Source organism: Pinus tabuliformis, chromosome 7, assembly GCF_031772625.1.
Source record: "Pinus tabuliformis cultivar Carrire ecotype Pingquan chromosome 7, CPIR1, whole genome shotgun sequence".
Classification (NCBI taxonomy): Eukaryota; Viridiplantae; Streptophyta; class Pinopsida; order Pinales; family Pinaceae; genus Pinus; species Pinus tabuliformis.
In genome coordinates, this window is record NC_142293.1 from 1,633,414,659 (window position 1) to 1,633,486,747 (window position 72,089).

At 37.3% G+C, this 72,089-nt stretch overlaps 1 protein-coding gene across 1 annotated transcript; it reads right to left on the reverse strand.

The window, feature by feature from the left end:
• Nucleotides 1–16,245: 16,245 nt before the first annotated feature.
• Nucleotides 16,246–44,996, reverse strand: LOC149254514 (Major facilitator superfamily protein). Its single transcript, XM_089460192.1, has 2 exons — nt 44,593–44,996; nt 16,246–18,026 (listed from the first exon to the last, which is right to left on the reverse strand). Exons 1-2 carry the CDS (start codon nt 44,831–44,833, stop codon nt 16,810–16,812), a joined length of 1,458 nt encoding a protein of 485 aa, XP_089316318.1. The 5' UTR covers nt 44,834–44,996; the 3' UTR covers nt 16,246–16,809.
• Nucleotides 44,997–72,089: the final 27,093 nt, after the last annotated feature.

A 72,089-nucleotide genomic window follows, 5' to 3' on the forward strand; every position in this document is an offset into this window, starting at 1 on the left:
ATCTATGCGGTCTTGATTACCCTTTGTGGCATACATTTTTTATAGAATCTGGAGCCGATCTCTTGCAAACTTGGATCGATGATGCAGAGGTAAGGGTGTTTTTTTGTGTATGTTTTAGTATGGTTTGGATCTCGGTCCAAGGTTGCAGGGAAAGCAAGGTTGCAGGGAAAGCTATAGATATGGTTGGTTGAAGAGGTCTGGTAGGAAGGCTGAGAGATCTAGAAAGGACCTTTTCTCTAGCCGCAACCACTCAAATTATTAGCCCAAGCGAACAAGGGTGTGTCCTTGTCTTAGAAGGCAGTTTTCCAGTATTGGTATGAACAAAATGTTGATGATCAGATCTGAGTTTTGTAGAACATCTTGTGAAGATGACCACGACTTAAAACATATCTTAGACACCTAGGAATCAACAGATTGATGAAGGTTCAGTTTTGAAGTTTCTATTTATAATATGCGAACTCAATAGTGAAACTAGAAGTCTCTTATATATCAGAGGTTTTCAGTTTTTTTTCTCTTTTTTTGGAAGAAGGAAGCTACAATAATTCAAGTATGAACATCTTTGTGACACATAATCTGAACATGTATATTTTCCAAGTCTAAACAACATTTATGTCATCAATTAATCCTATATCGATTTTAGGGAATTGTAAGCAAGAATCTATTCATAACCCTTTGAGTGTAAGGTCCTAGCTACCCTTCAAAACTCTGATCATTCAAGCCCAGCTTAACTACATTTCAAGGGGAATCTAATTCAAGCCTATGTCTCAAAGTAACAGGAGTTGGGACTCCTATAGAAGTAATCTAGGCTCATCACTTTTCTCCCATTTATGAGGATTAACCTTCAGTGAGAAGAATACTTGTAGTCGTATGGACTAAGTAAGATTCTCTATCTTCAGCTCTCGTATACATTCATACACGTGGTCAGATTGGTTGAGCCGATCTATAGAGATTTGTCTATATTTTCAGTAACAATGTTGTCATTGAATGTAATCACATCAGTGAATATTCGGATACAAGGAAAGCTTAAGGCATATAGTGAAATTTATCTTGAAGCCATGTAACATGTTCATTGAAAGAAGCAGCCTTGTATAGTTGTGGCAAAGATGTGTTCAAGCGGACAATGAAGTTTGGATCAACAGACTTATTAATATAATTAGCAGGAACCTTCAGTAGCACTATTATTGATATAATTAGCAGGAACCTTCAGTAGCACATTTTGCATGAGAAGACATCATCAAGGGTTATAGGTGCACATTGTCAGGTCTTGATGAACGATCAGTTAGCTTTGCATCATTGCTGAGAGATTATGATATCAGAGATTTCCTCTTGATAAATCTAAGGAGTTAGCATGGATAGGCTCCACTGACTAGAAACATAAGTTAACATTGAATTAATAATCATTGTGTCGTTGATTCTAGGCGTCTGCTAGTAACAAGTATTAGAACCTTGAAGCAGAAATCAGCTTTTCAACAAGAGTTCCATTGCCATATCTACAACATTTGATGGCTTGGATTCTCTCTAAACTATTTAGATTCCAGAGTGTGGCAGAAAATGTTAGGAATAATGAATGACAAGATAGGACTCTGAATCAAGGGAAGCAATACTACTCTAGGTCCTATCTAGAAGTTGGATAAATCTATGATATCCCAGTTTAGTGATTGAGGATGTCTTGAAGCAGGGCAACAGTTTAGAACCCATGGAAGAAAATGATGATGAAGGTTGCAATATGAGCAACATTGAAAGTACGTTATCTTAAAAGGAACCAGGAGATGACCCTTGCAGCACTCCTCATTTGTGTAAGGACATTGAGAGGACCCTGATCTTGAATCTTTGAATGAGGCTAGTTGTATTCAGATGCGTCGGACCTTTGCACAATGGATTAATAGCCGTCATGAAATAGTTGGATAATTGAAAGGATTTTTTCAGCTTGGTTGTAATAGGACCATGAAGATGATTTTCTCTCTGATCTAAAGAACATTTCTAAAATTCTCTGACACAATTGCAACGTATCATTTTAAAGATGAGGATCAGATTGATGAAGTCCGCATAACTATCTGAAGCAAGGCTTTAGAGGGAGCCATAGAATCCTTGGTAAAACTGTATAGATGACTATGGCTCATGAAAAGTAGCTATGACTTGGGCAAGGTCACTTTCCCATATTTAGAGGGACCAATGATTGAAAATACAGTTTTATTGATGTATGTTATAAGACTTTTAAAGCCTGATGACAAGAAGAAACTGTTGATCCCTGGTTTTCTTGTGCCTCATTCATTGATAGCTGCTCCATGAATATTTTAATACTGCCTCAGTTAGCATAGTGATGCTATATTACTTGATTTTGTTGCTCTAAGAGCACCATTGAAGCTGAATGCATGGCTTATTATGAATTCAGTTGGTTGTTGAAGCTCTTTCGTAAGCTGGAAACCGTCGTTGGTTGTTGGTCCACCTTCCCCTATTGGTGCACTGTGTATAGGGTGAGTTGTTCACCTTCCCCTGTGATACCCTATGGTGGTTGACATGTGTGTAGGGTGAGTGGTTCACCTTCCCCTACAATTGTGGACACATATATGAAAGGTGAGTGGTTCACCTTCCCCTACAATTGTGGACACATATATGAAAGGTGAGTGGTTCACCTTCTCCTATGGCATATGAGCAGGATGAGTGGTTCACCTTCTCCTACATATAGGGATCTGTTGACATGTCAATGGGATGTGGTTCATCCTTTCCCCACATGTAAGATGCTCATTACCTACGATTGGTGATTGACATGTCGGTGGGATGTGGTTCATCCTTTCCCCGCGTATAGGATCCTTCCTACTATTGTTGGTTTGCATGCATGTCGGACATGGTTCATCCTTTCCCTACTCTCAGTGTTTTGCATGCATGTTAGACGTGGTTCTTCCTTTCCCTACATATGATTATGACTTGTGTTTGTAGGATGTGGTTCATCCTTTCCCTACACCCGGTGATTTGCATGCGTGTAGGATGTGGTTATTCATTTCCCTACGTTGGTTGTGATTTGCGACTGTAGGATGTGGTTATTCATTTCCCTACGTTGGTTGTGATTTGCGACTGTAGGATGTGGTTCATCCTTTCTCTACGTTGGTTGTGATGTGTGACTGTAGGATGTGGTTCATCTTTTCCCTATGTGTGATTGTGAGCAATATGTGATATATTCTTTCCCTGCTATTGATTCAGTATCATCCTACCCATGTAGTCTGGGACACATGGGAAGTACCTATCATATGGCCAATGAGTTGGGAAAAGTGGTTTGGGACCATAGCACTACCAATGGTCACGTCGTGTACTGTCGTACTCCCTATGTCTAGGATGAATGATGTTCAACAAACTTGATCACTTGGGATCAAGTCTATTTGTGGTTTTATATCTAATTATGTGGATTGACTTTAGTCAGTGGAGAGTGGCAAAGTTGATCAATTCTTCTTCATTATCTATGTTAGTGTTCAGCAAATATGATACGAGATACAAAGATGACTCATAGCGACATGATAGCATGAAGATCGTTGTCAATGGTTGATGGTTCGTTAGGTGTAATTCTCCCTAGTTGAAAGGGAGCGATAAATTTGGCAACTACAGCCAAATTCCACTTTGGACTGCTCCTTTGATGAAGAAAATTATGGCATTGAATTCCTCTTTTCGAGGACCAAAATCGACCTCAAGATTGTCAAATTTGAATAAGGAAAAGTGGGTTTTCGAATTTATGTTTTCTTAAATGTAAAATTAACAAGGTCGGCTTCTCCTATATGTTGGCTCATCAAGCCCAATGGTCACGTTCCTTGACCCCCATCGAATTGTATATATAGAAGTGCCTTCTCCCTCATTTTTCACAGATTGGAGAAGCTTGGAGATTGAATTGTTTGGGTCTATTTATCTTCCAGAGTTCTGAGTTAAGAGCTGGTTGCTAGCCGTTGGCTTAAGAACTAATCTGGTTGATGTTTTGGCATAACCCTTAGATGAAGAACTCTTCTACAGCTAGCTGCATTCATTGTATGGAGCCACAGGTGGGGCGCAGACCTGATTGTCTTGGCACTGAAAGGCCGAAAAGCAATTTTGGGTTATTGGTAGGCCGCGGGCCTGTTTCTCTTGATCAAATAGGCAGATGACATGTTGGAGGGCACACTTCTAGCCCTTGTTGGTAGCAAAGAGGAACCGAAATAATTGAAGGAAAACCGCAGTAATTAAGGAGGTATGGGAGTGGAGAAAAGAGGGTTGTAACAGGCTGATAGCAAACCCTTACTCGTGATCAGAATCGTAGATTGATTTTTATCAATTGGCAAGTCATTATTATTGTACTCTCTTTTTCTTTGCTGAACATTTGATTTTAATATTAATAAGAATTGGTGAAGGGGTTTCCTCGTCTTGGGGTTTTTCCCTCGCTTGAGCCATATCCTTGTGTTCTCTTGTCTTGGCTTGTCTTCTGATTCGATCATATATGTTCTTTCTTAAGTTACTATCAATGTGATAATAATCCATTGCTAATGAAAGTGAAGCGACTAACAAATGTGTTGATATGGGCTGATATGGAATTTGAAGTAATTGTCTTCAATAAGAACATGTTAACCTAAAAGTTAAATGAAGCATGCTAAAGTCAAAATTTCATCTCTGGCTTAAATGGCATCCAAGTTATGAACTAGTCTAAGTCCGAAGTTTGAAATAAAGGATGGTGTGCAACAATCTTGAGTTTGTACTCTTGTAAAACGAATCTTTGTAGAATACAAGACTGAAGTATGATCTTTGTGGCATACGATCTCTGAAGTCTGAAGAATGATCTCTATGCAATGATATCTCAGATAGATTTGCAATTAATTCGAGTTATGGTGTTGATACGGGCTTGTATTGACAGTCTGAGTCTAAGAGACATCTTGATAGTTACAATTTCAAACACATTGTGGTTGAGAGTATATTGACGAGAAGATATACTCATGATATGGTTCTACGTTTAAATAAAATGAAATAAGACCTAATCAAAATACTATATAGCCACCCTAATATCCTTACGAAACTGGAAAAGAATTACCACGGGCTGTATCTCTGCCTAATCCAAATAAATTTCAAGGTACGTACAACTTTCAAGTATTAACTTGGTACGCATCTCTGTCTGAAGCTTGACACTCAAGGTATGTATTTGTTTATTTTTTAAAATTTGCCAGCAAAATCAAGTCTAGGTCTGGTCATAACTCTGCTATCTTTGAATCTAATTACTTCTAATCCAACGAAGCAGGATGATCTCAACATGTGTAAAGATATATGCAAAATATGGTGCTCCTTAAGATATTAAAATATTAGAACACTGAGTCAATATAATGGTATTATTGACAAATGTGAATACAATATTGCCTAATACTGAGCGATGTTGTTTTCATGTGAATGATAACCAAACGAGTACAAGGACCTAGAAGACAGAGATCCGGATTTCTATAAATTCTACAAGGTATGTACTATCAGGTCACGATTAGAAATTTTGGTTTGTGGACAAGTATGAGTCTAGTGATAAGAGATATGAGACTGGTGGTTCTCATTGAAACTATTAATAATGCCACACTTGAATATCTCTAGACACTGTGAAGTATACACGGATTAATCCAGACAATCTAAAGTATACGCAAAAAAACCATCAAGGTCAATCACGATAAGGATTCTCCTCATTCTCAAGGAGTCTCAATCATATAACATATATCCTTGAAGACAGTGTTGTATAACATATAAGCAGGGCATGAAAAGATGTATTATGAAAAGATGTATTGTATGTGACAAAACATAATCTATATGATAGGTGCTTGGATCCTTTTTTCTTGCACATGAAGACTAAGTTCTTGTGGTACAATCATGTTGAAATTTGGTACCGGAGGACAGGTGGTTCCCTCAGGCTTTGATCTTTAGTCAACGGAAAAATGTTCAAAAGAATTTAATTTTTCTCCTAAAGTGACTTTATAATTTTTATAAAGTGAAATCTAATTTAAAAGTGACTTTAAGTGATAAAGTTACTAGAGTCTAATTTTAAAATGACTTTATTAAAGTCAATATAAAATTAGAAAGGAAAAGTGACTTTGGAAATAAATGACTAAGTGGGTCTTTATTAAAGTGGAGTGAATTAAAAAATAGAAAGTGAGATTTAAATGAGCATTTAATCTCAGCCCTAGATCTCAATCTATTTCAGCCATTGAATTTAGGGATCACCCAAAATTCACTTAGGGTTAGATTAAAAGAAGAAAATGAGAAAAAGGTCATTCATTCTTTTATGAACAGATTGAGAGAAGGAGAGCAAGGGAGATTTCTGGACAAAGAGGAGAAAGACGCAACAGCTTAGCACACATTCCAAGGCAGTATTCCAACAAGTCCGTATAGTTGAGTTAGCATACAGTGAGGCAGATTTTTGGGCATGATTTTCAAGGAGGCCGTACAGTAGTTTGCACAGAAATCTGAGTTCGCTGGCATGATTTTCAAGGAGGCCGTACAGCGGTTTTCAGCACAGAAATAGAGAAAATCGCACAGCAAAATTTCTGGCAGCTTGCACGATTTTCTAGGCAGTCCGTACAACAGAATTTAAAGCTGAAAATTGGCACAGAAATCGAGGACGTACAACATTTATTGTTGTTTAAATTTTGTTGTTTGCAAGTTTTTCCAGTTGGCTGAGGCACGAAAAACGAGATAAGTTGTAAAAGTTTACTTGCTGATTTTTGTTGAATATTTCTCCTGTAAAAAGCATTTTCCAGAAATAAAAAAGAGCTATCAAACTGATTTTCCCCAAGAGTTGTAGGGGGTTTTTTCCAGGGTCACCTTGACCAAAAATAACTGTGTTTAAATGAGTTAAATCACTGTTTGTATGTGCTGATTTTTATATTTCTGCATTTTCCAGCATTCTGCAAAATTTCCAGAATTTGTGTTTTCAGCGAAATTTATTTTTCAGTTGTTAAATGTATAGATATGGGAAAGGACATTTAACTATTTTGGAGAAATAAGGTGAAACTGAAAACCGAGGTGGGACATGAGAAATTTTTACATGGTATCAGAGCTTGAGTGCTGAAGTGCAGTTTGGGACAACAAGGAAGAAAATTACAACCTGTTGATTTTTCACTCAGAAAATTCCAGCAAGCTTATTTTTCACAAACAGCGGTTTTATCTTTATTACAGCAGTGTTATTTTTCAGTTTTAGGACAGCAGAATGTCATTGGGATTGAGGGTGAAGGATAAGTTGGATGGGCATAGCAATTACAGCGTTTGGAATGAGAGAATGCAGAGTATCTTTGAGGCAGAAGTCTGGGACATCATGGTGCATACCACACATAACCCTGTTGTTGTGCCTACTGATGCTACTCAGTTGGTTGAGTATAATAAAAAGAACAACAAGGGTAAGGCACTAATTCTAGACGGAGTCAAAGACCATTGCATTCCTCATGTTAGAAGAAAGAGAAATGCCCATGAGGTGTGGACAGCATTGTCCAATCTCTACCAGAGTACCAATGAAAACCGGAAAATGGTCTTGAAGAAGAAGTTGAAGACCATTAAGATGGGTAATGATAGTGCAGCTGGATATCTCACAAAGATTACTAATGTGAGAGATGAGTTGGCAGCAGTTGGAGAGGACATTCCACCCACTAAGTTGGTGCGGATTGCAGTGAATGGACTCCCCCGTTCATGGATGAACTTTGCTGATGGGTTTTGTGCACGTGAGACCCTTCCCACATGGGAGAGGTTTTGGGATGATTGCATTCAGACATAAATCAGGAAAGGTCAGCTTGGGGCAGCCAAGCCAGTTGAGCAGGATGAGGATGTAGCACTGTTGGCAGGAAGCAAGAAAGGCAAAGGGAAGAAGCAGGCTTCCACAAGCAATGGTGGAGGCAAAGGAAAAGGCAAAGGTAAACAAGATAACACACAGAATGACTATTCCAAGGTGAAAGTGTTGGAATTGTCAAAAGATGGGACACTATGCAGTGGTGTCTCCAAAGAAGAAGAAAAAGGGGAAGAACCAAAGCATGGCAGCTTCAGCAGAGGTTGAGGACTTTGCAGTTTGTTTTAACCGGGAGTTTGCGTTCACTGCGTATGAGTCCTCTAGTGCAGGATCACCTACCACACAGGTTCAGAGGGAGCATGCTTTTCCCTCGATTAGCGGAGCATCTTCGGGTATCTGGTATGTGGACAGTGAGGCTTCAAAGTTCACGTCACATGACAGGAGTCTGTGAATACTTCTCAGAGCTTTCAGAGAGTGGCACTGATATAGAGGTAGTACTCGGTGATGACAGAGTTGTTAGAGCAGTCGGTGTGGGGACACTGACATTTCAGAGGGAGTCCAAACCTCCCTTGAAAGTGTCAGATGTTCTTTATGTGTCAGGGATGAGGAAGAACCTCATCCGTCTCAGCTTTGGAGGACAGAGGATATGAGGTATTGTTCAGGGGAGGACAGGTGTTGATGTATCCCAAGGGCACTCCAGCTGATTCAGCTAGAGTGATAGGTGTACGCCATGCAAAGGTGTACAAGTTTGCATTCCAGCCCCTTTTGGCATTGAATAGTAGTACCGACAGTAGAGCTAGCAGTTCTGAGCTGTGTGAGATTTGACACCGCAGGATGGGACATATGTATCATGGAGCCTTGAGGACCTTGCTGGAGATCACTACAGGTGTGCTAGATTTCAGTACTGATCATTTTGATATTTGCAGAGGATGTGCGATGGGCAAGTTTGCCAAATCCCCTTTTCCTAGCAGTGACAGCAGAGCAACTGGATATTTGATTTGATTCATTCTGATGTGAGCGGTCGGATGTCTCATGTTTTCTTGAGTGGATATGAGTACTATGTTTTATTCATTGATAATCACTCCAGGAAGACCTGGATTTATTTCTTGAAGACCAAGAGTGAGGTCTTCAAGCGGTTTCAGGAGTTCAGAGCTCTTGTGGAGACACAGACAGGTCGGAAGATCAAGTACCTGAGGTTGGACAATGGGGGAGAGTACACCCTTGGAAAGTTTGTTGACTATTGTGCGGAGGCAGGCATTAGGAGGGAGTTCACTGTTCCTTACAACCCCCAGCAAAACAGGGTTGCGGAGAGGAAGAACAGATCCATCGTAGGGGATGCCAAAGCCATGTTACATGATCAGGGGTTGCCATTGTTCTTGTGGGCAGAGGGCTGCAACACAGTTGTTTATTTGCAAAACAGGAGTCCGCATCGTGCCTTGGGGAACATGACTCCGAAGGAGGCTTTTTCTTGGAAGAAGCCTGATATTGGTCATCTTCGTATATTTGGGTGCATCACATACTCCTACATACCCAAGGAGAAGAGGACCAAACTAGAGCCCACTACAGAGAAGGGTATCTTCGTGGGCTACAGTGAGACCTCAAAGGCCTTTCGGATTTACATTCCTGCACAGAGGAAAGTTGTTGTCAGGCGGGATGTGAAGTTCGAGGAGGACAGAGCCTTTAGGAGGTCAAGGGAGTTAGAGTATCTGGATCAGCCAGACCCTCAGCAGCACTTGAGTCAGTCGCAGGGATCCAGTGGGCAGGGATCAGGAGAATCCGGAGGTACATCTATGAGGATGGCAGGTCCGTCAGTGAGCAGTGACTCGTCGAGCCAGAGGGGTGGTGCTTCGGGCACCATGTAGAGCAGTTCACTAGGGAGTCCACTGATGGACAGTTCACACAGTACCTCAGCATCTACAGGTTCAGGTGCAGGCAGGGGGGCTGCAGACAGACAGTCAAGAGTTCAAGCTCCTGATGATGATGAGGAGGAGGAGTTTCATTCTCCTATGGGAGAAGTGCGCTCAAGAAAGAGGAAGCCCAAGTGGCTTCAAGACACCTTGAGAGATGCCACATCTGTTGCTGAGCCTAAGAGGCCGGTCAGAGAGGGTAGACCACCTGAGAGGTTTTGTAGCTATATGGCAATGGTTACCAGCATCCTTGACTCTGAGCCTTCTAGCTATGAGGAGGCAGCTAGCCAGCAGGTCTGGAGAGAAGCCATGCAGGAGGAGTATTCTTCTATCATGAAGAATGATGTTTGGGAGGTGGTGCCGAGGCCTGAGGGCAAATCCGTGGTTACTTCCAGATGGCTTTACAAGGTAAAGCACGCTGCAGATGGCAGCATTGAGAAATTCAAAGCGAGGTTTGTGGCTAGAAGGTTCTCCCAAGTAGAGGGAGTTGATTATGAGGAGACCTTCGCTCTCGTGGCTCGATATACTTCGATCCGCTCCATTATATCGATAGCAGCAGAGATGGGTTGGAAGATCCACCAGATGGGTGTGAAGACTGCATTTCTCAATGGCTTCATACAAGAGGAGGTGTACATTGAGCAGCCACAGGGCTTTGAGGTGGATGGGAAGGAGTCCCATGTGTGCACGCTGAAGAAGGCCCTTTATGGCCTGAAGCAAGCTCCCAGAGCTTGGTACTCTAGGATAGATACATACTTGTAGGGGATGGGTTTCACAAAGAGAGGCAGATCCGAACCTTTACTTTATTGTGATAGGTGAGGAGCCTCTCATTCTGGTGCTGTATGTGGATGACTTGGTCATTACAGGTGCAGAGAGACTCATAGAGCACTGCAAGAGAGATCTTGCGGCGAAGTTTGAGATGAAGGACATCGGCTTGATGCATTACTTTTTGGGTTTGGAAGTGTGGCAGGAGGAGGGGCATTTCTTCCTGGGGCAGGGGAAGTATATTGTAGACATCCTTGGCAGATTCCGCATGGAGGATTGTAAACCCATGTCGACACCGATGATTACCAACTGGAAGAAGCTTCATGCTTCGGATTCCGAGTTGGTGGATCCCACATTGTACAAGCAGCTGATTGGTTCCTTGATGTATTTGGTCAACATTAGACCAGATATTTGTTTTGCAGTCAACACGATGAGTCAGTTTATGTGTGAGCCTAGGAAAGTTCTATGGGTGGCTGCAAAACACATTTTGCGGTACTTGCAAGGGACAGTGGATTATGGTCTGGACTACAGGCAGGGGGATGGAGTGAGACTGACATATTATAGTGATTCTGATTGGGCAGGTTGTGTTTCTGATAGGAAGAGCACTTCAGGGTGCTGTTTCGGGTTGGATTCAGCAGTAGTGTCATGGTTCAGCCGAAAGCAGCAGTCAGTAGCATTGAGTTCAGCGGAAGCATAGTATATGGCAGTCAGTCTAGCTAGTTGTGAGGCCATCTGGCTTCGCAAGATGTTGTTTCGCTTCTTTGGTCAGCCGTTGAGACCTTCAGTGATTCACTGTGATAATCAGAGTTGCATTAAACTCACGGAGAATCCAATATTTCATGACAGGTCAAAGCATATCGGGATCAAATATCATTTCATCAGAGACTGTGTTCAGAAGGGCGCTGTGAAGCTTGAGTATATTCCCACTGATGAGCAGGTTGTAGATATTCTTATCAAAGCCTTACCACGGGGCAAGCATGACTACTTCAGAGACAAGATGGGTGTAGTGAGGAACACCTTCCTCGGTAAGAGAGAGTGTTGAAATTTGGTACCGGAGGACAGGTGGTTCCCTCAGCCTTTGATCTTTGGCCTAGGGAAAAGTGTCCAAAAGAATTTAATTTTTCTCCTAAAGTGACTTTATAATTTTTATAAAGTAAAATCTAATTTGAAAGTGACTTTAAGTGATAAAGTTACTAAAGTCTAATTTGAAAGTGACTTTAAGTGATAAAGTTACTAAAGTCTAATTTTAAAGTGACTTTATTAAAGTCAATGTAAAATTAGAAAGGAAAAGTGACTTTGGAAATAAATGACTAAATGGGTCTTTATTAAAGTGGAGTGAATTAAAAAATAGAAAGTGAAATTTAAATGAGCATTTAATCTCAGCCCTAAATCTCAATCTATTTCAGCGATTGGATTTAGGAATCACCCAAAAGTCACTTAGGGTTAAATTAAAGGAGGAAAAGGTCATTCATTCTTTCATGAGCAAATTGAGAGAAAGAGAGCAAGACAGCAAGGGAGATTTCTGGACAGGGAGGAGAAGGAGGCAGCAGCTTGGCACACATTCCAAGGCAGTATTCTAGCGAGTCTGTACCGCTGAGTTAGCATACAGTGAAAGGCAGATTTTTGGGCACAATTTTCAAGGAGTGCACAGAAATCGAGGAGCAGAAATTTAAGTTTGCTGGCACGATTTTCAAGGAGGCCTTACAACAAATTTTCAAGGAGGCCGTACAACAGTTTTTGGCACAAAAATAGAGGAAATCGTACAACAAAATTTCTGGCAGTTTGCACGATTTTCTAGGGAGACCGTACAACAGAATTTAAGGCTGAAAATTGGCACAGAAATTGAAGAGGATGTACAGAATTTATTGTTGTTCAGATTTTGTTGTTTGCAAGTTTTTCCAGTTCGCTGTGAGGCACGGAAAACGAGATAAGTTGTAAAAAGCATTTTCCAGAAATAAGAAAGAGCTCTCGAACTAGTTTTCCCCAAGAGTTGTAGGGTCACCTTGACCAAAAATCATTGTGTTTAAATGACTTAAATGGCTATTTGTATGTGCCGATTTTTATATTTCTGCATTTTCCAGCGCTCTGTAAAATTTCCAAAATTTGTGTTTTCAGCAAAATTTATTTTTCAGTTGTTAAATGTGTGGATATGGGAAATGGCATTTAACTATTTTGGAGAAATAAGGTGAAACTGAAAACCAGGGTGGGAAATGAAAAAATTTTACAATCAAAGTTCAAGAATCAGTGAACAAAATATCAATGAGCTCCATCTCCAGTATAAGACATATAAATGGCATTTCTAGGTTTGCAACAAACACATTAGTATACTTGTAGAATTCACAAATTTGAAGGATAGCAGGTTTTGAAGACTTTGGATATAGAAACATCTAGAGTTTGTAAACCCTAGCAAAAGTTTGAACCATAAAACCCTAGGACCAAACCCTATGACTAATCGTTTCCACTTACAAAAGAAGCCTTATCTCTTGGGTATGACAAAAATAACATCATGCTACCGTGAAGACAAGGATGGTAAAAATTACAAAAGGACCATCGTTTCCACTTACAAAAGAAGCCTTATCGCTTGGGTATGACAAAAATAACATCATGCTACCGTGAAGACAAGGATGGTAAAAATTACAAAAGGACCAAGATTAAAAGGGAGTTGATTTTTCTCAAAGATAAGTACTCTTTCATCTTCTTTCTTTAATTACTATTGTTGATATTGTCTCTACCTTTGGATAGTCTCTTATCTAATTGTATTTGTTCTTTTATGGCCTCCTAGTGAAGATTGCAAGTTGATGACAAGGGACATCTAAGCCTTGGCAACAAATGAAGGAAATGGAAGAACATAGCAAAACAATAGGACTCTCCATATTTTAGAAGACATGAATGCAGGGGGGAGCAAGTAGTTTGAAGTATATCTTGATTGTATCTAAAAGAAGTCAAGATCCAACATGGAAGCAAAAAGATTCTCCCAAATAAGAGGGAGAGAATCATGATAAGACATTTGTCTCTGTTGGAAAAAGTTACCTCTGATTCTTGAAGAAACATGACTAAAGAAGACCTTGTACTTTGGACTTGGAAATGGAAGAACATAGCATAACAAGAGGACTCTCCATATTTTCATCTTCTTTCTTTAATTACTATTGTTGATATTATCTCTACCTTTGGATAGTCTCTTGTCTAATTGTATTTGTTCTTCTATGGCCTCCTAGTGAAGATTGCAAGTTTATGACAAGGGCCATCTAAGCCTTGGCAACAAATAAAGGAAATGGAAGAACATAGCAAAACAAGAGGACTCTCCATATTTTAGAAGACTTGAATGCAAGGGGGGAGCAAGTAGTTTGAAGTATATCTTGATTGTATCTAAAAGAAGTCAAGATCCAGCATGGAAGCAAAAAGATTCTCCCAAATAAGAGGGAGAGAATCATGATAAGACACTTGTCTCTGTTGGAAAAAGTTACCTTAGATTTTTGAAGAAACGTGACTAAAGAAGACCTTTGGACTTGGTTGATTGGATTAAAGAAGATCTCATATGTTTTTGTCTTTGACGGAGAGTAGAAGCTATTATTGAAGAGAGAGTTGTTAATATGTTGCAGGTCGTGCGATTCAACTGCTAGGTTAGATTGATTTTATTGGGATGGTAATGTTGATGATGAAAACAAGCACTGCTAGTGGTTGTTTCTGCTCGAGGTCTGGTATGGTTTCTTGGAAGAACGTGAAGCAAGATTTTATTGCACTAAGCACTACGATGGCAGAAGATATGGCAGTTTGTGCAATTAACTATGAAGTTGTTTGGCCCTGTAAAATGTTTGATGGACTGTTTGATGGTGTGTTGGATTCGACTATGATACTTTGTAATGATCGAAGCAGGATGAAAATTGTTAGAAAACCTAGTTTTCATGAAAGTTTGGAGCAAATTATGATTTGAGATATTGTGCAAATGGGAGCCAAAAAGCTACAGCTACAACAGATCTCAACAGATGAATAAGTAGTTGATGAAAGAGAAGTATGTCTACTCTCGAGACAAGCTTAGGCTTGTGGATTACTCCTCCCAAGTTAGGGAATGGGGAATGAGGATGGACACCTAGTTCCCCATGTGTCATGTATTGTGGTCAGGACTAACAACCATAAGTCAAGTACATGGGCACAAATTAAGTCAAGTACATGGGCACGAATTGGGAGAATGGTGGATTGGATAAGCATTTTAAACAAACATTCTTGAATCATGCACAGTGGCCGATTAGGATTAACACCCTAAGTCAAGTACATGGGCTTGGTTAAAGAATGTTCGATTGACTAAATATTTCCTAGTGACTAGCAAGAAATGGTCCTGTGGAGGACATATCTAGTGAACCTATGAAGAGTATGTGCCTTAGAGTGGGAGAATGGTGGATTGGATAAGCATTTTAAACAAACATTCTTGAATCATGCACAGTGGCCGATTAGGATTAACACCCTAAGTCAAGTACATGGGCTTGGTTAAAGAATGTTCGATTGACTAAATATTTCCTAGTGACTAGCAAGAAATGGTCCTGTGGAGGACATATCTAGTGAACCTATGAAGAGTATGTGCCTTAGAGAGGCAGTATGGTGTCTTATTGAATGCCTCCCGTCATTGTGCTCTGGGATAATGGAGAGACGGAGCTTACTTGTCAAGGTGGTCTTCGTATTTTGACAATGTTACCCATGATTATGATCTCATCAATGATGTTCATCAATCTAGATCATTTCTTATAGAAGTCTTCAACTTGAGAATGTCCCAATGAGTCATTATGAATACCTCCCTAGTTAAGAGGAAGTGTTGAAATTGTAAATGGGTTCGGTCTTCATAATGTATGATGTTTTAAAAATTCAAAAATAAAAAAATAAAAAATAAAATTATTTGTCCTTTCCCATTTGGGCATTTGAAAAGAAAATTAAATTTTATATAGCTTTTGGTCAAATCTCAACTGCCAAGTGAGCCCTCCAGATAACAAGTTAGGTTAGCACTTTTTGGGACATGGAAACAAGTATATATTAGAATCTATCCTCCACCATTTGAAAAGCAACAAAGGGCATTTCTGAAGCAATATTAAGGACAAACATGTGGCAGACGTATAACAGACATGTGACAACTTATGGACAACTTCATGAACACTGATGGTGAAGGGTTGACTTGGCACTTGGGAAGTCATACTGGTCAGCTTGTATATAAACATGGATTTCTCTTTGACAAAGATTCTATGACTTTGCACTTGGGAAGTCATACTGGTCAGCTTGTATATAAACATGGATTTCTCTTTGACAAAGATTCTATGTCAAATTCTATAAGGAAAGGGATTGATGGATTTTCTCCAGGTGGGTTTTGCCCTGGCCTCAAGCGTAACTCCTGGTGTCTATTTTCCTTTTGTGCATTGTGAATTTTACTTTCTTGCTTAATTAAATATATAATTGTTTAATTAAGTGTATAATTATTTGATGACACAATTAAATAAAGAGAAAGGTAAAAATGAACATATATATCAGTACAAATATCAGTAACAAGTAATTAATATCAGTAACAAGTAATTAACATGATCAGAAATTAAAGATTGCACTCGAATTTCAAATACTTTTAGTATTGAACTTGACTTTAAGTATTAAAGTATGTTCTATTTGTATTTTATATGCTTAATGGTGCTGGCGATATACCGCACATTTTTGTGCAGTTGAAGTACCGTGAAATTATGCAATTTATGAGACAGCACAAACCGTCTTAACATGGTACACGAAATACAATGCAGAAATCTTTCCCTTTGGAACATGTAATTTTTCATTCATGTCGACATCGGAGAATAACGAGAGTCAAAAAAAAGTTTTTCCAGATTTTTATTGCCTACCCCTGATCTTCACAGTATATGGTCATTGCCATTCTTTTTGCCAGATTTACAGTCTAGACAATTAGTACATACCCGGGCATAGTAGGAATAAAGCGGCGAACTCTCATGTAGAAGTTCGCTGAATTATAGGTGTCTTAGAACCAGATGAAAGAAAAATGCAGGCATTACCATTGTTGACACTAAAGTAGCATGCACCAAAACAGGGGAACAACTCTGTTGAGGTTACATTATACAAACTTATTGAACACGGTAAACTATCTTAATTAAGGAGTTCGAAAACTCGCTGGTTACAACAATTCCCTTTTTGCCTTCTTCTCCTGGGGATTAGACATGGCAGTTTTCCTCACAAGGGTAAAATGAATTATAGGTGCATCCAGTTTACCTTCAATAACTCCAATAGGTATATTACAGTATGTACAAGAACTAGAGCTTTATGTTGGTGAGATACCTCGAATCCAAAACTAGCATCCCAAAATTTTAAATTCAACAAATGGTAACCCATAAGCATACACGGGCAATGACTTCCCGTTCAAGATAATTTACTCTCATCTTTCTGGTGTTTAGTTGACTCACGATCGGGTAGGAATGATATCCAAATCAAAGGGACCAATGTTGCCATTGACTGGATGAAAATTGCCAAGGGTAACCTAGAATAGTTCTCAGAGGAGACACCAAGGAATGAAACAAGGGCAACACCCAAATAACCACTTATAATACTTGACAAGGACTGCACAGACATAACAAAGGCCATAAGGGAACCCTCACAGCCAGGAGGGCATAACTGTGCAAGTGACACAGTGAATGGAAGAATTTTGAAGAGGGAAACTACTTCCACTAAAGCAGATGCTCCCAAAATATAAACAGAATTTGGAATCCCTAATCGGATATTTAGTTGGTTCACAAGAAATATATCTGATAACATGCAAAATGAAAGTAGAATTTGCATAGAAACCAAAAGCTTTCTCAAAGAAATATCCTTTAGGAAACGGTTGTAGATAATGCTTCCTAATAAAAGACCAATCTGCCCGACAACTTTTGCAAGTCCTAGAATTGTAGGATCGAGTTTCAAATGCTGTGTTTGGAAGAAAAACATGGTTCCTGTCAAGATTGGTATCATAGCATATGATATTGCAAACCACGCAAGAGAATATGCAATTTGTGGATTCTTTAATGCTCCCGAAAGATCGGAAACCTGCTTTTGGACATTTTTCATAAAGGCACGGACTGCAGCCCTTTTTGACTTGATAGCTTGTGTACCTAACTCATCACGTTTAGATTCACTGCAAAATGATTTGTTGGGCATTGGTGACTCCCCCAACCTCTCTGTAACGGATGGTGCCTCTCCCTTCTCCTTTCTTGAGTTAACACCAAGACCTGGAACCTCTTGGGAACTAGGTAGACCAAAGGATTTCTCATCGACGGTCAAGCAAATCATAACTTGAATGCTTAAAAGGAAGCCAAATATGACGAACATGATCTTTGCATCAACCTGGCTTATAGCAATCCCACCAAGTAAATTTCCCATAACACCACCTGCAGCTATTGCTATCCAGGCAAACGACTGAAGTTCACCCGATGAACTGGTTTTAGCTTTTTTCCCAGTTTCTGCCACCAATGCATCACTAGCAACTTCAACAATCGACGCTCCCAGATTGCTGACAAGGAGGAAGGCTGTCATTATATAAATCGATGATCCTGCCGCTGGAATGAAGACAATTGCTCCCCATGAAATTGCTTGTAAAAGACCTGAAAGTTTTTAAATGCAAAGAAATTAAAATACACTACTAGGTCGAAGTACCGTCAAAAATCCAAGCTCCAAATTAAGCAGGCAACTGCAAATACTTAGCAGCAAAGGGCAAAAAACCTCAAAAACAAGTGGCACTGGTTTCCCGTCAACGTTTTAACAAGGTAAACAGTAAGAGCCCTTCTAAATTAAGGTTCACAGTTTATTGCTTACAATTGCTTACATCAGGCCTTTATTAAATTTCTGATGGTTTGAGGTTGGTCCCATATTTATTAGACAAACGTTCCGTGGTTTAGACTCAAAACCTATTCGCAAGTAATACATCCAGCTGAGATACCCTAAAGAAAGCAGTCATTGAGGAAAAAAGGAAGTTGACATAAGTTTCAAATGCTCCACATCAATAAATTAGCAATCAATACGGAGAAAGATCCATAGGCAAACACTAGGGTAAAGCTTGAAGAAGCTCAAAAGGATACTAAACACAAGCAGTCATTTAGGAAAAAAGGAAGTTGACATAAGTTACAATTGCTCCACATTTTCAATAAATTAGCAATCAATACGGAGAAAGATCCATAGGTAAACACTAGGGTAAAGCTTGAAGAAGCTCAAAAGGATACTAAACACAAGCAGTCACTCACAAGTAAAAGTTGTTAAAAAGCCAAAATTAAAGCTTGAATTCAAGATTTAAGTTGGACGAACAATCATATTAAGTTGTAATTTGTACCCAAAGAGCCTAGAATTCGGTTGATGTCAGAGACTAGAACTTAAAACCGCATTCTTAGGGATAAGTTGAAATATTATCAAAAAAGAACAATATGAAACTATATCATATCTGAATCCTACCAAACTGGCGGTAAAAAGTAACTCTTAGGAATTGGATATGAATTGCAGAACCACGAATGTATAATAAATGATAATGTTGATGTGATAACGATTAGATGGAAAACATACCAGAACCCCCATATACAAAGATATGTGAACACAGATCAAGAATAACATCAAAAAAATCATTCTTTAAAGCATCACAACTTGGGCAAGGTGACGTATCACCCATAGTACTTTTTTATGAATATCCATTAATCCTGAGCCAGAGCAATTTACAACTTTGTATCACAATCCTGAAAACACCAATAGTTACTCCCTCAAACGAACCACAAAATTTGCCATTATTATTTAGCAAAGCAACCAGGGTACTTGGGTGCAAGTAAGTACAAGTGCAAGTGTGGGTGCGGTTGCACCAGTTCTGAAAGCTAGGTGCGTAGTGGGTGCATATATGTGTGGAAAATGGAAAAATACAGAACTGAAAACTATTTATAATTGTTAAGTTCTTTAAAAAATATTAATATGGTAATGAAATGACACAATAACAATTCCAGCTTAACATTAATAACTTAATTTTCAAAATTTCAGAGTCAATTTTCTAACTTCAATTCTCGAGTTATTATTTAAATTAACGTACCCAATGGCATTTACTGTGACATAAATCACAGGTGACTGTGGTCACTAAACAGTAATGCCAGCTAGGGAGTCGTCCCGCATAGTTACAGGCATGCCTATAACAAACTGGGTACAGCAGCACCATAGGAGATATATACCAATTCTGCTGGGGAACACAAGGTGCATCCCCTGAGAGGACGGTGTACATCATCCCATGCTCGAGTGCAGGATTGATACACCCAGATGTGCACCCAGTGCAAGGTACGCACACCCTCGCTACTTCGTTGTTTAGTATTTACTGATTTCATCTCCGTCTTATGAACAAATTGTATCAGATGTTCTTGCAGCTAAATTGATAGTAAAAACAACGAGTGGATGCTCTTTGGCAGGTTCTTGTTCATCAATGTACTAAGAGTGTTGATCATGTGGAACAGTGGAAGGCATTACAAGGTCTTTTGCATTTGCAATGTTGTAGGAGTAGCTGGTGCTTTCAAGCTCGAAGGTTCAATGGTTCACAAAAAGGATTTGGCACTCATTGCAGATTGTATCCAGAGAGTTGCATTGCGAGTATGATGGAGGGAGAAATGGGTGGGAAATCATAACGACGTGAATTTGGGAATTTCCCTCTGCTAAATGAGAGATTGATCTTTTGCTTTGCTTTGCAGGAACAAGATTAACCATACGAGGTCTCCACACATAGACAAGGGAGAAGTCCGAAACAGAAATACAGTTACCAAGATTGTGAACCGAACTGGAACTGGCAGAAAAACCGGATTGAAGCAGTGGTCAACTAAAACTACATAAACCATTCATATTATAACGGTGTGTGGAGACACGCCCAAGTTTTAGGGAAATTCACGGGGATGTGGGCGAAGACTACAAAATTTGAAAAAAAAAAAAAAAAAAAAACTTAGCATAACAATTCATCCCATGTAAAGTGATTCATCACTGTCCAACAGCTTTTTCCCTACACAATAATTTTACATTTTGTTCTTTTAAATAAATTTTGGGGTTTTCTGGACCTTAAAAAAATCGTGGAAAGATGTCCAGGTGTCCCTCTTTTCAGGATACCGAAAGCCCCCATTTTGCAAAATGGATCCCACACATTGGTGAAAGGTTTCACTGAGTTTCACAAAATGGGAGGCATGGCAAAACACTTTTCCAATCACACCCATCCATGCCAGGGACATGGAAAGCATGGGAGGGCACCCCAGTCTTGCAGGACATATCCTGGTAGACACTGTATTTTAACTTTCATGTACATCAATAAAAACCAAACCATTAGACACCAAATAAGAAAAGTTTGGTGTCGTATATCGCATGTAAGGTTGAATACAGCAAAATTCAATGAGACATGTCTCTACTCTTGCACAATATATAACTAAAGCTCTAAATGAAAATAAATAAATATTGAGGCTCTCAATAGCCTATTCCTGAAACCCTCAACCCATTTGCAATCATAACTTGAAACTCTCAATATGGTTGCACTATAATTTGAAATTCTCAATGGGGTTACGCCTAGAGTTGCTGTACAGCCAGCCAAGTATGGCAGTGATATTGTAAAAGGTTTCAATATGGTTGCACTATAATTTGAAATTCTCAATGGGGTTACACCTAGAGGTGCTCTACAGCCAAGTATGGCAGTGATATTGTAAAAGGTTATGTAAAGCAATGTTATGTAATGTATGTTATGTTCATTACATAAATTATTTAAAATAAAATTAAAATTAATCTAATTAACAATTTATATCCATACTACGATTAATCTAATTCAATTTTGAAATTATAATATATTATTTAAAATAAAAATAAAAATTATCTAATTAACAATTTATATCCATACTATGATTAATCTAATTCAATTTTGAAATTATAATATATATAATTTATACACCTAAGTTAAGATCAAAGCACTATAAATTAGGTTTAAATGCACAAAGTTCACAGATCATCCCAATAGAAATAGAAAGGAATGTGTAGACCAAAGTTTAGTAGCAATAATGCAAATAGAAATAGAAAGTGTAGAACAAAGTCTAGTAACAATAATTCAGATTCATAACAAAAATCTATCCACCATTTTTATTCACCATGTTTTTACTCTCCCCTTAAACACAGAAAATGAAATATATCGACTTCAGCAGTCCATGATCCAAGCAATAGCTATTTAATTTTTTTACACCACGTACGTAGGCGTATGCACCAGTTTCATGGGATATGGGGACTGCTCTAACGAGTCAAGAAAATAATAATATAAATCTGAAGAATGTATTATAGGAATTGAGCTGAAGATGATAATTAACCTGAAGAATATATTACTATAGGAATTGAGCTGAAGCTGATAATTATTCCTTTTCGAATCTCAAATCAGTGGCGCGGCGGCGCCCTCTCAAGCATCTTCAGATCCATCAGTTTAGGCATCTTTTCAATTCACAGGTCAGTTGAATTTTTCTGTAATGAGCATAACAATTTTGTAGCTTCGGAATGAAAAATAAACATATAATCAGAAATTTGCACCATAATATTGAAAAGCTTTTTGGGTTTGATTCGCAATGCAGAGGTATCGAGGAGGGAACCGAGGACGATTAGGGCAAAATTAGAATACAGTTAAAGTAGACCATGAAATAAATTACGCTGTTAATATTTCTAATTCTTTACCTTCGTTTAATAATAACTTACCCATTCCAGATAAATCCTACTCTTGTTCTAATAACATATACCAGATAAATCCATTTATAATAAAGGTAGATCTTTAAATAAAGACCAATCTACAGTTAATATGATAGATTTTCAATTTAACAAAAATCCATTTATGGTTAATGGAATGTGAAATGGATGGTAGTTTGTTTTTATTTCAAAAAGAGATTATGGTTCTTTCTCCCATTAGGTTTTTCGGAAGAAAACTCACACTAAACAATATCTTCATGTTAATTTCCATCATTTCCCTGCTCAAAAACTAGGTGTTCCCAACACCTTAGCCACTCGGGGGTTACGAATTTATGATGAAAACCACCTAATTGATGAGAAGAGTCTTCTCCTTAATGTTTTTATTAAGAATGCGTATAGTAGGCACCAGTGTCTTAAAGCCTTCCTTAAAGCTGAAAAAGGTCCCAGAATTAAGAAGGATCAAAAGGATTGGTTTTCAAGGGTTCATCTTCCATTTATCCAAGGGACCACAAACAAGATTGCTAAGATCCTGAGGAAGCATAAGGTTCATTCTACGTTTAGACCCCTAAACCCTATTCGTAGCTTCCTTAGATCTGTAAAGGACCTTGTGGACCCTAAAGATGGGAAAGGTGTTTATGTCATCCCATGCTCCTATGGGACTCCGTACATTGGTGAAACAGACCGCTCAATAAATCAAAGAATTCATGAACACGCAACCGACATCAAACATAGAAGGTCCCGCTCCTCAACCTTGGCAGAACATGTGGAAAAGACAACATCACATCTGCATTGAAGAAGGCAAGGTCATTGCAAGGTTGACCATTTTCATCACGGTAAGTTCAGAGAGGTCGTGGAAATTGAAAAGAGACCTAAAAATCTGAATAAAGATGATGGTTAAGTTATTAGCTCTATTATTAATTAAAAAAAATATTTTCTCTTCTTTCCTCTATTTATTTATTTATCATTATTCTTCTTCCTTTTATTTTTATTTATTTTATGTTATTTTTATTTTTTATTTACATTATTTATCCAATTTCTTTCTAATATTTTTAATAATTTGTTGTTTGACTATTTGAATTTGGCCTCTTTATTTCATTTTTTTCATTTATGGTTTGAATTTTTAAGATTGACCTTTTTACCTTTTGAGTTATTTCTACTAGGCTTTTTTTTTACTATAAAGAATTAATTTAATTTAATTCTTATAATAAAATTAAATTTGGTTCATTATTTCTTTTTGTTAATAATACTATTAGTTATCATAAAAATAATTTCCTCATTATTTCTTTTATTTAATTTATATTTTATATTTTTAAAGTTGGTTTTTCAATTTCTTATTATTATTCTTTTTATTTATTGGGTTTTATTTGACCTTTCATTAGGTCCTTCTTTGATTAAAACAATATATTAGTAATAATGATTTGTATTTATTCATTTTTTCCAGCCACATATTAAATGTCTCTTTATTTAAAATATATATATATATATATATATAATTCTTTAGTCAAAACTAGGCATTATATTCTTACAGCTAGTACACATTTCTCTTTGTCTATTTAATTTTATGCCAAGATCTGGTTCCTCATCTTGTCCTGGAGATGAACCACACTAGTTGGTTCAAAACGCCTCGACTGAAAGTCTATTATGTGATTTTCACTGAAAGAACTCTCAAAAATCTAATTGTTAATTCAAAAAAAGATATTGATCATATTAATAACCAATTAGATAATGAATCTTCTAATAATAGTAAATCCTTAAATAAAGACCAAATTAGTGTTAATGTGATATATTCTCATTTTAACAAAAATCTAATTCTCAACAAGCTCCGTCGAGGTACTGTCCAAGCCTTCTGGCAGCAAAGCAACACTAGAGATGATAACTATACTCTAAAAATCTAAAGCTCGCAAACTAAACCACCCTTCCTTGATTTGAAACATTGTGATATTGTTGGCTTTATGATTGTGTTCAACTGAGGAAGGACAAAGGGTACTATGTTTATGCACGGGATAAGTGTGGAAACCAGAGTGATCTGAACAATGAATCAATACTCCCCAAGGAACTAGACCCTGCACGAAATATTTGACCAAGGCAGAGAACCTGGAGTTCTACTAGTGTGTTGCCATGTGTTGTTGCTACGACAAACACCCTCCAAAATTTAGCCTATACTTGAATTTTGGAGCCTACTGCAGATCTCGTGATCAATCGTTCCATAAGTCACTTGTTGGTTGGTTGATGCTCAGTTAAATCTTTGAGCTCCCTTCTTGGATTGTAAGTGTCGAAGTCACCTGTTCACACATGCTCAGTTCGTAATGAATTCATGAGCACATTCCTCCACACAAGCTTGAACAGGGCTAGCACAATCCATCAAGGCAGTGCCTGTGCAAAGTTCAATGAATCAATACTCCCCAAGGAACTAGACCCTGCACGAAATATTTGACCAAGGCAGAGAACCTGGAGTTCTACTAGTGTGTTGCCATGTGTTGTTGTTACGACAAACACCCTCCAAAATTTAGCCTATACTTGAATTTTGGAGCCTACTGCAGATCTCGTGATCAGTCGTTCCATAAGTCACTTGTTGGTTGGTTGATGCTCAGTTAAATCTTTGAGCTCCCTTCTTGGATTGTAAGTGTCGAAGTCACCTGTTCACACATGCTCAGTTCGTAATGAATTCATGAGCACATTCCTCCACACAAGCTTGAACAAGGCTAGCACAATCCATCAAGGCAGTGCCTGTGCAAAGTTCAATTCATGTCAACAGTCAGTGTGCATTGTCATTCACAATCTGTCACTTCTGGATGCGTTTGTACTTCTATTTCGATGAGCTTTTCAAACTATCTCTTTTGCGTAACTTCACTTTCGCGAGTGTCGTTTTCATGTTTTCAACTGTCGCTTTTGCTTGTTTTCACTTTAATTAGTGTTGTTTTCATGTTATCTTCGCTCTGGCATGTGTCGTTTTCATTGTCATTCACATATCGCAGTCATTCGCGCTTCTCTTTTAATATATCAAATGTCGTATTTTGGCATGGGAAGTGTCACATATCGTGTAAAGTGGAGTTTCGATTTGTTTCAGGGGTCATCTTTGCGTTAATGAGTTGTTCTTATCATGTAAACATGCATCGCACTCATTTCCAAAGTTTCGAGCATTGTCACACAAGTGTCGTCGCTGTCATCGGATAGTGTATCTTTAGTGTCACACTTGGAGTAAGTTGAAGGTTTTCACATTGAGGAAAGTATGTTGTTCATGTGCTCTGAGCGTTACATGTCTTGTTGTCAAGTGAACTAAGTGTGTGATCATGTTCAAGTCTTGCTTTTGCTTAGCTTCATCTCACTAATCCAACACTTAGTCAAAACTAGGAAAACTCTCTGATCGGGCCACTCAGCCTCAATGAACCATCCTGAACTGCGCATTGTGTAGTCCCAGTCCTCAAGCAGCAACCTTGTCTCTTGAAACTGTGCAATGCATAGTATTTTCCTCCCAAAACTGCGCATTACATTATCTCAGTGTCAAGCCCAACCCCCGAGCTCTAGAACTGCTAATCTTTCCCTCCAGCCAAGCATGAATTGTGCATTACACAGTCTTAGTCCTCAAGCCTTAACCTTGGGCTCCTGAACTGCGCAATCACCTGTCCTTCCACAACTGCGCAATGTGCAAACTCAATGCTCAAGCCCCAATCTCGAGTCCTTGAACCCCTCAACTGCGTAACCTCCCAAGCTTGTTCTCTTGCCAAAACTGTGAATTGGGCAACTCCAGGTCTCACTTGAGCTCTTGGGCCCCTCAACTACACAGTCACCTAGTAGATCCTCTCAGAACTACGCATTAGGCAACCTCAAGCCTCAAGCCCCAACCTTGAGCTCTTAAACTGATTAGATAATGAATCTTCTCATTTTATGTATAATCCCAATAATGCTTATTCCAATTCTTCTTCCTCTCATTATAATAATCTCTCCTCATTTAATAAATCTTATTATTCTTTATATAATAATTATAACCAATTTAATGGTCAATTAGAAAAATCTTTAATTAATAACCAAAGTGATCTAGGTCATATCAATACCCCTATTGTTAAAACTCATTCTAGTATGCCCTTGATTTCTTCTTCCTCCTCTCCCTTTGCATGAGTAAGCCCCCCTCACCCTCATCCAATGCAAACTCCAAACCCTCCTCTGTTGTAAATCTTTCCTCCTTTGAACTTGATTCCTCATCCCTTCTTCTCTTAGAAAAAGGTTTCAATTTTGCCCTTGCACCTAAAAAGACCTTGATTGAAGAAATTCTTTGTTCCATAGAGCTAGTGTGTCAAACCTTCCTTCCCATAATGCAGAGTAAATTCGGCAAGAGTGTGGCAAGGTTCTCCGTCAAGCTAAACCCCCTAAGCCTAATTTATCCAAAGATGAAATCCAAGCCCTTAAACGCCTCAATGACAATCTTGACATTCTCATCCTTAAAGCAGATAAAGGAAATGCATCGGTAGTTATGAACTCCAAAGACTATGAAGCCAAGATGCTTGATCTTCTCTCTTCTTCGTACTACAAGATCCTTCCAAAACTCCCCATTAATGTCATATCTCAAACTATTACTAAAGCTATAAAAGCCTCTTCTATTGATGCCTCCATCCAACAACGTCTTATTCCCCATACCCCCCAAACCCCTAGAATTTATGGCGAACCAAAAATTCACAAGCCTGGTGTCCTTCTTAGACCCATAATCAGTGCCATAGGAGCCCCCACCCACTCTCTTATTCGATATCTTGCCTTTAAGTTTCAACAATTTGTTGGTTCCACCCCTAGTTTCATTAAAAATTCCTTTGATTTCATTCATAAAACTAAAGATATTCATGTTGATGATCATGACATTCTTGTTATCTTTGACGTTGTTTCTCTTTTTAATAAAACCCCTATTTCTGAAGCCATTGATCTGAAACCCTTCACCTATTAAATTATGCCTCTCATTCACTTTCTTCTCTTACAAAGGAACAATTTATGAGCAAACTGAAGGTACAACAATGGGTTCATCTCTTTCTCTTGTCGTGGCTAACATCTTTATGGAATACTTTGAGGCTAAAGCTCTTAACTCTTGGCATCTAAAGCCTAAATGTTGGTTTAGGTTTGTAGATGATACTTTCGTTATTTAGCAACATGGTAGAGCTGCTCTAGATGCCTTTCTCACCCATCTCAACAACATTTCTCCTCATATTCAATTCACTATGGAAATTGAATCTAATAACTCTCTACCATTCGTAGATGTCCTTGTCACTCGTCTTCTTGATGGTTCCCTAACCCATTAAGTTTACAGAAAAAAGACCCACACTAATCATTATCTTCGTGTTCATTCTCATCACCACCCATCCCAAAAATTTGATGTTCTTAAAACCCTTATCTCTCATGCCCTTAAAATTTATGCTCCCTAATTCCTTCCTTTTGAGAAATCCCATGTATTCCAAGCCTTCAAAGCTAATGGCTATTCCTCTTCTCAGATTAATAAAGCTTTCAAGGTTGTCTCTAAACCCAAATCTATTAGCTCTCCTTCCTCTCCTCCTCAGGGTCAAGTTTCTCTCCCTTACATAAAAGGGACACCTAATGTCTAGCAAAATTCTTACTAAAAAAAAACGTGAAGATTGTTTTTAAACCTCAAAAAACATTGAAGAAGTTGTTCCAGTCAGCCAAGGATAAGTCTGACCCCATGTTGAACTCAAAGGTTTACCAAATCCCTTGTTCATGTGGAAAATCATACATTGGCCAGACTGGGCGTTCCTTCAAAGCTCGAATTAAAGAGCATATTGTTGACACCAATCATCTCCAGCTTTCTAAGTCTACCATAGTTGAGCACTCTTTTAATTCAAAGCATCTTATTTGTTTTAATCAAACCAAAATTCTTTCCTCTATTCCTTTTTACAACTCGAGAATCATTAGGGAGGCTCTTGAAATAGAGAAGCACCCTGGAAACTTTAATCGAGAAGATGACTATAAATTAAGTCATTCTTGGCATCCTGTTATCCACCATCTAACTCATTAGTTATCACTTCCCCTCTTCTTTTTTCCCCTTATCTTTACCTTTTTCTTCTCTTCTCCTTTCTTTATCTCACCTTACCCTCCCTGCTTGCTCCCTTTCCTTCAATCATTCGTTAAAAGTATTTAACCAATTATTCATTTTATTTTTAATCCAACAATAAAGATTTTAATCTTTCATTTTCATTTTATAATTATTTCCTTGTTTCCGCTTTGATGATTTGGCTATTTTTATATTCTCTCTTGTTAATTATGCTATCTAAATTTCTCTTATTCCCTTTTAATATTAACTCCAATTTCCTTTTAATTTGCATCCCTTTAATTAATCAATTTGCTTAAATCTCTTGACTTGACTCTTAACTATTAATTTAATCCTATTATTATCCTCATTTTCCTCTTAATTCTCTACCCCTACTTGATTAATTAATTATGTAAATACTGTTTTCTTTTAATGGTAAATTTTTAATTGGTATTCCCTTTAATTTTTCAATTATCTTGATTTGACTCTCAACATCTAATTAATTAATCCTAATATAGTCCTTAAAAATCCCCTATGATTATCTTCCCCCTTGTTCCTCTATTTTATTTGATTTGTTTATTTTTAATGACTATTTATTATCTTAAGAATATTATTCTTTAACGGCTAGTTTATTATTTTAATATTATTATTTAACAGCAAATGCTAAATATTTTAATTGGTATTCCCTTTAATTTTTCAATTATCTTGATTTGACTCTCAACATCTAATTAATTAATCTTAATATAATCCTTAAAAATCCCCTCTGATTCTCTTCCCCCTTGTTCCTCTTTTTATTTTATTTGTTTATTTTTAATGACTATTTATTATCTTAATAATATCATTCTTTAACCGCTAGTTTATTTTTTTAATATTATTATTTAAGGGCTAATTCTAAATATTTTTTCTATAAATAAATAGATAGTGTTAGTTTGTGATCACTTAAATTTTGAGTCCCTAATGATGGGTTATTTCTTCTATTTTTTTCAGGCAGAAAATAGCAAATTTTCATTTATATCAGAAATATAAATATTACACAAAGAACAGCTCCTCTAGACCAGAAACACATAAAAAACTTTACCCCAGGCACGCGCCAGGAGTAAAAACAAAAAGGATCCACATATAAAGTCCAAAACCGCCCATCGAAGCAGCATAGGCCAGAATAAACAGCATCATGACAATCTCCATATCAAACCTAGGAAAATTTTGGCATAGAAACAGCATATGCCAGGACAGAATCAGCCAAAACAAGCCAAAGAAGCAGCTTCGTTGACAAATCTCCAAGCCACACCAGGAAAGACTATGGCGAGCAACGCAGCCCACAACGAGCACCAAAATCCAAAAAAGAAATCCAAATCTGTCAAAAAAACAAATACTCAGTGCTAGTTTGTGATCACTCAAATTCTGAGTCACTAATGATGGGTGGGGAAGCCAGAAACGTTGGACAGGATATAAAATCCTCTACACAGTTTCATCCTAAATGCTCTCCTAATAGTAAAATTTTGTTTTCCCATTTAAATTTAAATCATTTTTAATTTATAGAATATTTTTATAATTCTTAATTTAAATTTAATTAATTTAAAATAATCAACCTAGATTGATCTTAATTCCAGATCTACTAAGTACGGACTCTTTTCACTCTAAAAGAAATTTGTATCTCAAAAACCAACATAGGGTTATTTTATTTTTATTTTGAGGGAGTCAAAATGTTTACAAGATGCCTCTAGTTGCAATTAAGAATCAATAATATTATTTAAAATAACTATAAATATAATAATATTATTTAATATTATTATAAATATAATATAATTATTTAATAATACTATTTAAAACACCCTGTTAAGAAGAAATACAAATTTTTAACTATTAAACTAGATTTATCCCATAATTAAAAAAGTTATTTTTAAATCAATGTCCTACTTACATACAACTATATTTATATCATTATTACAAGTAACCAGCCTAGATCCATCTTTAGCTCCAGATTTAATATTTTTATTAATATCATTATTATAAGTAACAAGCTAGATCCATTTTTAACTCCAGATCTAACACAAGTTTACTAATATCATTATTATAATTAACCAGCCTAGATCCATCTTAACTCTAGATCTATACTAATATCATTATTATAATTAACTATAGATCCATCTTAACTCTAGATCTATCAAGGGATGATCAAGGTATAACTCTCTAGTTGTGTATGCTTGATGGTTTGTAAGATATAACTCTAGATGTCTATGCTTGATGGTTTTTCAAGGTATAACCGTATAATCAAATGCTTGAAGAGAAGGAACATTGGCGTAAGGATGCATCTACAACCCCTTCGAGAACATTCATGTACCTTATAATGTTGATTGGATTGTTGAATGCTAGTTCAACATTTCAGAGTTATGGATTGTTGAATGCTAGTCCACATTTAACAGAGATATGGATTATGTATTCAAGGATATCATGGGTAAAATATTGTGATTTACCAAGATGATCTGAAAATTTTCTGAGGACAAGAATGCACATGTTCGAATTTATCTCAATTCCAAGAAATAGGATTTGGAGTGAATAAAGAAAGAAATAGGATTTGGAGTCAATGAAGAAAAGTTGTTGGGCCACATTGTGTCCAAAGATATGATGTCAAGATTGATCCAGCAAGACGAGTAAGTGTTTAACAAGACTAGCAAGTGTTTAGTAAACGTTTAGCACATACCGTTGCCCATCAAAAACAAAGCAATTCAGACCTTTCATCAAATCAATTTCATAAGCAGATGCATACCAAATTTTGCTGAAATTACCAAACCGAAGAAAGATTGGGGGATCAAGTGGGATGCAAAGCACAGGTAGGCTTTTCAAGATAACTTTTCAAGATATCAAGGAAGCAATTGCTTCATCACCAGACGTTGAAAGTTTGAATTATACTAGAGGTTCTCAAATTTTCTCTTTTGCATCATAGGATACTATTGCCAGTGTTCTTCTACAAAAGAATAAGCAAAATTTTGAGCAACACTAACTTAGCTTTCGCACCGACATGAGTGGTATAAGAACTACTTGAAAATTTTATCATGCCTACCAAGAAGACAAGATCATTAACAGTGACCTGCAACAAAATATTGCTGGACAACAAGGAGGCCTGGGATGGAAGCATCCAGAAGGCTTAATCCTCAGTTGTGTGGACTCTACAGAAGCACAGAAACTGATGAATGAATTGTGTTACCCGTCAAAGCGCGTGATAATTTTGAGGGATTCTTCTCAGCAGTATGCAGTACGAATTACTTTCAGAGTTTTAAGCAGCAGATTTTAATAAACTTCTGGAAGTTTATATCCAGGAGAGTTAAATTGCCGTAGGAAGGGTATACACTCAAGTAAGTTGGAAGGAACCATTCCTTAGAGAGTTTGCTTACTGTGAGTTTGTCACAGTAAGCAGCCCATGAATATTCAAGCATATTAATCAGATTGTTACCTTACTGAACTGTTTCAAGAAGATATGGGCAGCAACAAATGCCCCTGTGCTTAGTAATAAAACATTATTTAAGGAACAGAACAAACTCAGCCCAGAACTCTGCACATATGATCATTCCTGAGCATATAAGGTTTGTTTCTGTTATTGGTATCCTCAAAATACATTTAAAGTTCTGTCCAAGCAATGTGCCGACTGTAAGGCTGTAGATAAGACTTTTGAAAAGCAGAATGGCTGACCCTAAAAACCAGCCTGCTGCCGAGAATAGCTGTTGATCTGGGTGCCGATATGACTACTCAAAACAGATTTGTGATCATATCTACTTCATCAATGCATACTGTAGAAGCAATACTTAAGGCTGATCTGAGAAGCAGCAAATCATCCTCACAGATTAGGACATTTTTCCAGATTTATATTTGGGCAGTTTATTCATCAAACAGGAAACAGAAATGGAGTTTTGCAAAGAGTTTTCCCAGATCTGTAAAGCTTATTATAGCATCTTGATCAGCCAAGCATTCTACATAAAATATCAAACGTTTATACAAGCGTTACAGCCTCTTCAACAAACAGATTTTGAAGAATATCCATGCCTATTTTGACTGTGGTAAAAGGGGATGTGGTTAATGGGCTGTAAATGTCTTTTAGGACCTGTTTTATGCATCTTAACAAACCATCGATCAGGGCACATTACTAGCAGGCATTCTGGAAAATATTACTGGCAGGCATTCTGGAAAATATTTGGCCACGGGAGCTCTTATCTTAGATCTATCATTCACTCCCAAAGCATTCCAAATACGAAGGTGCACTCTGAATATTTGATCGTTGGCAAAGTGCACACACCTTTTCATTATCAAACAAAATCTGAGAAGTTGTGGTTTGAGATCTGTCATTTGTGTGCGAGGATTAATACTTTTGACTGAAGACAAAGATATGAACCACATACACAGTTAAAGATCAAATAGGGAAGCAGATCCTTGCATTTTGGGTAATATTTGTTGACACCTTAACTCACTGAAGAGAGTTCCCTAGATCTGGGAATGACTCTGACCACCCTTGGCACACATTCTCAAAAGGCACTTGTTTCCTTGGAGAGAAGAATTTGGGGGTTTATTCTATTTTGAGCATGTGATGGTTCTCACTATGAGTTTCCAACCACCCCAGTGCAGTGCTCCCTCATCACTTGCTTCATGGCACATACTTTGGGGTGTAGCCTCCACCTATTGTAGATTTGACCGGACCGTCCTCCTATTCTTGGACATGGAGCTTATTAACTAACTTTGAACACAGCTCTATGCTAGCATGCCTTCATATTCCTTGAGAGCTATCAGTTGGCACATTTTTTGAGGTTTGTTACTCATTGGAGAACGAGTTGGTGGAGTTGTTGAAGAAGACGTCCCAGATTTTGAGCTATTTTCAGCATATGGTAACATTTTAGATTATCTCATTCATGATTTTAGTGGAACACTCCTCTTGAGTAAGATCATGTGGATCCTTGGACCTCTTTTACTTGGTTAAATCATCTTGAAGAAAGAGTGCATCCTTCCTAAAGGAAACATCTTGGATTGTGGATAGGACGTGGCATAGCCACCATCTACTTCCTATTTATTACTCATTCTTTGACTGTGATAAGGAGGTAGTTACTGGAAATTAATATTTTGTCCTTTTCCTTGGAGAAGAGTATGGATCTAGATATATTTTGTCCTCGAAGAAGAGTAAGGATCTAGATATTCATATATGTTGTCCTTTTCCTTGGAGAAGAGTATTTTGTTGTTACTCCTTGTTAATTTTTAAGATATACTGTTTCATGTAGTTATTTTACCCTCAGAAATTATTTTACCCAGTAAATGAATATTTCAACAGTAAATGTAATCTGAAAACTACAAACCAAAAACAGTCACCTTAACTCAGCAAATAGCAGTGAAAAATATTTCCAAAAAGAACTCAGAAAAAAACACAAGAACGGCAATTATATAAACCTTCCAATCTCTCTTCATTAAATTTTCTCAGAGAAATTACAGACTCCCATACGAGAGAAAATGACCCTCGAAAAATACACAAAAATTACAGTAATGGAACATGGCAAAATTGGCCGCCAGAAATTCATCCTGCACTTTGTTGGCTGTCTTTCACAAGTTCAGCCCTCCTAAAGCTGCTCGACTCCTAAACCAGTCGGCCTCAACCCTCTTGGCCTCCCCACACAAACTCAGCCTCGACCCTCTCAACCTTTCCAAGCTCACGGCACACCTCGGCCTCGCCCTCAAGCAAATCTCAGCCATCTTCCTGTGCACTCCACCTAAAAAACTGTACTCGCTTGAATTCCTAGCTGCACACTTTTATGGTTTCTTCAACTTGTGAATCTGTCACTCACCAAATCTGCACTATAACTAATACAAATTCTTCAGAAAATCCCTCTGAATTTCTTGTATTGTGTCTTCATCCTCTCCTTTAGGCCGCCTTTATAATTCTCCATAGGCCAAATCCCTAATCTCCAACGTGATTGAGAGCTAGGAATATATCCTAGCTTTAACGGTGTAGATTAGTCTAAGTCACTTAAATCATTAATTATTTATCCTTAGAAAAATATTAGCCCAAAGTCAACATCAATCAAATAACTAATCAATGTATTTCCCTAAGTTTAAACTTAGGAAGGACACAATATTCACCTAAAAAGGACTTCTCCTCCTGCATGCAAGACATCAGAAAATGCAGAAGACATTCTGAAACTACAACATTCTCTCCTAGCAAGGGATTTTCCATCACCCCCATGTTGTCCATTTAAAACACAAGCTTCCCCTTCATAGATGGTTGGGGAGAATATCTGCCACTTGCTCCTCTATGGATATGTTCTATAACGTCATAGCAACTCTCTGGACCCTGTCTGTGATGAAGTGGTAATTGATCTCTATGTGCTTGGACCTGTTATGAAACACTGGATTTTCCAAAAGCTTGATACAACTTTGGTTGTCATAGTGGATCATTGTAAGCCCCATCTCAAGACCAAATAATCCTAAGAACATCTTGTGAAGCCATATGGCCTCACAACTCGCCAAACTCACTGCCATGTACTAGACCTTTGTTGAGCTAAGTTTCACTGAGTGTTGTTTCATGCCAAACCCTAATAGCTGGTACAAATGTCTGTTATTTTTAGATAAATTACAAACCATTTTATATTCGAAGTGATTTCTGTCTGCATATTGTTAGGCTTTTGGTCACTTTTGGTTAACCGTGCTTTTGGTTAACAGTGCAATTGTTGAAGTACCCCATTACCTGTTGTAATAATTACAAATTAACAAATTCTGCCAGAAAATAATATAACTCAATCAATTTGCAGTAACAGGTAGTGTAGAGCAAAGCTAACACATTGAATTTCCAAGAGTAGATTGTAATATGCATCTTCGCAATTTATCAAGATCCATCTTAAGGTGGGATCTATTAAGCCATGAGACTGATTAAAAACCTAGTACAATCTTCAATGTCATTCACGATCTATTCTTCGCTTAAGTGTGTCAAAGTGGGCCGAACTTCTTTCTGAGTTTACCATTAATAAAACAACATTTCCCATTTTTTCCCATTTTTAAAAAATAAGGCTTTTTGTGAATGTGCATAGCCACCATTCTCTCTCTGAACCAGGATTCGGATATGGATCCGGATCTGGGTCCACTTGATTTTTGAAAATCCAGGATACAGATCTAGGGAAAGATACGTTAAGTATTATAAAATAAATAACCAAAAAAAATATATATATATATATTATTAAAATTTTAAGGATACATCAAGCACAAAACAAGACAAACAAAATAAATAAATTAAAGAAAAAAAATTAAATAACACTTTTAGAGTTCACAACATTAAATATTAAATCCATTTATAAATCACAACATTTAGAACTGAAATCATTAGATATATTATAAATATGAAGACTAAAACACTGAAAGGATGCATCCTCCCTCATACGAAAATGATAATAGTAAGTACAAAAATGAGTTTCTCATCCATGATCACTCTACTAATATGATAATGTGCAGTAGGTTTAACTACATATACTCAAATGGATCTAAATTCTCTTCTTCTGCATATTGCAACTCTACATCATGAATAGATGATGAGGTCCTATACAAGACCATGGAACACCATAAATGATGGGGTCCTATAGATGATGGTAGGTCCTTAACAACACCGTCACGGGAGATGAACTGAATCAATGGATGACAAGGCCACCATGCAACATAGCACAGACGACTAGATCTGTTGGAGCACAGGACAAATGTTATTTGAACAAAGCAGGCACCAGGGGGAGACAGAACACAATTTCATAGAGAAAATTCAATCAAGTGGACAGAAACAAATAAATCAAAATATTGCAGCATGAAACACTCGTGGAATAATGCAAGCGAGGATCACTTCATAGAAGTAACCACCAAACGAAACCTAAAATCTAAAAATCGCATTGCAATTAGGTTGAAATCCGTGGAAAGGTCGGATTTCCTTGCGGGATTCATTTCCTCAACACTAGATCTGTTTCCACCGTGCAGGATCTGTTTCCAGCAAAACGGATCTAGCACAGGGGTGTCTAGGATCCAATCCGGATCCGGATTCGGATCAGATCCTGGACACCCCTGTGCCGGATCTGGTAACTTCGCTGAAAATATAGCTACCCCCATTCTGTATGAAAATATGGCTAGCTACCCCATTCTAGCCAGTTTGTGTTCCATTTACTTTCCTACATTTCATGTAATTCCTTGTACAACCCAGATCATACATACAATAACAACCAGCAGATTTCTTGTGATGGTGGGTGCAGATTTCTCTTAGCGGGGATTGTGTTCTCTCTCTAGTGTTGCACATCCTACCACAACGCCATGTCTTTGTATCACCTCTGTCATGCTACTAATGTCTGGCCATACTGCCCACCAACCACTTCGCAACTCTGATGTTGCACCTGTGTTGCTACTGACACTGCTATACTGCTACTAACTATGCATCTGCTCTGTAACTCCCTCTCATCTATTGATGCTACAGCTGCAACTACTGCAACGAAAAAACATCCAAAACACTAAATTGTTACTAGCATCTGCATTGTCACTGAAGAATCTGCGTTGTTGCAAACTCTGCACTGAGCCACCTGCTGTACTATCAACACTACACTGCACTCCTCAACATCTGACTACTACTAGTATGCAAATGTCACTCTGGTGCTGACTGAATCAACTACCCCATAGCTAGGGCATGATCCATGAGGTGGACTCCTCAAAAATCATGCTTGAATTTGTAGCTCTCTGGGGCTACAACTCCAAGTCACCCCACCTCACTCCTGGAAGTATGGTTGCCATCACCATGAAGTCTTCCTCCAACCTAGAGGATAGCTTGTCGATCTCAGCTGACGCTGCCTGCTAGACCTGCTTCTCTGACTTGCCTTTCTTCTTGAGCGGACACTGCGTGTTGTAGTGACCAAGCTCACCACATCTAAAGCACTTGACCTTTGATAGGTCCTTCTTTCTCTGCTCCCCTTGCCCCTGACTGGGAACCTTAGATGCTAGGGCCACATTCTCCTCCTCCTTAACCACCTTATGTTTGCTACTACTGTTGTCACTGATGGAGCTCTTCAACAGAGCTTGGCTCAATTCCTCCTAGTGCAAATCGACCCACATTATGTCCCATCTTGGTAGCGTGTCTCTGCCTAATATACTTTGGACAAAGACTTGTCAATCCTCTGATACACTGTTGAGTGTCAATCGCACTAGCTTTGAAGGGTGAGGCGTTGCCCCAACAGCGGAAGTTGGTCTCGGACCTCCTAAATCCTGGTGAGGAAGGGTCTATGCCTTCCCCCTTCTACATCCTAATGCATCTCAACTTCTCCTCTAGGAACATATTTCGCTGCTCGGAAGTACCCTAGTACAACGTGGAGAGAGCATCCCACATTTCTTTGGTCGTTCCCTTGGCCGCTATATGTGAGACTATATAGTCTCGAAGCCCATCTAGGATGGAACGCTTCGCTCGCGCCATCTCCTTCCTATATTCTTTGAGCTGGTCTGCATCCTGAGGAACTGCCACTACATTATCAATGTAGGCTTTCAGGCTATATTCATCTACAAGGAAGGACATTCTAGCCTTCCAAATAACATAGTTGAATGATCCACCCAACCTATCCTAATCTATAAGCCCTACAATGGCCATCTCGAAAACTGTCAAAAATTCTCTCTTTCTTTATGCTTGGTTGTTATTTTGTTATTCGCACTTCCTTCTAAAGTGAGAAGATTTGCTCACAACTACGGCCAATCTGTAAGGACAAATCGAGCTTCTAAGACTCAGAGTTCCTGAGAGAAATTTGCCCTTTGTTGTGTGTGTTTTTCTCTTCCACCCGACATTGGTTCTACTGCTGCACAAACCCTCTAAGTCCAACCAAAAATCTGCTCAACAAAAATCTGAGTTGCAGTTGCTCCCTTTAACTGTTGGAATCACTCTCTTGGGCAAATCAAATTTTTTGCACCCTTGCAACTAAAAAATCGAATTGTTAACCCAACAATTCGGTCTGCCTGTCTGAGTACCAAGATGCCTCGAGAATTTTGGCTCACTGCTCCCTCTGAGCAACGAAATTCTTTTTCCGCTTTCGAGCTTCCCGGTTGATCAATGACGCTCTGGTACCATGTGAAAATTTCAAAACTGAAATCCTATTACAGCAATTGAAAATTATTCTTCTAATTTTTAATTAATTTTAACAATTTATTTGCTACGACAAATACTGAATAAATCACACTACAACCTTCACAAATAAAATACTACGGAAATAAATAATGTTGGACACTGAGAAAATCTAGCGCACACAATAAAATTGACACCGTTATTTTTTGGCAATTGTCCCCGGAAAAAAAAAACCAACTTGGGAAAATCGGTGCAACAGCTGAGGGTTTTATTATTAAGCAGCAGTGAGAAATCCCGAGTACAATAATATGGATGTTGAATCTGGAAATCCTACAGAGGAAAACACTAGTAAAATTCTAGTGAGAATTTTCCTCACCCCATAGGCAAATTCGAGCTCTAACTGCAGCTCCAAGTGAGCCGTCCAAACTGCCTCTACGCAGCCTTGTGTCACCCTAGCGCAGTATCTGCCATGCTCAACCTGAATTAGTTGTTCAGGTAGTCGTCATGTCTGCCACTGCCTGAGAAATTGTCTCTCCGGCCTTCTGGAACCCTTTCCCGGCCTCTGGAACTAAAACTCGACTTCTCTCCAGCTAAATCGAACTACCATCTAGAGGCTTCTACACAACCCTGTAGAAATTTCTGTTTTCCCACCCTGGTTTTCAGTTTCTCCTTATTTCTCCCATATAGTTAAATGCCCTTTCCCATAACCATACATTTAACAAGCTGAAGAAAAAAAAAAAAAAAAAAAAAAAAAAAAAAAATTGCTGAAAACACAAATTCTGGAAATTTTACAGAATGCTGGAAATTGCAGAAATAAAAATCAACAGTAATAAACAGCCATTAAAACACATTTAAACACTGAGATTTTTGGTCAATGTGACCCTGGAAAAACCCCCTACAACTCTTGGGGAAAACCAGTTTGAGAGCTCTTCTTTATTTCTAAAAATTGCCTTTTACAGTGAGAAATTTTCAGCAAAAAAATCAGCAAGCAAATTTACAACTTATCTCTTTTCCCATGCTTCACAGCAAACAGGACAGCAATAAATGCTATACGGTCTCCTCGATTTTCGTGTCCACTTTCAGCATTAAATGATGCTATATTGCCCTCGTTTTGCGTGCAAAAAAACCAGCAAACTACTCCTCGATTTTTGTGCAAACCTCTCCTCGAAAATCATGCCAAAATCTGCCTTTCACTGTGTGCTGAATCAATTGTACAAATCTGCTCAACTGCTGCCTTGGAATGTGTGCCAAGCTGTTGTCTCCTTCTCCTCCCTGCTCAAAAATCTCTCTTTCTCTCTTGCTCTCCTTCTCCCAATCTGCTCATGAAAGAATTGAATCGAATGTGATCTTTTCCTCCTTTTCCTCCCTTAATATAACTCCAAATGACTTTTGGGTGATCCAAGTGACTTTTGGGTGATCCAAGTGGTGATCTCTAAATCCAATGGCTAAAATAGATTTAGATCAATGGCTGAGATTAAATGCTCATTTAAATCTCACTTTTTATTTTTTAATTCACCCCACTTTAATAAAGACCCACTTAGTCATTTATTTCCAAAGTCACTTTTTCTTTCTAATTTTTCATTGACTTTATAAAAGTCACTTTAAAATTAGACTTAGTAACTTTATCACTTAAAGTCACTTTTAAATTAGATTTAACTTTATAAAATTATAAAATCACTTTAGGAGAAAAATTAAATTCTTTTGGACACTTTTCCCTAGGCCAAAGATCAAAGCCTAAGGGAACCACCTGTCCTCCGGTACCAAATTTCAACAAACCCTTGCGTCGACCTCACTACGATACTTTTGCCTCTCTGCAAATGCACTCGCTGGATCTGGGAAACTTCCTCCAACCTCACTGTCCCTGCCCCTCACTCTCTGCTTTGATTTATGTCTCTCCGACAAGTATTGTTGCTCTCTGGAAATTGATCTGCCAAGGAATCAAACTTCTAGTGTATCTGGGGTGTTTTCTCCAAGTGCCTATCGACTTCCTCTTATCATCCATTGTTGGAGCACCAATGACCAAAATTAAATCTTAATTAATGGCTAGGATCATCTTGGAGTCGATCCATGTGAGTTTCTAGATGATTTGCACCTTGATTAATTTTGATTAATTAACCATATTCCCTAAGTTTAGACTTAGGAAATATTTAAAAACTGGATAATAATCTAACTAAGCCATCTTTAGGTGGAATTTCCATAAATGATTTCTGGGTTTTGGAGATCTCATGTATTATAACATCTCCACCAAATTTCGTGGCTAGGACACATCTGATGTTACAAAAACTGACACTTAAGAAAAGAATGATGGTGTAGTTGGATTTTGATGGCAATCTCTTGTTTTTCAATTTGGGCTCTATATCTTGCATTCAACAGCAAATCCAGCACGAGTTATTGCCATTGGATTTGGCGGTGGTTGGACCCCTCGCTTGTAGATTTTGCGTTCGTACTCCAACAGGTTTCAAGAATCTCTTCCCTCTAGGTATTCAGCGTTTCCTCTACCCTTCTTGTCCTCTCCTTCGTGTGCAGTATTTTTCACAAACATCATCCAAGTGGCTCTCATTTCTAGTGTTGAATTGGAAAACATGGGCAATCCCTCTCAGGCTTTTGGTTGCTCATTTGGATACCATAGGCCTCTGTCGTCTAGTGAATCTCTTACACTGGAATTTTTGTGATATCGGATCAATATTAAGAGAGGATCCTCCCGGCCTCCCCCCTATAAGCTTTCCATCGAATGCCCTATGCTTCGACTGGTCCTCCCTCGCTTCTCCTCTGATATGGGCACACGGAAGGATTTGAGAATTTAGTTTGTTGTGAGGACAAGAACATAGAAAACAACAAGGCCTCCATAAAATCAGTCTCTTGGTAGTTACACGACCATGAACAAAATGCAACAGAGCACTGCGATATCACCAAGGATATATTGGTAAGACAGAAGAGGTACAACTGCAAAGAGTGTTGTGAAACCCTTTGATTCGTCATCAATAAACTGACCCCAAGGCAGCGCAGTTGTCCCCTCAGTTATCAAGGAAATACTTGCAGCAAAACAAGGCAAGGAAGTCGTAGTGCCTGATAATATATCAGATTTGAATGAAAAAGTGCAGGATCCAATCATTGCAGTGCCAGTTGGAGGTGTAAAAGACAGTGGCAGCAAACACCCATCCAGTTAGTATATACTCTTAGGGACCACCTGTAGAATTTATTTTGTAACTGTCTTTTGTTAGAATTTTGTATTTTGCATATCGGTCAATTGGTTTTTAACTTTTTATCGCCTCTAGTCATGACTCTAGCCTTTTTATTGGCATCTGGCTATAGATAATACAGACTCTTGGAACTCTTATGTACCTTGTTGATTTGACAGTAGTGTTAGCCTTTTTGCAACTCCTATGTACCTTGTTGATTGACAGTGATCTTAGCCTTTTTGCATAATATAGTGATTGATAGTAGTCCCGGCCTTTTCCATAATATAATGTTAATGTATTTATATGATTCTTGTTTAAAAAAAATCTCAAACACATTTTTATCAAGCACGTAGAGTAGAGGAATCAATATGTAAACCAAACCATTTATAGATTAATATATAAACCATTTTTAAACCAATATGTAAATTTTGGAAGTAACGCTTCCACGTGTTGCCATGAGTTGTCATTGAGAGTTCCCAAGCGTCAATCTAGAAGTTGTTGTTTCCTATGTATGAGTTGTAGTTAGTATCTAGATGTATGGAAGCCAGAAATTTATGTCCTATATATGTGTGTGACCAATAAAGATATCAGAGTGTGTGTTTTGTGTCGTGTAATCGCTCTTTGATCTCTCTCTATTTTCTAACATGGTATCAGAGTTGGTTCAGCCCTGACTCTCTCACGAGAGGGGCTGAGATCATGCAATTTTAGCCATGATACTCCTTTGTACATAGATTAGTTTAATAGAGTGTTTGATCTATTGTTTGTGTGAATATTTGATTTGTGTGTGGATTGTGGATAGTTGCATGCAAAGGAGAATTGCGAAGATCCATTGCTGTTGTTGTGTGAAGTTCCATTGTCGACAAATCTTTGTAAAAGAAGAGGAGATCTGCTTGTGAAGAAGTTGGATCAGCATAGATTTGGTTTGATCTAGTGTGGATCTACAATTAAGAGCAATTTCTACATGTTTTAAATAGTGGTTCTTGAGATTATCAAATGGTGCAAGATAATAGATATACAACTGCGACATGCAAGTAGAATATTGGCATTTGTCATTCTAGATCTAATCTAATAAATTATTGTGGTATTGTTTATCCAGAGATCAAGATCCAAAAGTTGGAGATCTAATGGCAAACACCAATATGCAAAGTTATTATTATATTTGATCTAATCTGCATAGATCAATAAAGAGTAGTCATTGATTTTGTCTTTGTACGTTTTGGCGGTTGGTGTTTGCGTTTCTATTGGTTATAAAAAGGGTTGGTGGTTCTTAAACTAGAAGCCTCGATGTCTGAAACATCAATTCTTGTGTCTTTTTATTGGTTATAAAAAGGGTTGGTGGTTCTTAAACTGGAAGCCCCAGTGTTCAAAACATCAATTCTTGTGTGTTAGTAAGGTCAAGTTGTTTGATCAACTTTTGAACACATTCTAGCAACTTACAAATAGTCGAAAGTGAAATTTCTGACAGATGGTGGTTGGTCCATAGGATGGTTCATTATTTGACGACTCTTATCACGGAAGCCCCGACAAGCCGAGGTGTCAATATTGTTGATCTTGCAAAGTTCATCAACGATGGTCAGAGGTGGTTACGCTTAAATGGAAGTCCCGAAGACGTGGTGGTGAAAGAGCTAGCTTGAAGATGTAGTGGTGAAAGAGCGGTGTTTGCGAGATCCCAGAGTGGATGTGAGTGCTGATGAAGACCAGTCAAACATAGATTATCCTTCTTGTTGTGATATGTGTTTTCAATGTTTTCCGTGTAAGTATTAAGGGAGGTTATTGGAAATAATGCTTCCATATGCTGTCATGGGTTGTCATCGAGAGTTTCCAAACATCAATCTAGAAGTTGGTGTTTCCTATGTATGAGTTGTAGTTATGATCTAGATGTGTTGAAGTCAGAGATTTATGTCCTATATATGTGTAAATGTTGTGATCAATAAAGATATCAAAGTGTGTGTTTTGTGTTGAGAGATTTATGTCCTATATATGTGTAAATGTTGTGATCAATAAAGATATCAAAGTGTGTGTTTTGTGTTGTGTGTAATCGCTCTTTGATCTCTATATTTTCTAAATAGTAAACCATTTTTAAAATGCCTAAATTTGAAAATAAAAGAAAAAAGGAAAGAGTTTGAAAAACAGAAAGTTTACGCCTAAAGTTGAAAAAAAAAAGTGTGGAAAACCAATATGTAAACCATTTTCATAAAATTTATAACCCAAAAAAAGTGTTTGAAAAACTGAAAAGAGATTTTACAGCTGAAAATTTATAGCCCTAAAAAAGTGTTTGAAAAACTGAAAAGAGATTTTACAGCTGAAGTTCCGTGAAAAAAAAACAAAACAAACAAACGCGTTTGAAAAACCAATATGTAAACCATTTTTAACGTGCATAAATTTGAATAAATAAATAAAAAAACGTTTGCAAAACAGAAGAGAGATTTTATACCTAAAATGGAAAAAACAAAAGTGTTCGAGAAAAAAAAGGGAGTTTGAACCTTCAAGGATTTCAGCTCTCCTCATCTAAATTACCATGGATTTCTAAATTACCATGGATTTAAGCTAGTAATATTTTATTAATTGCCTGATTTTAGAGTTACATGGTCAAAAAAATAACACCGTCCCACCTGTGCTGGGACAGATGACTCCCCTTGGCCCAAGACATGCTGCAAAGCTAAAGTAAACGAAAACAATGGAAAGGAGCAACAGTAGTTTGAAAATAGGACGATTTATCTTTTCCCCTTTTAGGCACTGCAAAGCTAAAGTTAACGGAAACAATGGAAAGGAGCAACAATAGTCTGAATATAGGACGATCTATCTTTTATCCTTTTAGGCACGGAGCAAGGCATGACTTGACACTGCGAATCAAACCTGGCGAGTGATCCTACCAAGGTGCAAAGTGATTTGGAGAATTCCTTGCACCTAGTTCTGTAAAGGCCTTTTGCTAGATTTAACTTTTCAGCAACTGGTTATGGGCATTGATTCACAGCCTAGGTGAACAAAGAGGCAAGCCACCTGCGTCAGTTCAATTCTAACCTCATGGACATGGTAAGAGACAAAAAGCCAAGATCAATAGCAAATGTTGGGCGTTTTTTGCAGAATAGATCCACATTTTGCAGTGCAAACCTTCCGGGTATGTTTCTTTATAATATCTGGTTGAGAGAGAATTAAATTTCATTCGATTTATAAATACATACCTCCAATGATAATATAGGGTAGGCGATGTGCTCCGGCAATGTAGACCGCATCAGAGATTATGCCGTAAATTGGTTTGGCGACCATGGGCAAAGTAGCGGATGTCTGAAGAATTTGAAGGGTGGTTGAATCGACCCTGAGAGTGTTCATCAAGTAGAAATTGACGGCCAGCCATGGGAAACATCGAAAACCCTGAATCCAATACCCTACTCCTACCAGCACCGTGAACACTGAGAGCTCCATCGAATCGACCTCTGTATCTCTCTGTATCTCTGCTGTAGTGCCGATCTGCCGTTCAAATACCGAGGATCCAAGCCTTTAGTTCCCGACGCGTGGAGCTTCCTCGTCCTCATTACTTCATTTATTAAAGTTTCACTTTACAACAGGACGATAAATGTTATGACTCGGTTTTCCAACTCTGTACGCGAAGCACGTTACTAATAACTTGTGTTACACGTTAACTGTCGGGCCAGCGCTCATAATTCAAATAGATTTTAACATTTCTATAACGATATTTATGGAGTTGGCTCGGCAAACATTATTAAGTCGGTTTAATCTCATCTCTCTATTTTCAATCTTTATAGGAATCATTTTAACATTTAGTGACAGTCGTATTATTTAGATTTTAATGTTTTATCATGTAGTGATGTAAAAATAAATATCTATTTCAATATTTTTCCCATGAAAAGTAAGGAACTAAAGCATTTTGTTATGAAGAAGTTTTGTAAAAAGGTATGGGGAAAAGTGCTGATTTTTTCCATGAAAAGCAAGGAACTAAAGAATTTTGTTATGAAGAAGTTTTGTAAAAAGGTATGGGGAAAAGCGCTGGGTAGAAAGAAGAAGTACTACATTGAAGAATTCAACTCTAAATGTAATCACCAACAAAATGAATACATTGGAGCTAACCGTAGGTGGAGGTCAAAAGTTCTTATTGCTCAATTAAAAACCAACTCGCATTAACTTCTATGTGAAAGAAGCTTGGAAAGAAAGAGTGTATACATTTTGTACATCTAGATCAGTGGAAGCTGAAAAACATTTCATTTTAGAACATGATGGGTTCAAAGACATAAAAAAAGTTATGGAAATATGTTAACATCGGTTTTTTAACATTGACGTATTCTGCTCGCTTCGACGATATTGTATAATGAATCTGCTCACTTCGACGATATAAGATGTATTATGATTCTTCAACAGTTATTCTCTCCCCCACTAAAAAACAAAAACAAAAACAAAACATTATCTGCTAAAACTAAGCAATAAAAAACTTGCATTGAAACCAATCAAAGAAATTCCAAATACAATTTTGCATCAAAACGTGAAACACGGCAGAAGATCATGCAAATCCATGCAGCCACACTTCTCGTTTGCCTCATCTAGAATCAAGAGGAGTCGATCCGTGACTTCCTCTACAACTCCTAAAACAAAATTGCGGAGAGCGTGGGAGTTAAACTCTTGACTGTCAACCTTTCGTTGTAGCTTCAGCTTCCAGGTATGCCCATCGACATTGAAGATACTCTTTTCCGGCCAATCGTGACTGCGTAAGACAACTTATGAGATTGATGTGTATTACTTTCATATTCACGAAATATACATTCGTTGTTAACTGGATTGTACATTGAGTAAAAATGTGAACAGAGATCTAAGTCCTTATGGTGATGTATTCGTTTTGTTTTCACATGTTTGTTGTTTTTAAATCCATTAACAAATAAATTTTGATGTGATTTTTGTAGAAAACTCTCTTCAAGAAATAAGAAAGTGGAGAAAACAAATCAAGGCCTATATGATTGAACTTTTACAGACATCAAAGTGATTTAATTCCTTCATAACAATCTTTGCATCCATTTCTCATCAATTTTTTATTTTTTTTAATATATTCATGTTTTTCCACCACTATATTTTTCAAAGGGTTGATTACTCTTTTCTATTATGTTTGTAATATAAACATAATATATTCATGTTTATTATAAATGGGCTTAGCTCTTTCCATATTTGCAAGGAGTTTTTTTAAAGTTTGGGAGAGCATCAAGATAAAGTTGTGGAAGAATCGGTTGCAAAAGCTATTTATGATAAAGGAAGCTTTGCGAGTGAACAGTTGATTCTCAGAAAACAATATTTTGGAGGAGATGAGATAAACATGTTTGACATCACATTGAATGGTGGTATGTTTTCCTTTCTCAAAGGCCTTGAGAAAGCTACCAATATTATTTTAAGAGATTTGGAGTGGGTACTTTAAGAGATCTAGAGTGGGTGCCTTTGTGAAGCACATGGATGGACTGATTCTCTATGGTTGATGGAGTGAAAAAAGTGATGTCTTATCTGGGCAAATAGCTAGAAATTCTATCCTCTAGGAGAGCCATATTAACATTAGCAACTACTTGGAAATTTGGCGAAGCCATGTTGACCTTATACATTGAGGACAAATATATTAATATTGCATTTTCTTTCTTTTAACAAGTTCAACTTTTGAATCATTGGGGTTTCATGCCAAATGGTATATAATTTTTTCGCTATTTTATCTCATAAGGCCATTTGTTTTTTTAGTATGCATTCGATGTTTCAAAATGTGTTCATTTCCAATATATAATCCAAAGATTAATAATGAAACACACTTTTATATATCACTTAATTCTAAAATATTATAAAATTAAAATAATAACTAACACATAAATCATTTAAATACTGTGGAGTTTCGGATTCTTTTATATAATTTTCAATTTTCTATTCCATGTGCAATGACTTTTTAAAATATAAAGAAAACTTATTTTCCATTGTATGACACAATTTTTTAAAATCAAATTAAAAGCTATGATGTAGAGTTACCGTTCTCATACAAAAATATGAGAAATCTTACTCAATAATTTACATATTTGAATAACTTACATAAGGCTTATAGATTTGTGTGATCATCCCATGGTAGGTTGGTAAAGGCTCTCATCTTTTAAGCTGGAGGTGCCAAGTTTAAACTTTTAGAGTGGATTTAATGTTTTAATTTGGAGTTGAAGTTTTCAAAATTTCCGACAGATTTCCTCAAAATTACACCAAACCACCAAAGCCTTTGAGGTTATGGCTCCCCAAATTTTGAAAAGTTTTTATTTGTTTAATAAAATAACCCTACTGCATACTTTAGCATTCTAAATTGGTGACATTGTTTAACCTTGTCTAATGGATTAGAAAGCTACCATGGCGACCCCTCTGGGTATGTTTGTCGGATCTTCCATTACAGTACTGGTGCGAGGAAGTCTTCATTATAATTGGAAATGCTCTAGGCACATATTTGTATCATGACCGTACATTTGTGGAATCGAAGAATCGAACCCTCGCCCGCATTCTGGTCCATTTGGACACCCGCGAAGGACTGGAGGAGAAGATAACATTACAATGGGGAAAGTACATCAGGGTCCAGATCCTGGACTACGAGGGGGTTCCGTTTCGTTGCCGGCGATGTCATAAGGTGGGGCATATCTTCAAATATTTCCCTCTTGTCAGAAAATCAGAGGATACCCCAAAGGCTACACCTGTTCCATCTAGGATCGACTCACCGGTCGTTATGCGCTCTCCTGCTCCGAGGCCTACTCCCTCGACAAGCTCTCCTCTTCATAAGGCGGTGGACGTAGTGCACAGATCAATCTCACCGCCGCTCACCAGGGCTCGAGCTGCTACTGAAGCCGCAAAAGCTTCGGGTACTCCTCTGACCTCATTTACCTCTAATCTTGATTTTTGTTCATTTGTTGTTTCATCATCTGTTTACACATCCATGGCACACTGCACATTGTCAACTCCTCCACTAATTGCCACTACTACCCCCTCTCTATACTCACTCTCTACTTCCTCCTCCTCTCCATCAACCTCCAGGGTTTCACCATCTCATCATTACTATCTGCATTCCCAAACCCTAGCTAATGGCATCTCGGCTAGACAGGTTGGGTTGGGTCTCACCCTTATCGGTTCAGTTCCTTTGACATCTTGGGGGAGGAAGTCTAATCTATCTAAAGCCATAAAGTGTGTTGGGGCAGAGGTTATTTCTAGTTGTCAATCCACTCTTAACGGGGTACTTAGAGCTTTGAACACCCCAAGTCGAGGTCCCCCATGAAGTGTCTATCCTTTAATTGCAGAGGCATGGCTAGTGCCTCTAAGAAACTAGCCCTCAGGAGACTTTTTGAGGTTGAGACGATTGATATCATATTGCTTCAAGAAACCCTTGGTTCGGCTGATCACATTACCAGCACCCAGCAATCTCTTGCCCGGGTTGGACCTTTTTGGCTTTGGATGCTGTGGGGAGATCTGGAGGACTGGCCATTGGATACAACCCTCAAACCATCTGGGTTGAAGCATCATGGGGAGGTCTTGGTTTCTTGGGCATTGATTTATTCTCGGCTCAGCTTGGATATAACCTTCAGGTTGTTAATGTATATGGACCCTTTCATCAGAGGGAACATTTCTGGCAACATCTGCTAACCCTCTCGATCCTTGCTCCTGACCACATTATCATTGGAGGAGACCTTAATTTTTCCCTAGATTTATGTGAATCTTGGGGGACTATGGCACAAGTGGATTCTATCTCGTGGTACATGACAAACCTTTTGGAGCAGTTTAATTTCGTAGATGTTCCCATGCATAAACTCCTTCCCACTTGGAGAAATAGAAGGGTGGGTGAAGTGGCTCTGGCAAGAAGACTAGACATATTTCTAATGAAAGGTCCCTTTCTACAGATTCTACACCATTACAAACAATGGGTTGACACAGGTGGCATATCAGATCACTCCCCAATATATTTGGAGGTTATGGGCCCTCACCATAAACCAAAATCCCCCTTTAAATTCAACCATGTTTGGTTACAGGATCCTGCCTACATCAGTTTGGTTACGGACTTCTGGGTTGCCAATCCAATTAATAGAGTTGAATCCCTGGCAAGATGATTTTGTCAAAATCTATCCAAGCTCAAGCATCTCTCTATTAACTGGGCTAGAGAGAAAAATATGAGGGAGAACTCACTACTGGTCCATATTGAATCTAAGCTAAGCTCTCTACTTGATGAAAGAAGTCTAGGGTTTATATCTGTTGAAGACAAGTCACACTTGGTTGAGTTGGAGAACCAGAAGGCACACATTTTGAAGGAGAGAGAGGAATCCATGAGATTGAGGAGTAGAGCCATATGGCTGAAAGCTGGGGATGATAACACTAGATTATTTCAAAATTATGCTAAGGGTAGAAGGGTATCTAATACCATCTGGAATCTTCCTCTACCTGAGGGAGGTATAGCTGGTTCATTCAACAAGATCTCCCGTCTTGGCTCTACACACTTCCGGAATCTGTATAAAAACCCTTTGGGTTCAAATCTTGCTGACATCATCAATGTGGCTAGACATTTCCCAAGATTTGTCAACGAGGAAGAGGCAAAAGAGCTATATGCACCGGTAACTACTGGTGAACTGAAAAGCACACTTAAATGGTTCAAGAAGGACAAGAGCCCGTGCCCGGACGATTGGACCATAGAATTCTATCTTGCCTTCTATGAGCTTCTGGGACAGGACCTGTTAAAAGTTGTGGAAGAGTGCAGATTATCTGGATCTATGTACAATGCCATCAATTCGACCTTCATTGCCCTCATCCCAAAATCTGACACTCCTTCCTCATTTGATGATTATAGGCCCATATCTTTGTTCAACTGCTTGTAAAAAATTATATCTAAGATTATAGCCAACAAACTCAGGCCTATTCTCTCCCGTCACATTGCCCCTTAGTAATTTGCCTTTCTTGAACACATACAAATTCATGAAGCCATTGGTTTAGCACAAGAAGCTATTCATTCTATCTGGACCAGAAATCATAAGGGCATCATTCTCAAGATAGATCTGGCAAAAGCTTTTGATCGTGTTAGCTGGCTTTACATTAAGATGCTTCTTATCCATTTGGGCTTCCCTCATCACTTCATCACTTGGATTATGGCCTGCATTACTACCCCCACCTTCAGTGTTCTCATTAATGGCTCTACTTCTCACTTCTTCCATTCTGAGAGAGGGCTTAGGCAAGGATGCCCACTCTCTCCCCTCCTCTTCCTGATTGTCATGGAGGGACTTAGTCACTTGATTACATCAGCAAAGAGGGAAGGTGACCTCCGTGGTCTTAAGATTTCTGATGACTGCTTCCTCACTCACCTCCTTTTTGTAGATGATGTTCTTATATTCCTTGATGGTAGTATTCGGGACTCCCATACATTCTCCAAAATCCTCCTTCTTTTCTCATATGCTTCCGGGATGTTAGCCAATCATTCAAAATCTACTATCACCTTTGCTCGAACCTCCATCCATGAATCCCAATTTGCACATCAATTCTTTCCTTATTGTATCCATCCACTAGATAGGGGTCTCAAATACTTGGGATTTTGGATAAAACCCACTTAACAGAAGATTGTTGATTGGGTCTGGCTAATCACAAAATTGGAAAAAAGGTTGTCCATCTGGAGCCACAGATATCTATCTAGGGCTGGCAGACTCGTCCTTATCAAATCTGTTCTGGAGGCTACGCCAGTCTTCTAGATGGCACTTGCTTGGATTCCCAGGAATATCTTAGCTCGTATGCAACAACTTTGCAACAGATATCTTTGGAATGGGAATCAGGACAAGAGAATTTTTGCATGGGTGAGCTGGAAAAAGATTGCATTGCCTAAACATTGGGGCGGTTGGGGTCTAAAATATCTCCCATTATTTGCACAAGCCCTTGCTGCTAAAGTGGGATGGACGTTGTTGACTGGTCAGAACCTTTGGACATCTATTTCTTATCATAAGTATATATGGCCTCAACACATCATGGACTGGGTCTGATTTTCAAGTCGACCAAAATCTAGCATCTCATCAGTATGGAAGGCACTCCTACACTCTCTCCCATATATCAAGGACAATCTTGTTTGGCGAATCAATGACGGTACCAAGGTCCGCATTGGTCTAGATCCATGGACTAGAGGAGGAGGTAGACATCAGCGTTCCAGAGAACTCATTCAACATCTACACTCTCATGAGATCAAGGTGATTGCAAATATTGCAGACCATCAAAACTCTAGTATATTTTCTCAAGCATGGAAATCCGCTTGGCAGCTTGAATTACCTCCAAGTTGGCACCAGGAATGGCAGGAATACATCTTTGCTCTATCTGAATCACACATCAATATAAAGGAAGGTCTGGATGAACTAATCTGGTGTCAAGCGGAGAATGGTATCTACTCTCCCAAGTCTAGGTGTCTATCCTTGATACTTCACAAAAAACCAGATCAGATTACATCTTGGTGGAAGTATATTTGGAAACTTACAGCACCGCCCCAGACCAGATTATTTTTCTGGTGTATTATTAGAGACAAAGTGCCTACAGGAGAACACCTCACTCACAGGTCCTTTCATGGGCCAAACTGGTGCATCTTATGTAAAAGCGCATCTGAATCAACTACACATCTCTTTTTAAACTTCTCTTCCCTTATCACTCTCTGGCAAACCTTATCTTCTACCATTCATTTTTCTAGGCAATGGGCCGGCGATGATCTCAGCAGCGCTTGGGAAGACTGGGCAAATCGACATAAGGGTTCCAAACTACAGAGCCTCCCCTTGATCACCTGCTGGTATGTATGGTTGGCCCGAAATCGATCCATCTTTGATAATAAACTGGTGTGTTGGCCACACATTGTGGCAGGTATTGTATCAGCTTATAATGAGATGCCCGATCCATATATATCTAGAGTGCGCAGACCTCATGCTCCTCCTCCCATTGACAGGAACACACCTTGGGCATTTTTTGATGGCGCTGCCAATCAACAGGGATGTGGTGGCAGATTTATTCTATATATTAATGAACAGCATTTCTATAAAGTGAAGATGGGATTAGGAGTTGGAACTAATAATTTTGCTGAACTCATCACCCTGCGACACCTCTTGCATTTCTCCTTGGGACACCATTGCATTAACTTGAACATATTTGGAGACTCAAAGATCATTATAAATTGGTTCAATAATATTATTGCTTGTCACATTCACACACTCAGTAATTTATTAGATGAAGTTAATATATTCAAGGCTCAATTTAATAACATCACTTGCAATCATATATACAGGGAGCATAACAGTAGCGTTGACCAGTTATCCAAGGAGGCCTCATTACTACCCAGAGGAGAGTGGATGATCCAGGAGCAGCGGGGGTCAAATGAATACCGCTACTTCCATCGTCCATATATAGATCAGCATTATCACAGGGTAGAGAGCCCATGAACACTGGATGTTTTTATGACTCTCACTAAAAATTACAAATTTTGACATTGTATATAGTTATATAATCTGGACATATTATGCTAGCTTCTTTTTGAAATGCCCTGCGTGGCACATGTACAGGCCTATAACAGAATCATCTATAGATATTATGGTAGATCACCCTGCGTGGTGAATTTGAACAGCTCATAGTTTTTGATATATTTTTGAAACAAGTCCTTGGTGACTAAACGATACAGCATATGCAATCGCATCTACAATTTGTAATTTTTCTATGTTTAGTGAAAAATTACGGATTATTCCATAAAAGCATGAAATTTTTTACTAGCTCCTTGACTCCCATATTAGCTTTTGACATATATAGCATCAAAAGGTTTCTTATTATGTAGGACAAAAAACTTTTGTTCAAATCAAACGTGCCTACCTTTTCAGCTTTTGAACTTGTAAGGTGAAGGGGATATGGTGTGAAAAGTCAAAAATTTATGTGTTGTGTAGCATAATGAATAAAAAGAAAAATTTGCATCATGCTTGACTACTAGGAGCCCTAAGTGGTGTCGACCAAACTAGTGGAATCTTGCAGGAGGATCCATTGTGTGGCATAGGGGACAAGTCGTTGGATTCTAGGATCTCAATGGAGATTTATCACACGTCCTAACAGAAATCCAATATTGGCATCACCATGTGGCTGAGAAAAGCCGGATAGCTCGATGTGACTTACCTCCGGCAAGGTCTATCAACACTTTGTGCTCATTCAAAGTTTGTGAGCAATGGGCTTGCCTCATGATGTTTGCATTGAATTGTTTGAAAAACTTTATGTGCATGCATTCAACAGTTGGTTGTGTTCGTAACGAGATGATCTTCTCAAATCTTCCTTTCCTTCGGTGTTCCTTTGCACCTTTAGGGGCAATTACTAGTTTATTTTTTATCCCAAAATGATAAAAAGATTTTTTATTCATTATTATGTCACTATGTGACATTTAGGATGGATGAGAAGGTATTAGTTTTCCGGTAAATTTTTTTGATTTTTTACAAAGTTGACATTGTTTTTGTATATAAATTTTTAGCCGACGTCATTCCACTACTACATCTTGGCTCCAATACTCGAGGAATAACACTTGCTTTCCATTCTTGTTCACATCAGTTCAGTCTTGTTTGTTAGTTCGGCTTCCAAGACGGCATCGTTTGTTGTAACTTATAGGTTAGGCATTGTCTATCGAGCCTGCAATTTCACCCGGACGGCAAGTTTCTTGCCGTAATCTGGGGATTTTTTTTCCAAAAATCTAACTATGGGAGTGTTTAAATCGTTTTTTTTTCATGACATAAATGGATTTAGAACTATAAAGAACCCATGGGGCACCCAAAATCTTGAAGCTTGACAGTGATAACCAAGATTTTCAAAAATTATTGCCATATTTTTTCAAAATCTCACCAAAATTCCTATTATTTTATGAACAAAATTGTAACCTCTTTAGACTACATGTTATTGTTGAAAATAGCAACAAGAAATGCTAAAAATAGACGTTCGGGTACCATTGTTGGACATAGCAACAAGGAATGAAAAATGGAAGTGCTAAAAATAGCATTTTTATAAATAGCATTTCGGGATAGATTCCAATTTTAGTTAGTCCCTGAACTAAAATTGAGAAGTAAAATTCGACTTTGATCTTAGTAGCTGTTTGTAAAATAGTTAATTAATTCATCTTGAGTTAATTAGTTGGAGAAAATCAAACATGAAGTCTTTGTGAAGACATGCAACAATTATCCCTTTGATTGAGGAAGTTATCCCTTGATTAAGGAGATCAGGATGAGTTGTACTTTGAGTTATAATTAGTTAGCTCAGTTAACTGAGTTAAGTCCAGTTAGATTAGTTCCAACAATTTGTGGAACTGATTGTGAGTTCAGTTAGTTAATGATTGCATGCATGTAACTGCTGCTCTCCAGATAACTGAATATTCTCTCATAAATAACTCATGCATGTCATTTCAATCAGAGACCCAGTTGAGATCAGAGGATGGGACAATGTACTATCAGTTGGAGGATTTTTCCTATATAGGAAACTCATCCATGCAGAAGGAATTATCTCCTTCATGATTGTGTAGTTAGATCAGAGGTTAGTGAGTGTGTGAAGAGGTCAATTCACACAGGTGGCAGCACTGGACGCCAAGGAAAACTGCGCAAGGAAATAGGAGGCTTGGAGGGCAGAGGAGAAGGTTTGTGAGAAGCCTTTGATTTTCTATGAGCAGCATTGAGGGATTGTATTGAGAGTTGGATAGCTTGTGAGCTAAAGCTTTGTGTAATCCGGAAATATTTCCACTTGTATGATAATACAGAGATCGGAGTTTTTAGCTGAGGCTTTCCCTAGGTTATTCTTTTGTGTTCATGTGCGATTGATTTCTCATTCTATGTTATATGTGTTCTATTTGGTCTTGCTCAAAATTGATTAAGCTTCCGCAAGTTTTATTGTAGAAGTAGATCTAGTATTTTTCTTTAGTATATTGCATTATCAAGTGATCTATAGTGGGAAATTCTACATGGTACCACAGCAAAGGTGATCGAAGCAGTGAACAGTATATGAAGAAGAAAATTCAAAGTACAAAAAAAATGGGCCGCGAGTTTTCAGAGCATATCTAAAAAATTTGTGCAAAATTTTCATAAACAAATAGCAGATCTAGATTCCTTGCGGAAAAAGACCCAAATTCAAAAAAAAAAATCGGCTGAACCGGAGTTCAGATGAGGGAGATATCGTTGATTTAAAATCAGCTCTTTTTCCAGAAAATTTCATGACGGCGGGAAAGATGAAACAAATTGGTGTGCTAGCCAAGAACCTATATGCTATTGAGGTTAAAGATGCATTCAAAGCCTTGAAGAGCAAGGCAACTATTGGAGACTTGGTGGTTGAGAGGGAGAGTACATTAATTCTCAACAAGAAGTGCCAGAAGAAGTCTCAGACAATTGTGGAGGAGCCACTATTGGTGAAGCAGCTTCAGGAGGTTGTGGAGTAGCCACAACTGGAGAAACCAAGAGGAGACCGAGTGGAGGCATCCACTCATGCAAAGAGATCCAATAGGGGGAAATTTCGAGCCAATTGGGCAGAGGGATCACATGCATCCATACCTCCAGGTAGGAGTTGGGGCGATGTGGAGTGATAATCCCAAGAAGGTTGGAATAGGGGCAGGATCATTGAGGTACCCAAACTCTTTGATTAGACCTTGCTACGGGAGCCTCGACGAGGAGTAGCAGGACTAGCTGAGTGTGTAGAGACAGATGTGGATGGAGAGGCAGAGAGAGCTACAGTGTAGGAATCCCATTGACAATGCAGAGCTAGCAAGCTGCAACAATGCGAGAGGCACAGGAGTGTTGCACCAGTGCAGGATGGCACAGAGAGGTGTGCAACGGTGCGAGATGCATGGAGTGTTGCAATAGCTCAAAGATCACAAAGGGAGCACTTGTCAGCAGCAGAGGGAGCTTCAACATCAGAGGATGTTTCTAGCCCAACAGGGAGGTCAGTTGGGATATTTTTTGTTTCTAGAGTTGTTGGAGCAACAACACTTGCGAGAAGTGTTGCATGCAAAACATTCCAAAGATTTAGGATCGGGTTCGAGTTGAATGTGTTTCTTGTTGAGAGGGAGTGTTGAAAATAGCAACAAGAAATGTTAAAAATAGAACTGCTATAAATAGCAGTTTGGGTACTAGTGTTGGACATAGCAACAAGGAATGAAAAATGGAAGTGCTAAAAATAGCATTTAGGGATAGATTCTAATTTTAGTTAGTCCCTGAACTAAAATTGAGAAGTAAAATTCGAATTTGATCTTAGCAGGTGTTTGTAAAATAATTAATTAATTCATCTTGAGTTAATTAGTTGGAGAAAATCAAACATGAAGTCCTTGTGAAGACATGCAATAGTTATCCCTTTGATTGAGGAAGTTATCCCTTGATTAAGGAGATCAGGATGAGTTGTACTTTGAGTTATAATTAGTTAGCTCAGTTAACTGAGTTAAGTCCAGTTAGATTAGTTCCAATAGTTTGTGGAACTGATTGTGAGTTCAGTTAGTTAATGATTGCATGCATGTAACTGTTGCTCTCCAGATAACTGAATATTCTCTCATAAATAACTCATGCATGTCAGTTCAGTCAGAGACCCAGTTGAGATCAGAGGATGAGATAATGTACTATCAGTTGGAGGATTTTTCTTATATAGGAAACTCATCCATGCAGAAGGAATTATCTCCTTCAGGATTATGCAGTTAGATCATAGGTTAGTGAGTGTGTGAAGAGGCCAATTCACACAGGTGACATGACTGGACCCCAAGGAAAAATGCGCAAGGAAATAGGAGGCTTGGAGGGCAGAGGAGAAGGTTTGTGAGAAGCCTTTGTTTATCTATGAGCAGCATTGAGGGATTGTACTGAGAGATGGATAGCTTGTGAGCTAAAGCTTTGTGTAATCTAGACATATTTCCACTTGTATGATAATACAGAGATCGGGGTTTTTAGCTGAGGCTTTCCCCGGGTTATTCTTTTGTGTTCATGTGTGATTGATTTCTCATTCTTTGTTATATGTGTTCTATTTGATCTTGCTCAAAATCGATTAAACTTCTGTAGGTTTGATTGTAGAAGTAGATCTAGTATTTTGCTTTAATATATTGCATTATCAGGTGATCTACAGTGGGAAATTCTACATTTATAGGTTATCTTGATGACATGCATTATAGGTTATCTTAATGACCTACCCAGTAATGTGACATAACAACCTTTTATCACTCTCTTCTTTTTATGCAATCAAATTCTTTTCTCTTCTTGGATTGTTTACTTGTGTGTTTAATTAGGTCTTATTTTCCCTCTAATAAAGTACTATGTGTTTTAGCTTATATTTGAAAACTAAAATTAAGATTTTCTTTGAAGATTTAAGGTTGTTATATAATATAATAATAACGAGGTCGAATAAAAACTACCTTACTAATGAGAAAACACATCTCCTTAATGTATCAATAATAATGGATATAGTAGGCACCAAGGTCTTAAAGCTTTCCTTAAAGCTAGCAAATGCCTTATGATTAAAAAAGACCCCAAAGATCGGATTTCAGGGGTGCATCTTCCTTTTATCCAAGGGATCATAGACAAGATTGCGATGATCCTGAAGAAACATAAGGTTCCCTCGACCTATAGGCCCCTAAACACCATTTGAAGCTCTTTAAAATATGTAAAAGACCTCGTGGACCCAAGGATATGAAAGGTGTTTATGTTATCCCATTTTCTTGCGAAACACCCTACATTGTTGAAACTAGTCGCTCAATAAATCAAAGGATTCATGAGCACGCAGCCGACATCAAGCATGGGAGGACCCGCTCCTCAACTTTGGCAAAACATGCGAAAAAAGACAAAACATCACATTTACATTGAAGAGGTCCAGGTCATTGCAAGGATTGATTATTTTCATCATCGAAAGTTTAGGGAGCCCATAAAGATTGAAAGGAGACCAAGTAATCTAAACAAGGATGATGGCTAGAAAATTAGTAGTTGTTGGGTCCTTGCCCTTTCCTCTTAACATTTTTATTTCATTTTCATTGATTGATTCATTTATTAATGTGTGTATCGATTTTTATTCTATTATTTTTATTTTATTAATTTATTATTATTTATTTATTTGTATATTCTTATGAACCTTGAGTTTTTAAATTTCCTTTTTCTCTTTTTGGCCTCCTCTAGTTGAAGAATTGGTTGTTATTTTTAATTTATCTTGATTTCTACCCTTTGGTTAGTTGTTAATTCTCATCCTCATTTATTGTCTAGATTATTTGTTAGTTAACTTTGACCCTTTGGTTGATCCCCTTTTTTTTGTTAATTAAATTTAATTTATTCTATATTTTTGTATTTTTTTAGTAATTTAATTTATTAAAATATGTGGTATTAATAGATATTTTCAATCAAAATTAACCAGTACATTCTAGTTGTTGGAATTATTTGTCTCTTCTTCACCTTTCTCTATTTAATTTTTATTTTTATTTTAAATTTAAATTTTATGATTTAATTTATTAAAATATCACTTATTAATTAAAATTTGTCCAGTCAAAATTAATTGTTACATTCTAGTTGTTGGAATGAACTTCTCTTCATCACACTTTCTTTATTTAACATGATGCGATGATTTGATTCTCCATTTTTTCCTTATGATTAACCACAATGGATGGGAATGAACTTCTCTTCATCACACTTTCTTTATTTAACATGATGCGATGATTTGATGCTCCATTTTTTCCTTATGATTAACCACAATGGATGGTTCGAAACGTCATTCTAGTTGTTGGAATGAGTTCTCTTCATCACACTCTCTCTATTTAATCTTGTCATCATCTAATTCTCTATTTTATCCTGACAATGAACCACATTGGATGGTTAGAAACACATCAACAAATTAGTTTTGATGTGATTATCACCAAACATTTTCTCAGAAATCAAGATATGGATCACAAAACCTAAATTCGAATATAAATTTAATTATCAAATATATTTTATTAAAAAGTATTTAAATTAAAATTTGTTTATTTATCATTAAATTTTTAATTAATATTTAATGATTTTTAAAATATATATTATAAAATAGAATTTGATATAATAAAAGTAAACTATTAATTATTTTTAAATTTCAAAATAATATTTTTAATTTATTAAATATTATTTTCTCAAAAATGCAATTTTTCTAATTGTGCTTCTCCAGTATGGTAGAGATGTTGTAATGTAATGTTTAACATTTTGACTAAATAAAATAAATAAACTAAATTAATTTGAATTAAAATATTTAAATTAACTGGGTCAAAATAAATAAAAATAACTCTTTAAAAATAAAAATAAAAATGGTTATTGAGAACCCATTTTATTGACCCATGGTATTCTTGTGGAATATAGTCTATTTTAAAAGGGAAATTAAACCAACCTAGATCCATCTTAACACTAGATCTACCAAGCACCGAGAGAGATTAAGATGGATCTAGGATGTTGGTACACAAATCTCAACATCATTAAAAATATAGTAATATTTTTATAAACATTTTACTTGCCTTTTACCTCTTTGGTAAGTGATTTTCTAAATTATAAATTATTCTTACAACCGGCCTAGATCCATCTTAACCCCGGATCTATCAAGCGTCTAAAGGAATCAAACCTCTTGAGGTGCAAACCTCTTTTTTGAGTGCAAAACTTGAGAAAAGGTTTGCATCTCAAGAGATTTGATCCCTCTTGGCCCTTGATAGATTCAGGGTTAAGATGGATCTAGGTTGGTTTTTATATACACATATACCATATCTAGGTTGGATCCATATCTCCCTCACTCTCCTCTCTCTATATATTCCCTTCCACTCTACTCTCTCCCACTCTTTCTCTCTCTCCATTATCCCCTTGTCACCCTCTCTCTCTCTTTTTCTCTCTATCTCTTTCTATGTATTTCTTCTCATATCCCTTTCTCCTCCCCCTCCAACCCCATCCCTCCTCTCTCTCTCTCTCCCTCTCCAACTCTATCTTTCCATCTTCCTTTCTCTCCCACCTCCCTCTCTCTCTCCTCCCCATCACTCTCTCTTTCTCTCTCTATGCCCTCCAACTCTATCAATATCTCCCTTCCTATCTCCTTCCCTTTGTCCTCCTCCCCCCCATCTCTGTGTCTCCCTCTTTCTCTCTTTCATTTCTCTCCCTCTCTCTCCCTTCTCCTTCTCTCTCCCTTCCTTCCACTCCTCTCTCACTCACTCTATCCCCATCTCTACCTTGTCACTCCCTCTCTCTCTCCACCTTTATATCTCTATGTCTTTGTTCTTCCCTCTCTCTCTCCCCTCCAACTCCATCTCTCTCTCCCTCCCTCCTTCTTTCTCTCAAGTCCTCTCTCTCTTCCTCCTCTCTCCCCCTCTCTCCCACCTTCCTATGTCTCTCCCCCTAGTCCATCTCTCTCTACCCTCCAACTCTATCACTATCTCCCTCCCTCTCTCCCCCCTCCATCTATCTTCCCTTTCTCTCCCTCCCTCTCTCTCCTCTCCTTCTCTTTATCTCCCCTCATCTCCTGTCTCCCTCTCTCTCCATCTCTCCCTTGTCACTCCCTCTCTCTCTACCTCTATCACTCTACGTCTTTATTCTCCCCTCCCCCTCTCTCCCCCTCCAACTCCATATCTCTCTCTATCTCCCTCTATCATCTCCCTTCCTTCCTCTCTCTCTTCATTCCTTTCTTTCCCTCTCTCTTACACCTCCCTCTCTCTCTCTCTCCTCCCCATCACTCTCTCTCCGCCCTCTATCTCTATCATTATCTCCCTCCCTCTCTCCTTCTCTCCCCTTCCCCCTCTCTCCATCCATATGATTGAGAATTTTCACTCTATGTAATGAATGCTATATGCAATGTCTAAAATATTTTACATTTTAATTTTTTATTGTGAAATGAGTTATGGTTTTTCGACAAGTGATATTGATAAACCATGGTATTGGCCCATGGTATTGTAACAAAAACTATTTATAAGTCAATAATATCCATAGTAAAGTGGGGGTGGATATCCATAGTTAAGAAACTTGTTATATTATAAGTTTATGGAATCATTATTAGTCCCTACCAAGGAAGGAATCTATTTTTTTTATCACTATTAGTTTAGCATTGACCAATGCAAATTATAATGTTAACTTTAGAAAAATAAATATTTATTATTCAATATTATTAAAAAATAATAATTTTCAAAAATTTGATTGGACCATAACTTGAATGTCTTAATGTAACCTTTGCAAGATATAATGCCACGTTACATATTTTATGCCACAATTTATGGATATGGTTGGAATATTCATGCATGATTTTTAGATATTTGTGTAGTGATTTGTTTATTTTTAAGCTTTGCATGAAAATTGTACAAAAATAAAATAAATTGTAAATGTGTAGACTTACTAGTGGTTACTACCCACTCCTTGAGCAAGCAATTTACTTATCCACTTCACATCTCATTATTAGTTTAGCATTGACCAATACAATTTATAATGTTTAACTTTGAAAAAACAAATATTTATTTTCAATATTGTTGCAAAAAATATATTTCAAACATTTGATTGGATCATTAACTTGAATGTCTTATTGTAGCCTTTAAGCCATATAGATAACCCTCAAAATTTTCAGCCATAATTATTGGATGCGGTTGCAATATTTATGCACTGAATCTTATATATTTCTTGAGTGGATTTTTATTGTTAAGCTTCGTATAAAAACCAACCAATATAGAAATATGTAGAATTTAATCACATAGTAAAAATATTTTGAAATTTAATGAACAAAACAAAAAAGACTTAAGTTAATTGTTTATTTCTATAAACAAATTGGTTTGGAATCATTTATTAGACCCATGGAAATATCATGTAAACTTTGTCAAATCTATATTGAGATTAATAAGATTGTTTAATTAAGAAACAAAACATTAACTTTAAATAATGATTTTTTTTTATATAAATATATGGTTGTCAATCTATATTAGTATGGTTAAAAATGAAAATTAATATGGTTAAAAATAATAATTTTAATAAGTTTTATAGTGAATTAAGTGATTGAAAAAAGAAATAAACTAATTATTTAAAAAATAGATTATATAAGGTGTAAGATGAATAAAATGGAGAGTAAAAACATTTTCCCTTTTAATTTTATATATTTTTAATAAAATCAAGCTTTATACTTAGTGAAATTACTATATTTAAAAATACTCTTTCAATTTTATAAATAAATTTGATTTCATATATTTCTTCTTTTACTTTTTATATACCTAACCTATAATCTAATATTCTCTTTATCTCTTTTTTCTTAATAAAAATTTATGTAAACAACAACAACCCAACAAAACAAAAAACAAACATGTATTCAAATTTACATACAAGCATTAATTCTCATAGCTTATCAACTAAACAAAAATATAAATAAATAGAATTATATTCAAATTTCATGTACATGAAACATAATTAAATTCAAATTTCATTTTACTTTTTATATACCTAACCTATAATCTAATATTCCCTTTATCTTCTTTTTTTTAATAAAAATATAGGTCAACATCCAAAAAAAAAACATGTATTAAGTTTGCACACAAGCATTAATTCTCATAGCTTATCAAATAAACAAAAATATAAATAAATAGAATTATATTCAAATTTCATGTACATGAAATATAATTAGATTCAATTTTTTTAGTCTAATTAGATTCAAATTGCATTTACGTGATGAGATGTATTATATCACACCTCATGTTTCTAGTATTAATATTTAATTGTAATTGATATAGTTTAATTAATAATTAGGTTTTGGACTGGATTTTATGACATTTCAATTTTCTAATTTTAATTAATTGTAATCTATTATAATTTAATTAATGATTGTTTTTTAATGTAATTGTTTGTTTAGTTTTATTATATAAGTTTATGAAATTAGAAGCAGTGAAGGGGTGAATATTACTTGTGTACCAGCTGTCTTTAATTTCTGCCTGAGAATATTTGGATTTGTTATTTGGCATGCAATGATTCTGGATGTTTCTGGATTTCAATATGAGATGTTGAAATGATTAGGTTGGATGTCAATATGAGATGTTGAAATGATTAGGTTTGGTTTGAGTTCGAAGTTTTTATGAGGCTGACCCGATTCAGGTTTGTCTATATACATAGAATTATGAGATGTTGAAATGATGAGGTTCGGTTTGAGTTCGAAGTTTTCAGGTTTGTCTATATACATACAATTATGAGATGTTGAAATGATGAGGTTCGGTTTGAGTTCTAAGTTTTTGATGATTTTGATGAGGCTTGTCTATATACATAGAATTATGAGATGTTGAAATGATTAGGTTCGGTTTGAGTTCGATTCTGGTTGGTCCTAATTCTGGTTGGTCTATATACATACATTAACTGTAAAATGAAATAATGAAATTCAGGTTTGTCTATATACATTGAATTATAAGATGTTGAAATGATTAGGTTCAGTGTGCCATTGGGTATTAAGCATGGTAGTGCAGAAGATAAGTTGATGGTTTACAGAAGTCGAGTATTTCTATTATGTGTCTTCTTTGGACATAATTTTAATGGGCTTCCTTCCTCGGATTTCTAGCAGTTATGGCACCCAAATCCCATTGATGGGAAATGGGATTTCTTACTACACACTGCTTGCAGTTTTCATCGAATGAAGTAGCTACCTTCTGGGTGGGTCGATGCTAGCCTCATATGCTGAAAATTGTTAAGATGTTGAAATGATTAGGTTTGGTTTGAGTTCGAAGTTTTCGATGATTTTGATGAGGCTAACCCGATTCTGGTTGGTCTATTTACATACATTAACTGTAAATGAAATAATGAAATATAGCATATAAAATTAAGAAATCAACATCATAAATATAAAAAATGTTATTAAGGAATTTTTTTATGGCTTGTTGAATTTCAAATGTAAAGGTTGAAGTTCAGCGAAGCTTCTTACATAGTTGATAGGTTGATGTCTCTCTACATATACATTTCTGCATTCTCTTGTTTATGATATATTAATGTTGACATGTTCATATGATAATTTTCGGTGCAAGGGCATGGGATATGACTGTTTCTCAGCTTCGGGTTCGGAAGGCAATAAAATAGTGTTTGTTCATTGTTATCGTGGTGAAGATATTTGTAAATTCTCATTTGTGCCTCGGCCAAAAAACAAAAAAAAAAGAGTCTATACGTAGAAATGGAATGTGAGAAATCAGCAACAGTGAAATGGATAAAACAATTCAGAGCCCTTTGATGGGTTATTTTTTCTGGGAAAAACATGGGTTCCCTCCCCTAAAAAATCAGGGGTTCAGAATATATCAGGGGTTCAATTTAAAGGCGAAAAAAACTTTCATATTAATTTGGTGGCTAACTTAGCTGAGGCCTCATAACTATTAGATTATTAGATTATTGTTATTTGTTTTAACACTTTCTTCCAAATTTCACTCTGCCCTAGATTTCAAACCTATGACGGGGTGATCTACTAGCCAAAATTTCATGGCCTCGTGTTTTCTGCTAACCATATTTGAAATTGGATTAGATGGTTTCCTTGTAGAATGAACAAGCAGGACAAAACGCCAACTTTCGCAATTCTACAGGACTTTATTCTTTGCGACGCTTTACATTCAAATATTTAGACAATATAGTCAGGTCCTTGTTCTGGAGATAGTAAAGTGGCTATGCCTGGTTTTATAACTGCATCTTTAAGTTCAGGGCTGTTATGATGAGCCAAATCGTCATCTGCATTTGGCTAGAATTTTAATTTTCTTTGTGGGTTCTTTGGTAAAGACAATATAGTCAGGTCCTTGTTCTGGAGATAGTTAAGTGGGTATGCCTGGGTTAATAACTGCATCTTTTAGTTCATGGATGTTATGAGCCTCATATATATGGAGATTACTCATGCTAATAATTTTAGGTAGGTGAGCCTAGGTGAGGCACCCTGACTAGGGCTGATAAGTCAGCATGATGACTTGTCTTATCTATGGCATGGGAACTAATAATTCTATGCACTGTTTTGGCTATTGAACAGACTACTTATGTATATATACATGTGTGTTATGATGAGATGTTGTTTGTAATCTTGTCTGTCGAACTAATTAGAATGCATGGAATGAATGATGTTGATATGGTTGCTTATGTGATTATCAATGAAATGTGGTCTCAATAGTTGGATACTATGGTTGGGACATATGATAATAAATGACTGTTGATGCTCTTGAGAAAGTGTGAACTGTGTAAGATTGGCCAGACTTGCAGGAATCACCACTGCCCACCTAAATTGTCCACGTCATCATTAATGTGGAAAATTGGATTATTATGTATTATTTCAAGAAGAAAAACAAACAACAGATTCCATGTATTTTAACCAATTAATGATGCAAACTATAAGAGCTAACCAAAAATACAGACATCATAAGAACAACCAACTATAGGTGGTTCATTGATTATGAATTTGATAGCCTCCAATTTCTGAGAGAATGTCTTCAGTTTTTCTAACATAATATGTTTACTGTAAGAATACTACCTAAAAGTAACGGGCATGAGAATTCCCATATTAAGGATCACTGAATCTCTAGTAGCAGAAAAAAATTTATTGTCCTTGGCCTAGTCCTAGTTTAATCTCTGGCCCTAGTTATTTTGATATCAACAAATAGGAATTTGAGGAATTAAAGCAATGGCAGGTAAGAGAGGCTTACACTGGCCGGTGTTGATTCATTATTTGAGACAGGACTTGTGAAATTGTGCATAGACAATTGACTTGTTTGTCCTGATTTTGGTGATAAATTTTGCAGGGTACCGGTGCCTTGTGAAAACATACCTAAAAAGAAACCAGGGAAGCAAACATACGCTTCTCCCACTAATCCAATTCATCAAGCTGACATAACATAAGTAAAAATAGGTCTTGCAAAATTTCAATCCTTATAGCAAAATTTACCTAAAGATTTCGGTAGGATTGCCAAATCCTATTTCAAGCTATGACACAATTGACTAGAGAATAAGATTTGGTGAACATGCTCTTCTTGGAGGCCTTGGAGGTTTTTTCCAACTGGATTTTAGGTTACTGTTTACATTCCCATCATTTTCCTTCTCCGAACATCCAGAAAGGGTATCCATGCCTCTTGCAAGACCCATATCTTCAGACTGGTTTGTAATTGCAGTAACAGTGGACTCCTTCACTGTATTGTGATGAGATGAAAAAAACAACTTAGCATTTGTCTCCTGGACAACCCCACATTGAAGTATATTCTTCCTTGCCTTGTCATCTTCTGATGCATTAACTACTAATGTTAAGCTTAACCTATACCTTATTTTTCCAAAAAACGTTTTGATCAATGCTAGGAATGGTGGAGCCTCTGCTTCAGTGACTGTAATATCACTTTCTAAATCATACTAATTTGCCCTTCCTGATTTTAAGACAAGCCCAACTATATCTAAATACGCAATGAGTATATTAGCATTCTTTTGAACAGTAGCACTCAAACTCAAGGGCATAATGCACGCTTGTTTTAATTGCATGCAGCTCCCCAGCCCATCCATTTGCATCACAGTAGTGAGCCTAAAGGGTACCCAAAACTTCTTAAACTAAAGCAAAACTGCCATTCCTATCAATTGACAACAACATAATCTCCAAATTCAGCAAAGGGGCATGAAACTTCCCACTAGATGACAATCTTGAATGAAACCCAATGCCCAAAAGAACATGCAAAACTCATGTAGGGACCTAAATTCCCTACTGCAGGTTGGTACCCAAATGTCAAATTGTTCTTGAGAATTAGCTTGAGATAGCCATTCTCATTACACTTTCTTTAATTAATAGGCTTTGCTGAAGCCATTCCTGTACCTACTCAGCAATTTTGAGCTTGATTAGCACAATAACTTCAACAAGATTTGAATACTGAAAACCAACATCTGATAACTATACACAATTCAAGGGTTCCCTAAGCTTGGCTAATGGAATGGAACAAATTTCTGCAACGTGGATAGTGTTCTGGCTTTCCTAATATATAGAAATCGCTAAGCATAATCATCTGACGTTTTGCAGTGTTTAAGCATGCTTTTTTTACTTATTTCCAGGAATTTTTCTATGACAAATCTGTCCCATCACTAACTCTGGCCTCTGGACTCTAGAGTTTTGGTGTTTGGAATTGATTTATAGTATTCATGCCCATGTTTGTGTTTTTCCGTTCCATAACTCGCTCAGCTTGGCAGGCCCACATGTTCTGTATGCCAAAAAAAAAATATGTTTGGCATTAATGTTGTGAGATCGATGGCTCATCCGGTGTCAATTATATTAATTAAAAGAGTAGTCCAACAAGGTAGAAATTTCAATGCTTTCTTTCAGGTGGTTTGGAAGCACATGAGGATATGTTCATGGTGTCAGGGTATATCAGTTGTTGCCACTATCCACATTTTTTACAAATCCTTGTACTATTTTGTATATAAATATCCCTACATTGACTGCTAAGCAGAGCACTGCTCATTGAAGTTTTTTTTCAAGCTTTTGTCTGGATTATTCAAAGTGTCAAAATTAACTTCACAAGCTGATTGATTTTTACTACAAAGGAAATCTGAGTTTCATCATTTCTTCATATTTATTTTTGCAGCTAATGTGGAGGAAAAATATTGACTTTCTGGCAAATGTTGGACACAGACATCACTTCTAATGGAATCTACAATGCCAGAAAGTTCATGACCATTTTCACATGTTCTCACACTAATAGGCAGTCCGGAAAATCTCCAACCACCATTGTTGTCACCTTGATCTCATCCTCTACAAATTAAGAATCTAGTGTATGGTATAGATTGGTAATTTGTCATTTCCAAATTAAGCCCCATTTTGTCGGTACTTATAGTTTGTTAAGCAGTCATAGTTTTATAATTATAATGGCGTTCAAAGTGGTGAAGTCTCTTGCAAGTTTTCTGTTGCTGTTGAATTTCTACATGTTTCTTGTTGTGGGTGCTATTGCTAGATGGGCTCTCAATGACACCCTTTACCACACATACTTGTACTTACTAATTTCTTAGTAAATATACATATTGTTTTTCTGGTACTGCTTTGATAGCTGCGATTGTAAGGTTGCTTCATGCCTTTCATGACTCCATCATTTCCGGATTTTGCGTGCCCTTGGCTTCCAGTGCTAAACGGATCCAAATGCACTTGGTATGGATTAAGATGTGTTAGAAAAAAAATAAAATTTTTGTGGTACCCTTTACGAGATGGGTTGAGATTTCGATCCTGGGACAGTTTCATCATCTACCCAGGATTTTTAATAGGTACATCGCGCATTTTATAGAAAAATGACACTTACAGAACTCATTGTGTATGTGTGTATGCACTTCATATATATATAAAGAGAGAGACTGAACGCCCAATTAAATTAATTTATAAAAAAACTAGGTAGGTGCTCTAAAATTGAAATCTTTGCCAGTTGTTTAGTTTGCTTCTTTTTTATTCACTATGTTAGTTGATTTCTCTTGATTCCCTCGATGCGACAAGTATTTTGATGCTTTTGAATTCCGTTAGCCCAACAAACACTACCAAGTGTATTGTTCTGGACATGATGAACCTAACCTAGATCGATTGATCCAAAAGGACAAGAGTTTCACCAGCAGAGTGAAAGAGCTTCGGCGGAAATCACATGAGGAAAGACCTTTGTCGACGCGTTTCGAACCAACCACTGTGGTTCATCGTCCTGACGATGAACCACAGTGGTTGGTTCGAAATGCGTCGACAAAGGTCTTTCCTCATGTGATTTCCGCCGAAGTTCTGCTTTCAACAACTATTATGGATCACAGAAGCCTGAATTCAATAAGAGTGAAAGAGATCATACACTAGGTAGTTGTTCAAGTTCCCACTTAGGAGTAGCTATAGATATAGACAAATCATGTAGTCTACATTTTCTGAATTCACGAAGAGCTGAACAACCCTTCTATTGTTGTTGGTTTTCTAGCATTTAGTTTCAAGGGTAAATTTTTGTTTCTGTGTCGGGTGTTATTGCTATCTTTCTTGCACTGTATTTTTGGTTTGACACACAGTAGCATTGAGATATTAAAGCACGTATCAATTTTCTTGAATTCACAGTTTACTTAGTTCTGCATTTTAATGGTGTGCTAATCAATTTCATTTCTTGTGATCCTTCAATTTTGCAAATCAGTAAATATTTTGGGAAATCTCGATAGTAATTCATTGGTATTAATTCGCTTCCTTTGCAAATTTGATGCCATAGGTCATAAGGGCATGCTATTGTTTTACCCTCAACTTACTCCTTGTAAAGTTGCATTTCATCCTTCTTCAATTAAAATTGTGCAAGGTTGTTACAAAAGTTTATAGGAGCACACATTGCCGCTCTTATTTTTTTAACTGGGAAGAGTATTTGTATTATATAATTCGGTGTCTGGCTCACTGCAATTACATTAGGCAATTTCATAGATGTCTCTTCAAAATTTTCAGTGTCCCTCTCCTCATAAAAAATATTTCATACCTTACCTGAAGAGGGTGATTATGGCTTACAAAAACAATGAATTTGTTTGTAAAGACTTTACAGAATTGCCCCGACAATTTATTATATTTTGTTTACTATTTTTTATATTCAATGATCTTCTATATCTCACTATTCTTTTCGAATTTATACCTTACGGCGTTTTCTTTGCAACATTTGGTGCAAATGCTAGTTAGATTCAAATTGCATTTACGTGATGAGATGTATTATATCACACCTCATGTTTCTAGTCTTAATATTTAATTGTAATTGATTATAGTTTAATTAATAATTATGTTTTGGACTGGATTTTATGACATTTCAATTTTCTAATTTTAATTAATTGTAATCTATTATAATTTAATTAATGATTGTTTTTTAATGTAATTGTTTGTTTAGTTTTATTATATAAGTTTATGAATTTTTTAAGTTTTGGAATTTGATTTGATTGGTTTGTTTTTTGTTTTTGTTTTTTTCTTCGACTAAATTCAAATTGTTTTTTTGGTAGGAGGGTGATATCTTGACATCTACATAAACGTTGCATTCACCGGATTATGGAATAAGTTTTGGCATTGTGATATCCTATGTTTTACAGGTTTATGTCCTTGTATTTATGTAATTGCAAGGTGATAACCATTAGCGAAATCGTATTTATGGTGGAAAAGTTGTTAATCATGTGAAGGCATTCGAGTTCGTACTAGTAGTGATTAATGGATGCTCGTAAGTCAATAAAAAGATTGCTTACTCCATGTCTTTGTTATATTTGATCTTGTAATCATAGAGTATTGTTTTTATAAATATTAAACACCATTGTATTGTTTGATTTTATAATCTTCGTGAGTATAATAAGTGAAAGATATGATCTCTGCCTTACCCTGAATAATATGTGTAACACCCTCCTCCCACATCCACCCAAGTAACCATGCCAACCGGGGTAAACATGAGACGAGAGGCTACTATGATCAAATTTGACCTCCTATGTGACCTTAAGGAAGTGGAATCGACAGAACATCACACACAGTCATCCAACATCATCAACAGAACCCTCAGGAGACAAGTCAGCCACTCAGACAGCCTGTCCCTGGGTCCCACTGTTGTTCTGGATCTCTTAGGCCATAGTCGCTCTCATGCTATGGGCAAGGGAGCGACCAACAACCTAAAGTCGCTCTCACAAGCTTGCCTGCCAGCGACCAGAGACCAAAATTGTCAGTTTTGTGCCAGCGACCCCAGGATTTAAGCCACTTTTTCAGGCCTAGAGCCCAGGCCACTACCCAAAATGGAGTGATAGCTTGAAATCAGTAAAAGTACAGGGAAACAATGATGCAAAAGCAATAAACTGAACAAGACCATAACCAGACCCCTACTAGCCATGACAGGCATTTCGTCAAACACATCATCAACATGTAACCTATAGGTGTAAACAACAAAATTAAGTGTAGGGATCTCATACTTATATGAGAATCGCTATGAACCATTGTTCCCTCATGTCAATTGTTGCACTATCAACTATTAGGTCATAAACACATTATATATTCATGTACAAGTAAAAACATGCTAAGAGCCATACATAGTTGTTGTCATAAAATATATATACAACTAGCATAATAGGAACAAAAATACCATAAACATATCAGCCATCTAAATCCACACATACATCAACACATTTACACATGAAAATCAAGGGAATGAATTTCTCATTAATGAATATAATGAACTAATTAGAGATGGGACTACCACGTTCCCCTCGACCATAGATTGGTTGATCCAAGTATCTCTTCAGCCAATCACCCCCATGCCATATTCCAAGCATGAATGTGGGACTCATAGAACACACCAAAAACACCAATCAACATGGATGCCACCAGAGTTCTTCGCCTACATCGTGAGGAATTTGAGTGCATCCTAGTCTCTCAGTATTTATTGTGCATCCATAGTCTGATCTAGGGATCACTAGGCCCTACACCGAGACATACTCTCCAGGCTTTGTCGTGCATACCATCTAGGGAGCACTAGGCCCAATGGAGAGAAAATCCACCTCTTGGCTTTACCATATATCTCGCCATTCACCGACAACGATTCCTAGGCTCACTAAGGCACATAATCTGGCTTTACTGCAACCCATAGTCTGGTTCAGGGGTTGCTAGGTTAGTGGCTTCGTGATCCTCAGTTTGGTTCAGAGAACGTGTTTGCCAATTCGGAGATCCACCCCACTCAGCTTCAAATCCAATCCGACCATCCCACATAAACCATATGAGAGAACCCATCTCATCAAAGCTATCAGGA

What these genes read in the sequence shown, in the direction of transcription:
- LOC149254514 (XM_089460192.1), bottom strand. Translation starts at nt 44,833, where the DNA reads ATGGAGCTCTCAGTGTTCACGGTGCTGGTAGGAGTAGGGTATTGGATT. An exon ending in ACCCTATATTATCATTGGAG is followed by an intron (nt 18,027 to 44,592) that starts GTATGTATTTAT and finishes AAAAACTTTCAG; the next exon opens with GTCTTTTACAAGCAATTTCA.